This window comes from Ceratotherium simum, chromosome 2, assembly GCF_057802395.1.
Source record: "Ceratotherium simum simum isolate JZ-2026a chromosome 2, ASM5780239v1, whole genome shotgun sequence".
Taxonomy (NCBI): domain Eukaryota; kingdom Metazoa; phylum Chordata; class Mammalia; order Perissodactyla; family Rhinocerotidae; genus Ceratotherium; species Ceratotherium simum.
In genome coordinates this window covers 35,918,814-35,982,796 of record NC_141901.1, presented here as the reverse complement: position 1 = coordinate 35,982,796, position 63,983 = coordinate 35,918,814, and the positions used below count along the sequence as shown (strand labels likewise).

At 52.3% G+C, this 63,983-nt stretch overlaps 3 protein-coding genes across 5 annotated transcripts; all 3 read right to left on the bottom strand.

Annotated features, from left to right (window-relative positions):
• Positions 1–18,608: 18,608 nt before the first annotated feature.
• On the bottom strand, positions 18,609–26,248 carry TAGLN2 (transgelin 2). The gene is made up of 5 exons (XM_014797055.2): positions 26,143–26,248; positions 20,742–20,949; positions 20,119–20,293; positions 19,732–19,834; positions 18,609–19,398 (listed from the first exon to the last, which is right to left on the bottom strand). Exons 2-5 carry the CDS (start codon positions 20,919–20,921, stop codon positions 19,257–19,259), a joined length of 600 nt encoding a protein of 199 aa, XP_014652541.1. The 5' UTR covers positions 20,922–20,949; positions 26,143–26,248; the 3' UTR covers positions 18,609–19,256.
• Positions 26,249–28,433: 2,185 nt separating this feature from the next.
• IGSF9 (immunoglobulin superfamily member 9) lies at positions 28,434–46,858 on the bottom strand. 2 transcript variants are annotated; one of them, XM_004442770.3, is made up of 21 exons: positions 46,508–46,858; positions 44,233–44,484; positions 43,819–44,007; positions 38,600–38,752; positions 37,674–37,834; positions 37,308–37,425; positions 35,674–35,815; positions 35,426–35,571; positions 35,191–35,333; positions 33,694–33,834; positions 33,083–33,199; positions 32,723–32,873; positions 32,391–32,514; positions 32,005–32,180; positions 31,509–31,759; positions 31,222–31,306; positions 30,946–31,125; positions 30,693–30,729; positions 29,525–30,367; positions 29,122–29,249; positions 28,434–28,907 (listed from the first exon to the last, which is right to left on the bottom strand). In XM_004442770.3, the coding sequence occupies exons 2-21, from the start codon at positions 44,288–44,290 to the stop codon at positions 28,726–28,728; spliced, it is 3,525 nt and encodes a 1,174-aa protein (XP_004442827.2). In that variant the 5' UTR covers positions 44,291–44,484; positions 46,508–46,858; the 3' UTR covers positions 28,434–28,725. The 2 variants fall into 2 exon arrangements, with proteins under 2 accessions (XP_004442827.2, XP_087297144.1); XM_087441018.1 differs by lacking the exon at positions 29,525–30,367 and having other exon boundaries at positions 46,508–46,856.
• A 4,610-nt stretch (positions 46,859–51,468) lies between these two features.
• SLAMF9 (SLAM family member 9) lies at positions 51,469–54,193 on the bottom strand. Of its 2 annotated transcripts, XM_087418755.1 has the most exons (5): positions 54,000–54,193; positions 53,459–53,583; positions 53,242–53,383; positions 52,194–52,466; positions 51,469–51,817 (listed from the first exon to the last, which is right to left on the bottom strand). In XM_087418755.1, exons 1-5 carry the CDS (start codon positions 54,043–54,045, stop codon positions 51,612–51,614), a joined length of 792 nt encoding a protein of 263 aa, XP_087274881.1. In that variant the 5' UTR covers positions 54,046–54,193; the 3' UTR covers positions 51,469–51,611. The 2 variants fall into 2 exon arrangements, with proteins under 2 accessions (XP_087274881.1, XP_014652517.2); XM_014797031.2 differs by having other exon boundaries at positions 53,242–53,583.
• Between the last annotated feature and the right edge of the window lie 9,790 nt (positions 54,194–63,983).

Genomic DNA, 63,983 nt, shown 5'->3' with positions numbered 1-63,983 from the left:
GGGAAATGCTGACTTTGAAGCCACAAGCCAAACACCAGGGTTAGTATAATCAATTTTGCCAAGAGTAACAAGAAGGATTAGGGAGGTCACTGTGTAAAAGTCCTAGAAAAAATGAAGAACCAAGCAGAAATGGGAAGTTAGATCTCTCTGAGCCAGAGGCAGTAGCCAAGAGGTTCTTCCAGGAGGTGAAGGGCTGGTTTTATTTCCAGCCTGACCAAATAAATATCCCCAAGAAGTTGAGCAGTGCCTAGAGAGAAGCACATCTAGTCTTCTTGGTGGGGAGGCAGCTCTTGAAGGAAAGGAAGAAAGACCGATAAAAACTGGTTGTCATAGTTGAGAAGGCAAGGGCGACTGGGGAAGATGAAGACTGGGGACAGATAAAGATGCCAGCCCTGCTTTGATTTCTTCATCTTGGTGACCCAGCTGACTCCTTCTCTCTTTAAACACCATCGCACCCCAGGAGGACAAGAATTCGGCCACTGCTAGGGGCTCTGGGAGAGACTCTGCTGCAGAAAGATTAGCTGGTCAATCGGATGATGCTTTTGACTTAGTCATTTATATAGGATGATCTCCATAACATATTAAATTTTAAAGAAAGTAGATTATAAGAAACATGTAAGTATTGCTGTAAAAATGTTCGTATGAAGGGTATGCACCCAGAATGCGTTACTGAAAGAACGTTCACCAAAATGTTTAACAGTAATTTCAGGTAAGCATTCTCATCTTAAGATGTTTCTTGTACAGTATGCAATGAGTAGGTAACTGTTTTTATAACAAGGGGGAAAAAAACTATTTTTATTTGAAAACAAAACATAACAGTGGGCCTGGTGCCCACACTCTGAACACAGGAGAGTCTGGCAGGACAGAGCTGGAACGGGGCTGGAACAGGTCGGTGTGGAGTTTCCCTGACGTAAAGGTAACACCTGTCAACTGAACAAAGACGAAGGCCTGTCCTTTCCTGGATGAACTCCTGGGATCTAGTTCCTCTTTTGCGTACAGGTTCACTGCAGGCTAACAAATTCAGGCTTTGAGCTCCTAGCATCATTCTCCTTCCTTTTTCTGTAGGCTTTGGTTACTAAGAAGGTGGGGATGCCCAGGCCTTTTACTAAGTGATCCCCTCAGTTCACGTCTTTCCTCAAATGGGACCAGGTTGGCTACCTGTGGGATGCCATCTGATGATGACACCCTAGTCAGTGCTGAGCTCCCGTCTCTCCTTCTGGAGGACGTTGTTATTCATTGTTTTCATAAGAGTCCTGGAGGTCTGCCTATTGCAAGCCTCCCTGCCCCCACCATCACCTTTCCTCATTCCTCCAAAAACTCTCAAAAGCTAGTGAGTAGCACCATACACACACACACACAAACACACACGCACCTGGCCTGCCAGAAGAGCAGAGATCCCTAACTTGACTCACTGCTTCCCAAAGGTGCCCATATGCCCAGTCCTGTCCAAAGGATTTCAGAAGGGCTCAGTCAATAGGCCATATTCCTGCCCTGAGTGGCCCTTGGGTGGGGCGGCCCTGATCTGGGTGCGCTAAAGCCCACAACCCTAGCTCAGGTGCAACTGACTGATTAATTGAGCTTGGAAACATGAAATTTTTAAAACAGGAGAAAATGCAAATTAACATTTACTGTATGCCCTCAGATGCGAGGCATGACGCTAGGCCCTCACAGACAGACAGACACCACTGTGCCTGTAAAGCACTGAGGAGAGCTGGGGACAAATATGTGTAATAAAATGCATAAGTAAAAGGGGACTCCCACTGCAATACCACGTGGTCCTCAGAGGTTGGGAACTGTGACCTCTGGGCATGAGGTGTGTCCACAAGTACACCCAAGGAGCCACCTTTGCCACCTGATGTGCCCCCAGAAAGTCTAAGGTTATTTCCAGTAACCCAAGGCTCCAACACTTATCCTCTGCTCCTCTCCCTTAGCCCTCAGGGACCAACACCCTCCTCACTGGAGCCCAGACATCCCCTTCATAGCTCCTCCCAGGCCTGCTCTCTTCTCAACCCTCATGACCCTGTGGTCCTCCCCATCCCAGAGCCCCAGGCCTGCCAGACCAGTCCCAACCCCACTCCAGGGCCTTTCAAACCCGGTACCCTCCCCACGAATTCATTTGCAAATGTTTGTTGTACCTACTGAGTACCCAAGGCCCACATCCCACCCTCACCCCCCAGAAGAGAAAACAGCCTCAGGAACATTAGGTGACTTATATCTTCTCACTCTGCTGGTTAGTGGCAGCGCAGGTACTATAACCCGTTATCTGGCCTCCTCACCAATGGTTTGTCCACATCACATCCCACAGTCCCACGCCATGGAGGCAGAAGGAAAAGGGTTGGGACGTCCCTTTCTCCCCAACTCCCCAGCTCCGCACCACTCCACATTCTCAATCCCTACCGACCCCACGCCTGATTCCTCTCTTGGATTCCCTTCAGGATTTCCCTTGCTTCTTCTAGGGGTGTCTTCCCCACTCCTGGGCCTTCCTGAGCCCAGACCCAGACCCAACTTCCGCCCTCCTCCAGCTCCTCGCCTTCCCCGCTCAGAATCCCAACCCAATTCAGGACACATGAGGCCCCCATCCGAGGTTCCCCTCCACCACCCCGGGCCTCACCATCTCAGCCGCACGCCCAGACTCCGCGCCTTCGCCGCCTCCGCCGCGGGCACCAGCACCGAGGCGCCGGGTGTTGACGCGTTACCATAGCAACCAAGAGACCGCGTTCTCCGATCCAGGCCCCGCCCCCGGCCCCGCCCGTCCCCTCCGCTCCGGCGGGCGGATGCGGCGTGCTGGCGGCTTCAGAAACCCGCACCCCTCCCTGTAACCTTTCCCGCCCGGCGCTCGAGCGGGAACCGTGGCTCTGACAAGCTGATCCGCCCTGGCGAGCCCGCTTTTCGCTTTGGCTTTGGGTGAATTCCTGGGTCAGGCCCTGAATCCTCAAGAGCCTAGCATGGGCCCAAGGGATCGAACTGCTGGCGGCCCCTCTAAGAGCCAGGCCCAGGGTCACGGTTTTCCCCCGACACTCCGCTTAGGTTACCATGGTTATCGTTGCCCCAGTGCCGGTGTGGTGCCTAGCCAAACCCTGATGAGAGTTGAGTCTGCAGAGAAGCAAGCAGGATCAGAAGAAACAAGTTTCACAACAGCAGAGATTCTGGTTAGACCAAAGAAAAAACTTCCAGCTGTGAGGATGTGTATGTAGTTTCAGGAGAAGTTCCTCAAAATGTGGGCTTCAGACCTCCAGCTCAGAATCGCCTGGGAGAGTTTATTAAAAATAAAATGTAGGCCCTCCCAGAGGATCTGAAACGAAATTTATGAAACTGGCTTTAGGGAACCTGCCTTTTAACGCTTCCCCATTTGTATGTACTGTTCTGGAAGGGTTTATAGGTGTTTTATGATTTTCCCAATTCGGTTTGGCCCCTGTAGCTCTCAACCTGCAGAGGGAACTGACCCCCACAGCCTGCCTGCCCCAAGCCTCACAAAGCCCTCCCACCTGGCCAAGTACATGTTTTTCCTCCAGTGCTGAATAGCTGAACTCTAAGGCCAAAAAGAAGTGGTGACTCTATGATTCTGTGCTGCTTTCCCAGTCCCAAACCTCTCTCCAAACCCTCACAGCCCGCCTTTCTGAAGCTTATGCCAACTTGGCTTTTGTGTTTCAAAACCAATCGCTTCATCTTGTGACATATTCTGGGACTGAAGGATGGGCTGCAGAGCTAGGGCTGTTGAGGGCTCTTCACAAGCCCAGGGAAATGGAGGAAGGGAGCCACAGTCACCTCCAGCTGTTTTAAAATGACTTACTACAGCAGGCTTCACATTCCTTCCCTAGATTTCCCGCCTTATCTCCTTTGGGATCCTCAAAAGGACAAGATGGAGGGAGGGAGGTGGCGAGCACAAATGTTGGAGGTGGGATCAGAGGCCAGGGAGGGAAGAGTAGCTACAATATGAGGCAGACCTGAAGGAGGGGGCACACCCTTGGGCTTGGGAATGAGCAAAGGGCTTTTCTGTTCCTGGCACCCTTCCTTTCCCAGCCTTGGCATCATAACCCCCTCTTCCCTGCAGCCCAGAGAGGAGAGAAGATGAAGTAACCAGCCCACTGTGGATCAGATGCTTCCCATAAGTTTTCCACCCAAACCTCAGAGCCACATCTCTATGGGGTAGTTGTTATCCTCCAGAGAGGAAACTGAGGCTGAGTGAGATAACTATCTGAACTTAAAAGTTTCTGTTCTTTTCTCAACCCAGGCTGCCTCTCTGAGGGGGAGGTGTCAAGTTGAGGCTGGAAGGAGGAGATAATAGAGTGCAGTGTAAGGGAATCGCCTTCCAGGCTTGTTTGAATTTACCTTGAAGTAGGGCCGGCTCCGTGGCTTAGCGGTTAAGTGCGCGCGCTCTGATGCTGGCGGCCCGGGTTCGGATCCCGGGCGCACCCCGAGGCACCACTTCTCCGTCCAACGTGAGGCCGAGTCCCACATACAGCAACTAGAAGGATGTGAACCTATGACATACAACTATCTACTGGGGCTTTGGGGGGAAAAACTGAATAAATAAAATCTTTAAAAAAAAAAAAAAAAAAAAAAAGAATTTACCTTGAAGCTATCAGTGCTTAAACTTCAGGCATCCCATTTTCAGGAGCCCCTTGCAAGGCTCATGTCAGGGATCTTAGTAATGTGTCTACTTGACCATGTATTTTTTTAAATTTGCAACAGTTGAGGACCGGCCGCATGGCTTAGCGGTTGGGTGCGTGCACTCCGCTACTGGCAGCCCGGGTTCAGATCCGGGCACGCACTGACACACCACTTCTCCGGCCATGCTGAGGCCGCGTCCCACATACAGCAACTAGAAGGATGTGCAACTATGACATACAACTGTCTGCTGGGGCTTTGGGGAAAAAAAAGAAGGAGGAGGCTTGGCAATGGATGTTAGCTCAGAGCCAGTCTTCCTTGGCAAAAGGAGGAGGATTAGCATGGATGTTAGCTCAGGGCTGATCTTCCTCACACAAAAAAATAATAAAATAAATAAATTTGCAACAGTTGAGTTAGGGATACTTTTTTTTTTTTTTTTTTTTTTTAAAGATTTTATTTATTCATTTTTTTCCCCCCAAAGCCCCAGTAGATAGTTGTATGTCATAGGTTCACATCCTTCTAGTTGCTGTACGTGGGACTCGGCCTCAGGGTGGACGGAGAAGTGGTGCCTTGGGGCGTGCCCGGGATCCGAACCCGGGCCGCCAGCATCAGAGCGCGCGCACTTAACCGCTAAGCCACGGAGCCGGCCCGAGTTAGGGATACTTTTATTTTGGATTTAGTGAAACATGTTTGTGTGGTTCTCCATCATTTACATGTATAGTTACATTACTGCCTGCTGTCCTGGTGTAGGAATGGCTGCCTGGAATACTCCTTCCAACAGTCCACTATGCCAACCCACCTGATGTCCAGACCAGAAAGTGCCAGCCATATTCTCCACGCCAATATGTGCTGTGGTGCCAAACACCAAAAGTATTTGCAGAGTGGAGGAGAAACAAGGTTTGCAATAAACAAAGCCAGAAGCCAGACTGTGAAAAAATTCTAACCCTTCATTGTGTCAAGTTGTAAGTGGAGGGGCCGGCCCGTGGCTTAGCGGTTAAGTGCGCATGCTCCGCTACTGGCAACCCGGGTTCAGATCCCAGGCGCGCACTGATGCACTGCTTGTCCCGCCATGCTGAGGTGGTGTCCCACATACAGCAGCTAGAAGGATGTGCAGCTATGACATACAACTATCTACTGGGGCTTTGGGGAGAAAAAAGAGGAGGATTGGCAATAGATGTTAGCCCAGAGCCAGTCTTCCTCAGCAAAAAGAGGAGGATTGGCATGGATGTTAGCTCAGGGCTGATCTTCCTCACCAAAAAAAAAAAAAAAAATTGTAAGTGGAGATTCTGTTCTTATCAATGCCTGATCAAAACTGAAGTTCTCTCTGGCCAGGAAGAGACCCAGTAATGCAGCATATATAATTATAATCACATTATACATCTCATCATAGAAAAAGCTGCTTCCAGAGGACCTAAACTAGTTGACTACTCCTGTTTTTCCAACAGTGATACATTTTCTTTTTGCATTCCTCTCACAGATAAGAGTATTTTATTTTTATTTTTTATTGTGGTAACATTGGTTTATAACATATAAATTTTGGGTGTAAATCATTATATTTTGATTTCTGTGTAGATTACATCATGTTCACCACACAAAGACTAATTGCAATCTATCACCACACACATGTGCCTAATCACCCCTCTCGCCCTCCTCCCTCCCCCCTTCCCCTCTGATAACCACCAATCCAATCTCTGTCTGTGTGTTTGTTGTTCAGATAAGAGTATTTTAAACACACATGCCTACTTGAATTTTTCTAGGTATAATGAGACCGTCTTTCCCTTTAAAAACTATTCAAGCCTTGTGTATTTGTTTTCTACTACTGCTGTAACAAATTGCCACAAATCTAGTAGCTTAAAACAGCACAAATTTATTATCTTACAATTCTAGAGTTCAACACAAATCTCACTGGGCTAAAATCCAGGTGTCGGCAGGATTGCATTCCTTCTGGAGGCCCTAGGGTGAATCCTTTTTACAGTTTCTAAAGGCCACCCATATTCCTTGACTCTTGGTCCCCTTACTCCATCTTTAAAGCTAGTAATACTGCATCTCTCTGAACACTCTACAGTAATCACATCTCCCTCTGCTGGGAAAGGTTCTTTAAGGACTCATGTGACTAGGTTGGGCCCATATGGATAATCCAAGATAATCTCCTCATCTCAAGGTCTTTAACTTAATCATGCCTGCAAAGTCCCTTTTGCCATGTAAGGTAAATATTCACAGGTTCTGGGAATTGAAGTGGATATGTGGAGGAGGAGAGTTTCATTATTTTGCCTACTGCACCTTGCTAGGTAACAATGATATTTCAAGGATCTGTAATATATTTTCAAAGGCTTGGAAGAGAAACACAAACAAAAACAAAATGCAAAAAATTTATTCAAAAAGTTGATACAACTTGAACATGTCATTCTAAACTGCATTTTGGAAAGTCTCTTTGAAGATTTAAATAATACAAATGAGATTTAACAGATTCAGACATATATCAGGAGTACACGTTCTTCTTTTGTCAACTTATATGTATTTATTAAAGAACTGAAAATTTTCTTAAAAATTAATGGGTTTATTCTGCACAGCAAAGGAAACCATCAACAAAATGGAAAGGCAACTTACCAAATGGGAGAAAATATTTGCAAATCATGTACCTGATAAGAGGTTAACATCCAAACTACGTAAAGAACTCATACAACTCAATAGCAAAAGAACAATCTGATTGAAAAATGAGCAGAGGATCTGAATAGATGTTTTTCCAAAGAAGATATTCAAATGGCCAACAGGTACGTGAAAATGTGCTCAACATCATTAATCATCAGGGAAATTCAAATCAAAACCACATGAGATATCACCTCACACCTGTTAGAATGGCTGTTATCAAAAAGCCAAGAGATAACAAGTGTTGGCAAGGACAGGGAGAAAAGAGAACCCTTGTGTACTGTTGGTGGGAATGTAAATTGGTGCAGCCACTATGGAAATGGAGCTTCCTCAAAAAATTAAAAATAGAATTACCATATGATCCAGCAATTCCACTTCTGGGTATTTATCCAAAGGAAATGAAAACACTAACTCGAAAAGATATATGCACTCCTATGTTCATTGCAGCATTATTTACAATAGCCAAGACTTGGAAGCAACCTAAGTGTCCATCAATGGATGAATGGATAAAGAAAATGTGATATGTATATATATACATATAATGAAATATTATTCAGTCATAAAAAAGAGGGAAATCTTGATATTTGTGACAATGTGGATGGACCTTGAGGGCATTATGCTAAGTGAAATAAGTCATAGAAAGACAAATAATGTATGATCTCAGTTATATGTAGAATCTAAAAAAAAAAAAAAACTCCTAGAAAAACTCCTAGATACAGAAAACAAATTGGCCATTGATTGCCTGGGGGTGGGAGGGGAGGATGGAGGATGGATGAAATGGGTGAAGGTGGTCAAAAGATACAAATTCCCAGTTATAAAATAAATAAGTCCTGGGGATGTAATGTACGGCGTGGTCACTATAGTTAATAATACTGTATTGTATATTTGAAAGGTGCAAAGAGAGTAGATCTTAAAAGTTCTCATCACAAGAAAAAATAATTTGTATCTATGTGTGGCGACGGATGTTAACTAGACATTGTGGTGATCATTTTACAATATTTACAAATATTGAATCATTATGTCGTACACCTGAAACTAATATAATGTTCTATATCAATTATAATCTCAACAAAAAAATTAATAGGTTTATGAAACAAAAGTGGTAAAAAATGAACCATGAAACTCGTAGAAATTATTTTGAAATTGAGAAGGAAATTGTAACAAAAATTTTCAGATTGTACCAAAGAAAGTAATTCAATGAGAGGAATAGACAAATTTTGAATAAACAGGCATTTGGATTGTTTGATAATCCAGTCAACACGGAGAAGAAAATCATATGAACACATTGGGAAAATATTAAATTTCTTGTTGATTTGACATAAAACATCAACATGGATGATCTCAAGATCGCATAAAACTCTTATTAGTACACTAACATGAGGACCTATGACAATCTGGTTAATGGGTGCCATCAATTCAAAGAACATTTACGATCAATTACTGCACAATGTCCTGAAATCCTACAACTCATATAACAAAGAAATTTAACACAGATTTTCCCAAATTTGACAACAATCATAAAAACTGATATGATTTTACCAACAAGACTGTGAAATGAAAGAAACATTCTAATCTATCAATAATAATAAAAGCCTTGATCAATCCACGCCAGAGGAAAGACTGAATTATTGTTCTAGTCTCTCTATATCAAGTAACATGATAAAATCATTGTCATTTGAAGAGACAAAGAATAAGCAGGCAAAAAAGTTTAAGGATAAAAACTAGTTAGAGTTGTGTCAGGCAATGAATTCATGCAAATCTTATGTTACTCTTCTAGATGTTATGATGTTTATAGTATTTGCCAGATTTTTTAAAATTTATGATTTGTTGTGATTTATTATTCTAAATAAATGTTTACTCCTGTAATTAATTTTGTGTTAATTATTTTGGGGCTTCCAAAATTGTATAAGCCTCAGGCTTCACAAAACCCGGTTCCACCCCTGATAAGAAGGGAGGCAACCTTTCCCTTCTCAGCAGAAGTTGGCTCAAATGCGCAGCCATATCCATATCTGGTAGGGCTGGGGTGGTGCCCGTGCTCTCACCGCTCAACCTCAGCCAGCTCTGCCCGCTCCTCCCCTCACCCCCTCTTCCACCTTCCCCCCGGGCCCTTCCTTTTTTTCCTCTCGTTTCTACTTGCTGTGCGTCTTTGGAGTCTTCTTCCTTCTACCCCGATGCCCAAGCTCTCATTTCTCCTCTGCTCTGCTCCTCTGCTCTGTCCCATTTCCAGTGTTCTCACTGCCCAGCAAGCCGAGGGGTTCAAGAGGCTGAAGATGCCTGAGGAAGAGGGCAGGTCCACATTCTCTGCCCAACCCTAACCCCACCTCCGGCTGCCTGACCCTTCCTATCAAGTCGCCGCACCCAGAGAAGTCTCAGACTAAACCCTGGATTGTAGGCCAGGGGCCAGGAGCCCAGAGCCAGGCGAGGAGCTAGGCGCCGCGGAGCTGAGAGCAGAGCACAGCAACCCCAGGCTGGGCTGGGCTGGGTCCGAAAGCTTCTCCTCACCCCACAGGGCCTCGGAGCCCTCCTGGGTGCCGGGTCAGGTTGGCCCCACCCTGCTGGCCTCCTGAGGCGCTCCCCACACTGGCTGAAGCAGGAGGGATAGGAATTTTGACTCTGTGATGAATAAGCACATTTAAATGGGAGGAGCCTGGGAGACAAGACCCAGAGGAGCCATTTGGTTAAAATGAAAAGTCTGGCCTCTCACTTGAGCATTCCTCTTGTCTAAGAACAAGGAGAAGAGAGACTTTGATTTCCTGCTTCTCAGTCTCCTTCTCCTTTAAATGCATTTAGGTACCTGCACCTCTGAGCACAGGGATCAGAGATACTGAGGCTGGGTGTGGGATAGGGGTAGCAGGGCCATATTTGTAGACTGAGCAAAAGAGATGGGGCTTCCCCATTCCCGTGGAAGAGTTGGTGTTAAGTGCATGTAGTTCTTTGTTAGTGATGGCCCATTTGGCTCATGTTTTCTCTGAACTCCTTTGCTCCACACATGCTGGGAGTTCTCCAGGATGGCGGCCCCACCTCCTTCCTCTGGACCTGCCTCCATTGCCCTGTGCAGCTTCTGCTCCCTTTGTACGGGTGACCAACTGCCCATGAAAGGAATTCTGGGGTGCCTATTGGTTCTCAGTAAAGTACCTTTTCTTCCAGGCTGGTTCATAGCCAACTGTTCTCTCCAGGACAGCCTGAAGAAGCCTCGCCTTGAACTGTGCTCCCTGGGGCAGCACAGTGAAGAAGGAAAGCAGTGACTGATTTTGGAGCCAGACTAGCAGGGTTAGAACCCTGGCTCAGCCACTCACAGCTGCAAGACCTCGGGCAACCTGCCTAACAGTCTGGGCCTTGTTTCTTATCTGTGAGACGCAGTAAGAGCCCAGCAGAGAGGCGTTGTGAAGAGAAGACGGGCTCAAAAATCAATTTGCACAGAGCCTGGTGGTTTTCTTCCCTTTTCCTTCCCCCAGAGCAGGGGGATGTGGGGGGTGGGGGGAGGCCTTTGTCCTCAGTGTAGTATAAACACGATCAGGAATCAGACTGTAAATCCTCTAAGTCGCAGGGACGCCTGAGAGGCTAGTTCGCTACCCCCTTCTTCCTGGAATACTTGAACTCTCAAAACTGCCTTCAAGTCTTTCTAAAACAAAGTAGGGCTTAAAACATAAATAAATACTTAAATGCATGAATTATTTTACTCAAAGTATTTGCTGCCTTCCCTCTGTCTTCAAAACTCTCTTTCTCTTTCCCATCCTTAAAAACCGTAGGGCTTTCCTGCTATAGCCTGAGAGACCAGGCATGGGGTGGGGACAGGGGAGAGAGTTTGAGGAACAAGAAGAAATTCGGGACCAAGGAGAAAGACTGTGAGCAGGAGGGAGGGAATAGGGTGAAGTGGAGCCGGGGGAGAGAGATAGTAGGGTGGAGTGGAAGTGGGGGCTACGGGGGTTTGCTTGGGCTGGAGGCCCCAGGTCTAGAGGGGGAGGGAGGGGAGGAAGAGAGGGCACAGGCCAGAAGAACAATATTACCTTCTGATATGGGGGCAAGGGGGATGGGGCAATGAATAAGGAGCTAGACCTTCAGAGTTGTGACAGAGAGACAGAGGGTCACACCCCCTCCACCTCCCCTGCTCCTGGCCACATTCCCACTGGGCAGATATCCCCCAGGCCACAGAGAAGGACGAATCTGCAGCCTCCCTTGCTTCTTCAAAACCTCATCTCCACCTTCCTGCCACCCCCCCACCCCGGTCCTTGAGCCAGCATTGCCCGGTGCCCTGGACACGCCTCCACACGCCTGGCACCGCTTCCCCTCCTACGTGACCAGCACAGGCCCTGGACTGGGTGGCGGATGTTGAGATAAGGCCAAGGAGGGGAAAACTGCCAGAGCCAGGAAGTTACACAGCCTGGTTCCCCTGGCAACCTAGCCACAATCGCCAAACAGTGCGCTGGCGGAGTGGGGGGGTGGGGGGGGGTGGCCGACACGACAACTCCTGCTCAAGGCCTCAGGCCAGGGCCTTCCCAGACCTCAATTTTCTTGTTGGAGAAACTTCTCTCAAAATCTCCTAGGACAGTGCTGCCTAAGAATTATGGAGGAAGCCAGTTTAAAATGTAAATTCGAGACAGCACCCCCACCACCTCTACCGTGGATTCTCAGTCTAATAGGCCTAATGGGTCTAACTGGAATCTGCATTTCTAACCAGCACCCCAGATGATGCCAATGCTGGCACTTAAAAAACAGAATAAGTTTCACGAAGTTGGGACTCCTTGTGGCAGGGTGGGGGAAGATACAGGATGGGGCCTGGGCTATCCCAAGCATCCCATGTCTGCTGGGGTCTACAGCCAGCCCTCTCCCCAGGGATGCTTGACTTTGGGTATTTTCAGTATCCAGTGAGTGAACAGGAGTCCAGAGACCTGGATTCTAGTACATGCAGAACCAATTCAAAACCATAAAATTTGGCTGAGCTCCTTCTGGGCCAGGTACTACTGTTCTGAGAATCATGGGCCATATGAAGATATATAAGGTGTGCTTTCGCCTCTCAAGAACTGGGACCTTGGGCACATCACTTACAGTCTCTAGATTTCAGTTTCTCTCTTCTCTCCAAAGGGTATAAAAATACTAAAGCCTTCCCAAGAGGTGACAAGTCTCCCTGGAATTAATAGATACAGAGGTGCCTTGAAAGTGCAACTCTCGGTATTGTCCTGGCGGCTGTGGCAGCTTGTATCCTGGAGGTACAAGTTGGGCTGTCGAAGGGGCTCCAGAAAGGTCAGGGAGCCTTGAGGACAGAAACCCCAAGTTGCAGGACCCAGAGGCTGGGTCCTAGGGTCTCTCCCTTAGTTCCTTTTTGAAGCTGCCAGCTCTTCGTTTGCCTCGGATGGCTGGTTGCTGCAGAGCTGAACTTTCTGCACCCCTTCCTGGGCCTGACCTCTCCCTTCCTCACTGTGGCCCTGGCCTCCGCCTACAGAAAAACCACAGTTCAGGCTGGCTGCAGGCCACCTCGCAGGGGAGCTCCATGATGGGGCGAGCAACTAGCTTGGACTTCTTTTGTCCTAAGTTTAAATCCCAGTTCAGCCACCAACTGGGTTCTGCAAGTTACTTTTGCTCTCTTAGCCTCAGTTTCCTCATTTGTAAAATGGGAGAGAATACTATTTTGTGGTGGCGTCAAGCCCCTTCTCCTGGACTTCCCATCCCAACAACAGACACCGCCATTTGCTTAGTGGCTGAAGCCAGAAGCCTGTCTTTCTAGAATCCTCTCCCCCTTCTTCACTGTCCACAGTCAATCAGAGAGTACTAAACAATTTCAAAATCCATCCTCTTGCATCCCCACTGGGCTTCCCTTAAACTAGGCCCCTCTCACTTCAGTCTGGACCACTGCAGTACCCTTCTAAGGTCTGCCTGCCCCGGTAGCCTTCCCCAAGCCTAGGCCATCCTCTCCTGCAGCCTAAGGAAACTTTCCAAATAAAACAGCTCTCATCTCTTCATTCCCCTGCTTCAAATCCTTCAATGGCTCCTATGCGCTTAATGAAATGTCCAAAATTAATTTGACTTTGAAGCTCCTTTGATGATCTAGTCCTGACTTCCCTTTTCAATTGCATTTCTCAGCGCCCCACCCCACATGCCTCTAAAAACGTACATTCCACAGTCCAAGTCTGCACATTCTCACCTCCAGCCCATGTACATGCCACACCCCTGCCTAGAACACTCTCCTCCTCACTATCACTGGCCTCTCCTTCATGCTTCTAATGATCTTTACATCCTCAGCTCAGACTTTACCATCTTCCAGAAATCTTCATTGATGCCCCTCCCAGCAAGGCTGGGTTAGGTCCCCTCCTGTGGGTTCTCATAGCCCTGGACTCCCCTTAGCATGCCACGAATCACATTACATTATAATAGCCTCTTTGCTTTTCTAGCTGCTCCCAGGAAGGCAGAGACTATGTTTGTCCTGTTGATTGCTATACCCCCCAGCACACAGCAGGTGCCCTGCCCTGAATAGGTGCTCAAGGAATATTTTTTGAAATAATGAAAGAACAAATACAAAATACAGGTAAAGTTCCTAGCACAGTGACTAGCAGAAAAATTATAATGAATATCATCATCATCATCATTACAGTTCAGTTCCACACTGAGCACATTTCTCTAATGGAAACACACTTTAAAATTCAGGTCCTGCCAATAGTGGGGTGAAACGGTGTGACAGCCCCAGTGTCTGAGGAGCTGTTTGTATGATCTTGTCCCACCCACCACCCCCAGTGATGTTGATCTGTCTCTACCCAGTCCCTGGTTCTCACCCTGACTCAGGCCTCTTTGCCCACCCCCACGCCAGGCAGGAAAGGAATATCCTTTCATCCCCCCATTGAAACTTGATCTCTGACCACAGAACCAATGACTGCTCCTTTTTCTGGAGGAGCCCCCCTAACCAGCAGCCCCACTTCCCTGGGCAGATCAGGGGTGAAAATCCCTGAGATATGCAGCCTCAGCCCACCTTGACATCACTACCAGCCTCCACTCTGGAAATGATCCAGGGCCATGGGAGGTGGGTGAGCGATCCTTCCAAAGAGCCCTATTTGCATTTCTCCAAAGGCACATATGGTTGGCTTCCTGAATTACCATGACTCCTATCCGTGCTTTGTCTCCCCTACAGGACTATGCGCTCTTTGAGCAAAGAGATCATGTATTAATAATCTTCATATCCCCCCTAAGGCCTGACATAGAGTAGAACCCCAATAATTGTTGAATGAACAAATACATGAATGAAAAAACGAGTGTGTGTATGAGCAGTCCCAGGCAGAATTGCTCATGTTCTACCTTACGAAGATGGAATTTGTCCTATTATTGAAGACATTCCTCCTGACCCTTAAGAGACTCCAGAGGCTAATAACCTTCAGAGTCAAGAGGATCATTTTTCCCTGTCTAACCTAAATTTCTCTAGATGCAACTTCAATGCATTTTCTTTTAATCAACCTCTATAGCCACTGAGACTAAGACTCATTTCTTTGCTAGGAGACAGTTACTAATTTACCCTTTAGCCTTATCTTCAACAAGTTTAGTCCCAGTGCCTTTATTGTTCCCTCCCTCGGGCCCTAGTGTCCGGCCCCTTCCCTGTTCCACTGGTCCTTGGGCCTTTGGCCAAGCTCTCAATGGCCTCTGTGGGCTGTAGAGATAGGAATGAGACACAGTGTTCTCCACGGAGCCATGTACAAACGCACAGGTAGGTGCTTACACTCCTGCCTACGCACCCAGGACGCACATCTCTCTGCACCCATAATCCCCAAGCTTTGGTAAATACATGCTCATAGGCAGCCTCCACACAGTCACAGATTAACCTCCTCCCACCTGCACCTCCTGGAGCCCTAGTGCTGTGAATTCTCACACACCTGAACTCACACTCACACACACACAAATAGATGGCACGGACCTATGTGTTTTCCCCATAGGTGAGCCAAACTAGGTGGAGCACCTGAAGCTCTCTTTCTTGTCCTCCCCCTTCTCTTCCTCCCCTCCTCCCTGCCTTCCTTCTCCAACTATCCTTTCTATTGGCCACCATGGGCCAAGCCTACTTTCTCTCCAACTCCACAGTGATTTTCCACTTCAAGGCTGAAGGTATGGAGTAAATGAACCAAAATTGGCTCCTACCTCTTCATCCTGCCCTCCTCCCATTTTTTCCCCCAGTTCCTCAATGCACCTTCCGTTTGCCCAGAGTACACACACCACTCTCCAACCCCTTCCTAACCTCCACTCCTCTGGCTGCAGGGAGCACTGGATTCGCAGGTTTTTACTTTTTAGAAATGAACAATCGGGAAGCATTAGAAGCTGGTTGCATCTCAGATCCAATGACAGGCTGGGTTGCTGAGACCCAGGGCTGGTTGAGCACTGTGTCACCAGACCAGGGGATTCAGGAACGTGAGAGTAGTGTGATATTCATTCATTCAACAAATATTTATCCAGCACCTACAACATGCCAGGCATTACTCCACATCAACTAAACCAACACAAACCTGCCCTTACAGAGTGTATATTCTATGGGTGGAGACAAAATAAATAAGTAAAATATATTGGGCATCAGATGGTGATACGAGAAAGCAGGGAAGGAGGATGGGGTGCAGGCTGAGGGTGGAGTGTGCCATTTTAAATAGGGTGTCCAGGGAAGGCCTTACTTAGAATGTAACATTTGAACAAAGACCCAAAGGAGATAAAAAAGTGAGTCATGGTGAGACCTAGAAGGGGGAGATTGTTCCAGGCAGCAGGAAGAGTCCCGCAGGTGCAGTGTTAGGAAACACCAGTGTAGAGAGTCATGAAAAATGAAGTACAAGGAGACAGCAAGAAAAGGGGGTGCCATACGGAGGAGCTCTTCCTCCTGACCCCAGGGCTGGCACCCACTCTGGGCTCCAGGGCCTGAAGGAGTGCCAGGAGAGATGAGAAAGGCCAAATTAGGAGTGAAACTGTGACCTCAGATGGAACAAAATACCTAGAAGCAAACAGAAAACAAAACAAAATTTTTGCTGGGAAAGATTCGCCCTGAGCTAACATCTGTTGCCAATCTTCCTTTCTCTCTTTTTTTTTTTCCCTTTCTTTCCCAAAGCCCCAGTACATAGTTATATATTCTAGTTGTATATCCTTCTAGTTCTATGTGAGCCGCTGCCACCGCATGGCTATTGACAGACAGGTGGTGTGGTTTTGCGCCCGGAAACCGAACCTGGGCTGCCAAAGGGGAGCGTGCCGAACTTTAACTGCTAGGCCATCGGGGCTGGCTCCGCAAAACAAAATTTTGAGGTGTCAGTGCAGGCCATTTCCAGAAGGAATGAGCTGAACCTGCAGTGAGATGAATTAAGGGGAGACATGGAGCGTCCTCACAGAGCTTGTTGGTAGATGGCAGTGGCAGCCAGAAGGCAGGTGAGCCCCATGGCTGAGCACCTCTCAAATCCAGTCGATGCTTGCCTAGAAGAGTAAGTTAGTCCAGGGACTGGAGGATGAGGCTCCTTGAACCCTCTCTGACCATGTTCAACAGGCCAGTGACGCTGCTGGGCATCACCCCTCTCCCAGCCCAGCGTCCACACTAACTCTACCTTTTTCTCCCACATTTCTATTTCCTGAGCACTTGCTATGTGTTAGGACTATGCAAAGTGCTTTCTGTATATATCTCACAAAATCCTCATAGCAACCTCCTGAGGAAGGAATTATTATTACCTTTAGTTTTCATATGAGGAACACGTCCTACCACCACACCACCTTTTGTCCCTCTCGTCCCTCTACAGCCCCACTTCTTGCTGAGCCTGGAACAGCTCACAGCCAGGTTGACCTGGGCTCAAATCCCTGTCCCTCCACTTACTCCTTACATGGCCTTGGGCAAGTTTCTTGCCCTGAGACCCAGTGTGTTCATCTGGGGGCAAAATGGGGGAAATGATACAGGAACATCCACCTTGTGGATTACTGTGGGAATGTACTGGGAGAAGGCAGTGGATCTGTCTTGGCTCTGTGACATGCTGGGTGTCTCAGAAAGTTGTGATGCATGTGGCCAATAATTTATAGCTATAAAGGGTGCAAATGGTTTGTCTTTTTAGTATAAATATCAGTGAATTCAATGTTTTCTCTGCAATCACATCACTCTCCCTCACTGGCATTCCACAAAGCCTTCCTGAATGGGAGATAAAGGGGTAGAGTGACAGATAATCCCCTGGGAATTTGCACACAGGCTGCAACCTATCTTATCTGTGCCCGGCCCGAGGGAGTGTAGCAAGCAAGCAAATACCATCTTTCCAGCAGCGTGGTGTCAGGATCAAGCTGAGAGCCAGTGGGATGATGGCTAATGCACAGCACTGGCATACAGCCTGGCACACAGTAGGTGCTTCTTGGCAGAGGGAACCACAGTGGGGCCAGGAGTTGTGGGAAGAACCTCTGAGGTTACCAACCCCTGCATAATCTGTCACCCTCAGCACAATGTGTGGCTTTCTCCTCCTAAGGAAACAGAGATGCCCTGAAGTAGAAAGGGGCACAGGAACAATGGAGGCCAGCGCCCTGGGCTGGCACCAGATGGGGGAGGGGGAGGCTGGCGCAGGGTCTCTCAAGTTCTCCCTAGGAAGACACAGGGTCTGATGGGGAGGCCATGGGGAAAAGGTGACACCCAGGAGTTGGAAACTAAGAGTGGAACATTCATGCCTGGGGCAGGGCTAGGAGCTCAGGACAACCTGACCCCAAAACTGATTATCTTGGTCCAAGGCCACCCAGCTAGACGGGAAGCTGGCTGCTAGGCTCTCCCCAGCATGCAGCTCACGGTGCGGTGCATGGGATCAACCAAGGCTTCCTCCCTCCAGCCACCACCACCTCCTCCCTGCTCATTCCCCAGCTTGCCAGTTCCTCCTCACCACGCAACCCCTGTCCCTGGCCCCCAAGCTGATCTGGCCAACTCCAACAGAGGCCACCTTGCCCCAAGCCTGTCTGAGGGGCTTCCTACCCGGATACTTGCCAGACAAAGGGCTGTGCCAACAGCCTGGCCCACCCTCTTGCAGTGGCTGAGAGGCTGTGCTGGCTGGGGGAGGGGGCCCAGCCAGAAGCACCAGGCAGGACTGCCCAATTCCCGGGGTAGGTGAGGGCTCCATCTCCCTGTGGACACTGCCCACATACCCTGCATTATGGCTCCTAGCCCAAGGGCAGCCCAAGGACAGTGAGGGTCTGTCCCTTCTCAACCCCAACCTACCCTCACCTAAACCAAGGGAGAAAGAGGATGGGGAAGGAAATCGAAGATTTCAACCTTTCGAGATTGCAACCTCAATCGAGATTGCAACCTTTCATCTTAAAGCCCACCCCCGGTACCAGTTATTGCACTCCTCATATTCCTCCCTCCCCAGCAGCGGGCTCAGTGGCCCAGACACAGCCAGAGTCCATTGAAAAAAGACAGAATTCTTTATTTAAATCAGCAAACTCAGATTCTTCAAGCCCCAGCCCACAGTGGGCAGCCCTCCCTCCCCTGTCCCCTCACCCCCACCCCTTAGCCACAGCGAGGGGAATGGAAAATGAGAAGCCAAGAGGGCCTCTGCCAGGGCAGGCGGCCGCAGATGTGTGGCGAGCGCAGTCCAGCTGTGGCTGGGGTGGCAGCTGCCACAGGCCCCTCCTTATAAATTAAGTCCCTGCAGCCACAGCTGTGGGCGAGGCATCTCTGTGGAAGGAAGGCCAGAAGGCAGCATCCCCGACCCCCAGCCAAGGAATGGATTGCGAGCACAGAGCTCGGGGTAAGAGAGGCCAGAGGGAAAGAGAAGAGGTATGGTAGGGAGGGTCAGGCCCCCAAATTTTGGTCCCAGGGGAAAGGAAGAGGCCATTGGTCCAGTTTTGGTAGGTTTGGAGAAGGGAATGTATTAGTAAGCATGGGGGAGAGGCTGCCATTGGGCACTCCCAGAAGAGACAGGCCAGGCCAGGCCCCCACCCTAGCAGAGGGGAGCTTGAGAACTCCAGGGGCTCTCAGGGAATGTCACTGCTAAAATATATATATATATTAACCATTCACAGGAGGGCAGGGGCAGGGCTGGGGGGCAGGATCAGAGGATCTGGCGTGGCATTCCGTAGCCGGTCATGCCTGCCTGAGATGCCCCGCGGTTGGTGCCCATCTGTAACCCAATCACATTCTTGCCCTCTTGCAGCTGGTTGTCTGAGAAGTTCCGAGGGTTCTCCTTGGACTTTCTGGATGGAAAGAAAGCGCTGGTTAGGAGGAGGGTGTTGGCTGCCCCAGTAAATGTCTTCCCTAGAAGAACACAGGCTTTGCTGTGGGCTCAAGTGCTGGCACCAGCTGTGCCCTTGAGAGCCTTGAACTCTCTGAAGCCACCTCCTTATCAAAAGGGACAGTCCCTTGCCATCCTGGGAGAGTTGTGAGGGTGAAGTGAGACGAGGAATGTGAAAGTGCTTTGTAAAGGGCTGGCTGCTACAGTGCATCATCGTTTCCTAGGGACCGGAATGGGCGGGGTCACCGCGCCTGCCCTGGGCTGTGCTGGGCTGGGCTGTCCCGGCAATACTCACTTAGGAAACCAGTTGGGATCCCCAGAGAAAAGCCCATCGTCCCGGGCTACCGCCAGCCCACCCAGGTTCATCAGCGTCCGCTGCACACAGGCCATGTTCTTTCCTGGGAAGGAGAAGGGGGCGTGTTGGCCTCAGCAGGGCTGGGGTCCTGGACGCCAGGGTTCCACCTCCATCACTAAGTTAGCAGGCCCAGCTTCCTAATTCTTTCACTCTTCATCCCCATACCCTCTCCATCCCAACCCCCAACATGGCCAACTGCCCCATAGAACACACACATATACACCCCTCTTCATCCTCAGGTGCCAGAAACCTGTCCATTCTCCCCAGTCACAATGGCCTAGCCCCATCTCTGATCTTCTGGATGACAGCACACAGACCCTGGCCCACCTTCCCAGAGGTCCACAGTCTGGAAGATGTCAGTGGTGTTGATGCCGTAGCGCTCAGCTGCTTGCAGGAACTGAGAGATCTGCTCCATCTGCTTGAAGGCCATGGTGGAGGCCTGGATCTTCTTCACTGGGGCCTGCCCCTCAGGGTACAGTCCGTTAATGAGCTCACACAGCACCTGGGTGAGGACGGCAGGTGTGCAGAGGTGAGGCCATGCCTACCGCAGATCACAGTGAACCAGAGGTTCCTCTCCTAGCTACAGACAGCTCCAACTCCACCTGGAGTGAGACTCAGGCTCCTTCCCACCCAGCCCCCTGCCTCGAGCCCAGAGTGAAAACGCGGCTCTTTCAGTATCACTGGCTGGAGTGCACCTCCCACAGTTCTGTCCTTAGAGCTGTTCTTCCTTGTGTCACCCAGGGCCTTCTGCTGCAGGGGAGGCACATTCACCCTCACCCTTCACTCACTGGGAGGGAGGAAAGCATGGGGCATCTGCACGATGAAGATATTCGGGCTCAGGAAGAAGTTGGGACGGGTGTGCCCTCAGTTCTTCAGGTGAAACAACCCGCGGTCCCCCAAACCCAGCCCCGCTCTCCCGGCACTTCCAGTCAGAGGGGCCCAGCTCTCACCGTGCCATCCTTGAGCCAGTTCTGGAAGTTCTCACGCCCAGGCTGGGGCCGGCCCACATCCTTGCGGCACTGGGTGGTGATCCACTGGATCAAGATCTGCTCCAGGTCCGCATCGTATTGTTTCTCAATCTTCTGCTGCACCTCCCGGCTCAGGCCGTAGGCAGGACCCCTGTTGGCCATTCTGAAGGGCGGTGGTGGCTGTAGGGAGCTGGGGAGAGGACACACCCAGGCCTGCGGTCAGCACTCTGCAGCCTGTGGGGTGGGGGGTTCTGCCTGCAGAGACACACACCATATCCCCAGGGTGGGACCCAGAGGTAACAGCGGCCAAACGAGGGGAATCTCACCTTGACCCCTGGACATGGGCTAGAAAAGCATTGCTCAGAACTCTATGAGGTGTTAAGGGGCCACACAGGCCATCTCTGGGTGCCCCTACCTCTATGACAGGCAGTCCGTTTATTATACTGAGGCTTCCCATTCGATTTCATTTGAATGGTTCCACTACTAGAATGAAGTATCAAACCCACTGGAATAGAATATGGAGTAAATGAGGCCAAGATGGGGTTCAGCTCCTCATTTGAGGTAGTCAGCTTTAGCAAAGGCAAAGTGGTCATTCTAACCCCAACCCTGCTTTTTACAGCCCTGGGGAGGAGAGTGATTTGGGGAAAGCAGGAAGAATATGGAATGGTTTGGGAAACCTATGCCAGGAGCTAGAGGACTGGATGGATCTACCCTCAATCAGCCACTGGGTTTTAATTGAGCACCTACTATTTGTGCTAGGGATTGTGGGAGAGACAGAAGTCCTTGTTCCTAAAGTCGCCCACAGTGCCATCAGAGAGACATAGTGAGCAAACAGGAACGCGTAACGTTGTACATGACGAATCCTAAACTGCACAGTCAGACCACAGGAATTCAGAGAAGAGTATGGGATGAAGCAGCCTGGAGGGTTTCCTGGAAGAGGTAGATCTGAGTAGGCCCTTAGATTTCAGCAGGCAAAAGGAACTTCCCACGAGGAACCAGGCAATAAAAACAAATTCTACTTTCCTTTCTAGATAGATGCTGTGGTAGACAGAATAATGCCCCCCCCCAAAGGTGTCTGTGTCCTAATTCCTAGAACCTGTGACCATTACCTTACATGGCAAAAAGGGACTTTCCAGCTGTGATTGAATTAAGGATCTTGAGATGGGGAGAGTGCCCTGGATCACCCAGGTGAGCCCAGGGTACTCACAACAAGAGCCGTTATAAGCAAAAGAGGGAGGCTGGCGAGTGCGAGTGGGAGAAGTAAAAAGGAAGCAGAGGTTGAAGTGACACGGGGCCAGGAACCAAGCAATGCAGGTGGCCTCTAGAAGCTGGAGAAGGCAAGGAAACGGATTCTCCCCTAAAACCCGCAGAAGGAACGCAGCCCTGCCGACACCTCTGTTGGGGTCTCTAGAACTGTAAGATATTAAATGTGTGTTGCTTTAAGTCACTAAGTTTATAGTAACTTGTTACAGCAGGAATAAGGAACTAAAACAGGACCCTTGGGTGGTATTTTTAGGGAAACCTGGGAAGAGAGGGTGGGTGGGGAAATACGCAGGAGGGTTTCTTTAAGTTAGTTTGAGGACTTTGGTTAGGAAGAACTGCGTGGTTTCCCGACTGCTGGCCTGAGCTGGCAGCACCTCATAGTGAGCAGTCTGTCCCCACCCACCACCTCACTGCCTCGGTCCCTCACCCAGGGGCCTGTGGAGCAAGTCCTGGGAATGCTATGGATGCCAAGGGGGAGCCAGGACCAGAGAAGGGACAGGACCCCATTTCCTGCCCCCATCCTCTCCCTGGATGGGCTCTTGTTTCTGCTCTGAAATACAGCTAGCTCTCGGTGGCTCATAAAAGAGGATTCCCCCAGCACGGGCACCTGTGTTCAAGGAGAGGAAAGGGACACACTTTTTCTCCCCACATCTGGCTCCAGGCCAGGTCAGACTTAAGGGATGAAGTCACTCTGGCTCCCTCTCTCCCACACACCCCAGATTAAACAATCCCACCACCCATTCCGTGAACCTCGGGGATTGGCCTCAGTACAAGCAGCCAGGCCACAGGGACAGCAGCTGCCTCAAACCTCCTCACACCCCTCAGCCCCAGTGTTGTGTGTCTCAGGCCAGTCCCCTCCCCCACACTCCAACATGGCTGCTCCTTTCTACTCCAGCTTATCGAGCTGCACATTTCCGGCAGAGATCCTCCTCATAAATGTTATTTTTAAACCTCATTAAGAGCAACCCACCCTCAACTTCCCCCAGCCAGAAAGCCAGGGCAGATAAATGTCAGTCTGGGTCTTGACCTACACCACCAGCCACAAACACACTCAGCTGGGGGAGAGCAGGCGGGTCGAGGGGCTGAGGCCTGTGGAGAGAGGGAGGCAAGATACCCTCCTCCAGCTTAGCCACCACTCAGTCTATGTAAGTCTGTGATCCCTGACACACAGGGGTGGGGCTAGGAGACTTGGTAGAAAAGCAAGGGCGTTAGGGGCTGCTGCCACCAGTAAGCCCCTTTCCCAGCCCAATGTCCAGGCCTCTCTTCTGCGAGTAGCTCCACTACGGTCACCTGGACCTCAGGGCTGTTTCTCCACGTAGCCAAGTGGCCTGAGGCCCAGGGAACACGATGGCCCAGGGAAAGAAAAGGCAGGAGAATGATTAACCTGGACACCAGAGTTAGGAGCGGAGAGCAAGCCGGAAACCTGACCCTCCCAGCGTCCCCCATGGGCAGGATAGACTTGGCCTCCCAGACCCATCTCTGGGAGCTGGGTGGATGCTGAGTGCCTCTTCCCAACTCTGGGGCTTGCACACAGCTGGCAGTGTCACAGCCTCCAGATGCAGTGTCTCGGCTCCACTCTGGGGCCATTGCTCTAGAGACCTGAGGTGCCAGAGCCAAAGGGCGGAGCTCTGGGAAGGGCCGGCCCAGCCAGGCCCAGCCAGCCAGCAGCTGTTTCTTCTCCCCACCCCCATGGGCGGGTGAGAGCTGATGCGCTGAGGCTGCTGGAGCTGGAGCTGGCATGGCCCACCCCAGTGCCACCCAGGGGACCATCCCCTGCCCTCCCTCAAAGGAAGGGAAAACAGCCAGTTGCCTGCTGGAGTGGGAAGAAGCTGTGTGGGAGATGCCCAGAGCTGAGGATTCAAAGGGAAGACGACAGCAGAACAACTTGGGGGGTGGGTTGGCTGTGAGTAACCTAACCTCCAGCGGGAGCTGTGGGAACAGCCCTCACCCCCACCCACAAGGTTACAATAGTCAGGGAAGGGGGAGGGGCCACAAAAGGCACTCCAGCCCTCAGCCCCACCCAGACCCTGGGCTGGAAGCTTACCTCACCCCACCCCACCCCACCCCACGCCAATGCCAAAGAAAAGACAGACGACAGAGTGGGGGTGGGAGGATTTGAAGGTTTGTGGCTGCAGTGTTTAATTGGGAAGACAAAGGGACTCTCCATTCATTGTGCTGACAGGACTCAGGGGAACTTCCCAACTCAGAATTGGGATTAAGACTATTCTGAAAGGGCGAAATGCCACAGGGAGCAGGCAGAAGCAAGGATGGTGGGAGACCCATGATTAAGGGGCCACCTGGGGCAGCCCCCTCACCATCAAGAGTAAGTGAGCAGAAGAGCAAGCTGAAACTACACAAACAGGAAGCCACAAGGCTTGTGCGGGAGGAGGGGTGGGGGGGGCGTTGCCATGGCTTCTGTGTACCAAACACAGGAACGGGGCAGGGTGGGGGCAATCAGGCAGAAACATCCACTCAGCACACACCAAATAGTGAGGAGGCTCTGAGCCCCGAGGGCAGAGGTGGGATCCCTGGGGAAGGGCCCCTCCCACACCCCCCGCAGCGGATCTCAGGTATAGCCAGATGCAAGGGATTCCCCAAGGAGGCAGCTGTGGAGGGCATGGAAGGCATTTGGTGGAGACACGAAGTTATAACCTTTGGGGTACAGAAGTAAATGGTTCAGGAGAAGAAGAAATGCTCTGGGAATGGAAGGTATGTTCTGAGCTAGAGAGCCCCATACCTGAAAATCCTGGAGGAGAAGGGATGGGGTGAATAAAGGATTAGAGGCCTACCCCCAGGGGGCAGAAGAGGGACTGGGCGATGGAGTGAGAGAGGGGCGTTGCAGTTGGACGAAGACTATTTGTTGGTTCTGGAAAGGTAGGGCCTGGCTGGCCCCATCCTACCTTCGCTTCCTCTGCAGTTTTAAGTCTTCCCCATGGACCAGGAAGGAGAAATTGGGAGGGGGGTTGGAGATGGGGAGCTGTCCCTCTGTCTGGTGCTCTGGAGTCAAACAGAGAATGAGGGAGGGCCCACCCAGCCACAGGTCTCCTCCTACACCGATCTCCACACAGGTCCATCCTCACTTCCACCCCTCTTCTTTCTGCTCACAGCCCCTCTTCTTTCTGCTCACAGATACTACGTTCTCCCAGAACTTTCCCGCGATGAGCTCCAGGAGGCCTGCAGAGCGAGGGAAGGCGGCAGTCCACTTCCGGTCCTGCTGGTCCGGCCCCCTCAGCCGACCCCCCTCGCCACACCCTGTGCCGTTACTGCGGGATGAGTCACCCACCGCCCGCCGCTGGGGTGACGCAGTGGTCTGGGCAGTCCTCCCGTCCGACCGCCCGCTGCCACCACCGGCTTTCCCAGCAGCAGGGGGCACGGGGTGGGAGCATCGGCTCGCGTAGGGGCAGGAGGGCTTGGAAAGCAGCCATCCCTGCCCAACACCACCTCACAGAAGCAGGGCACCTCGGGGCGCAGTCAGGACTGCAGGCTCCCAGATGCTTGAGGTCAGGGGGCTCTCCTGGAGGCGACTGCAGCTTCAACTCCCAGCCTGAACCGAGGAAGGCGAGGCCACTGTGGGACCCGCGCACGGAGCCCCCTCGCCCCGGTCCGTTACCCCGAGGCCCCAGGAAAATGAGCTGGCAGGAGGAGGAACAGAAAAGCCGGCCTCGGGGACGCAGAGGGCAGGTAGCACCCACACGTGCTCCTGGATCCAGGAAGTGAAAGGTCGCGCGGGAAGCCCGGCAGCGCGGAGCTGGCCCAGGGCGGGCGCCGGGACCCTGCACGCGCGACACTCCGGGCCAGCTAGCTAATCCCCGACGCCCTCCTTTCCTCACCCCGGCGAGGACCCTGGGCTGGAGCCGGCAGGTGGGGCGTAGTCCCTGAGTCCTTGCTGCGGACGGACGCCCTGTCTATGCACCCGCAAGGCTCGCCTGACCTCATTGCCCAACAATGCCGGGTCAGGGTTCGGGTACAGGACAGCACAGGGCGGGGCAGAGAAGTCATCGAACCTTGGCCTCCAAGCCCCTGATCCTCAAGCTCACTGCAGAAAGTCGCAAACACGGGCTTTTTGCTTTCCAGAGACCATGCACATACCCCCCACTCCCGGCCCCTCCCGCCTGCTCACCGTTCACGGGGGTCAGGAGAGCTGCTCACTCCGGCAGGGGCTGCAGCTGCGAGTGGTGCGCCCGGGCTGGGCCGGGGGTTTTCAGCGGCTCCCGCCTCAGACGGGGCGGACCAGGGGCGGGGCAAGGGCCGAGAGGGTTTAAAGGCGCCGCAGCGCAGTTGCAGAGGGCAGTGCTTACCACAGAGGGGCGGTGGGCTAGAACGTGGGTTAAAGGATCTGGGGAGTCTGGGCGCACAGGGCCGCGGCAGTGGTCTCCACCCATGAGAACCTTATTCCCCACCCCAGAGCCCAGAAGCCTGTGCCCCGCTGGGAAACTTGCCGCCTAGGTTAGCTCAAGACTGTGGGCGTGTTTATGTGGGAAGAAGCCTTTTGTTTAAAAAGCGAGGTTGGGGGCCAGCCCCAGTGGCCTAGTGGTTAAGTTCTGCGCGCAGGGTTCCGTTACTGGGGGCGGACCTACACCACCCGTCTGTCAGTGGCAGTGCTGTGGTGACCGCTGTCATACAAAAAAAAAAAAAGAGGAAGATTGGCAGCAGATGTTAGCTCAGGGCAAATCTTCCTCAGCAAAAAAAAAAGGGTGGTTGGGTAAACAGAGGCATAGGAAGACCCTTCCCCCACAACTGACTAGGGTGTGACAGGACTTGCACATGCAGGCTGGGACAGCACCCTCACATAGTCTTGGTCGTCACCTACTTCAAGCCTGGGCAAGGATTAACAGTGAGGTCATTGCTTGCCCTGGGCCCAAGGGGCATGATCCTTGTGGAGACCCAGGGTTCAGACCTGCCTTCTCTCCCCTTCATCTCCTCCCCCATCATCTCCTCCTCTATGACCTGGTATCTCTTCTTAATCCTGGAGGGATCTGAAGAGGAGGCCTCAGCGGAGCAGGAGGCTGGCATTCTGTCTCTGAGGGTGGAGAACATATCTGGGGGTTGAAGGGGTTCCAAGCCCCCCTTTCCGGCTTCAGTTGAGCAGTCCACTGGGGTGGAGTCCCTGCTTACACCCATCCAGCAGAGTTCTTCATATGTAGCAGAAGCCCCCACCTTTCCATTCTCTCTTCCCCAATCCCACCCAGCCCTATATTCCAGGGCCATGGGGTGATTCCCTGGAGGCCAAGCTATCGCACCCCTGTGCCTTCCCAGAGGCTGTTCCTCCGCCCGGGATGCTTCCCCTCTCCTGCCTGACTGCTCGCCTGCTCTACTCCTCACCTACTGTGTGACTTTTGGGCAAATTACTAAAGCACTGTAAGCCTCAGTTCTCTAGTCTATAAAACAGCTGACGGTACTACCCGCCTCAGAGTTGTAGAGAATTAAATGATCCACGTCAAGAGCTTTGAGCAGTGCCTGGCACACAGTGAGTGCTCAGCTGTTAGCTATTATCACGGTTCCCACTTTCCGGGAGACTCCCGAGGCTCCCTCCCCACATGGAGCATTTGTCCCAGCACACGCTGTAAGCATTCAGTTGACTCCTTCATTTGTGCTACCATAATAACCAACACACTGCTTTATCACAGAACTCGTCTCCTCATACTATAACTATTTCTTTTTTTTTAATTTAATTTTATTTTTTCCCCCAAAGCCCCAGTAGATAGTTGTATGTCATAGTTGCACATCCTTCTAGTTGCTAGATGTGGGACGCGGCCTCAGCATGGCCGGAGAAGTGGTGCGTCGGTGCGCGCCCGGGATCCGAAGCCGGGCCACCAGCAGCGGAGCGCGCGCGCACTTAACCACTAAGCCATGGGGCCGGCCTATAACTATTTCTTTACTTGCCTGCTTCACTGCCCAGAAAGAACTCCCCAAGGGCAAAGGCATGTCTTAGTGAACTTTCTATTTTCTCAGCATCTAGCTCAATGGCTGATCTTTAGCAGCTGACCTCAGTAGGCACTCAATAAATGCTGTATGTGTGTGTGTGTGTGTGTAAGATCAGCCCTGAGCTAACATCCATGCCAATCTTCCTCTTTTTGCTGAGGAAGACATCTATTGTCAGCCCTCCTCCTTTTTCTCCCCAAAGCCCCAGTAGATAGGTGTATGTCATAGTTGCACATCCTTCCAGTTGCCGTATGTGGGATGCTGTCTCAGCACGGCGGGACGAGCGGTGCGTCGGTGCGCGCCTGGGATCCGAACCCGGGCTGCCAGTAGCGGAGCGCACGCACTAAACCGCTAAGCCACGGGGCCGGCCCAATAAATGCTTTTTGAATGGACGTTGAATGCACCTCCATTCATTCCACAAGAGTCCCCTGCCTTTTAAAGGTTCAGGGATTTTCCTGCCTCCCTCTCAGAATCAAAGCCAGATGACACACAGGAACATTTTTCAGACTTTCTTTATTCACCTGTAAAAAATTTCACCCACACCACAAACACCACACACACACACACACACACACACACACACACACACACGCAGACCTGAGATCCCTGTTCCAGTTCCCAGGCTCTAGGGGCTCATCACATACATCCCCTACCAAGGCCACCAGCAGGGTCTGTGCCTGGGCCCAAAGGGGCAGGGGCAGTGTCCCAGGCTGGAGCTAGGTCTTATTGGGGGCTCCTTTGCAGCGTCTGTGTGCCTCCACCCTGCCTCACGTTAGGGTGTTCACAGCAGAGTGGCCTGTTCAGGGTGGGGCACTGGCTGTCGATAGGCTGGTAGCCGGGCCCTGGTAGCATCTCGGCGGCGACGGAAGGCCAGGAATTCCTCCCGAAGGGCAGCGCAGCGGGCCTCAGGGCCAGGAGCGGGGACAGTGTTCAGGAGGCAACCCTCCTCTGGAGTCTTTGCACCTGCAAGACAATGGCAGAACAATGAGAGGAAGAAGTCTTGAGTTCATGGACACCATGAAGCTCTCTAGAGCCTGCCAGTGCTCATAAGTCCAGGGAGTAAGAGGAGAGAGCCTGGGGCACAGGGCCCAGTTAGGATCAGACTGGGCCCTAAGGCTGTCGGAGTACATGAGACAGCGAGGCCAGGAGTGCCTGCCCTTCTGGAAGGCTCACACACCTAGCTCTGGCTCAGCTTCAGGTCGGGGTCGAGGGCCAGCCAAGCCCAGGTGCAGAGTCTCCAGCAATTCCATGTCCCCAGGGAATTCTGAGTCCCATTCATAGTTCTCATCCACAGATGTGTTCCTCCTGTTAAAAGAGACAAATGTGTGGTGTGGATGGAGGAATAGAGGGTGGCCCAGAAAAGCCCGAACCCGGGGTCCCCAAACTCAGCTTGGGCCATGGGTTTCACCTGAAGATGCCTAGACCTCAACAAAAGCTTCTGAAAAGAGACAAGGTCTCCTGGTCCCAGGGCAGGGGTGGAGCAGAGAGGGCAGAGGGTAATAGGAGAGGGGTGGGGAAAAAGTCTGAGACGAAAGAGCAGGACTGGGGCCAGGGCAGGGATGGGCAGGGACTGCCCTCACCTCTTGCTGACTGTCACCACATGCTCCCTCCGAGGCCACCTCTCAGGGCCACTGGCCCAGCTGCTGGTGTCTCCTGGAGGGGGGCTGAGGTAGCTGCCTCCTGCAGAGGGGGCTGTGGAGGGGGGCCGAAGGAACGAGGCGCTGCCCCGCCCACTGCTCTGGCTTGTGAGGCTGCCCCGAGGGGCAGCAGGGAGAAGGCTGGGCAACAGCCGTTCCTTCAGTGTCCAGTCAGCCAGTGCTGTGTATGGAGGCTCTGGAGCGGCCCCAGGAAGCACCACCCTGGGGGACACAGTGGGGGAGTCCAACGGTTGAAGGAGAGATGAGATGGGGCAGGTCGGGGTATCCATGTAATCTGGGGGTGGAGCAGGACCAGGCTCCTCGAAAGGGGGCCAGTCCCCATCCACATTCATCTCCCGGAAGAAGGGCAGGCTCAGGTACTGGAGCAGCGGTCCTGGACCTGGCAGGGGACTGGGCAGGGCTGTGGGAGGGGGCCCCACAGGGCTGATGTCTGCAATGCAGAGGGGCTGGGGCATCCCACTGGGGCTGCTGCTGCTGCAGTCATAGGACCTGGCCTGCCGATGGGCTGGGGTCCGAGGTTCGGCCCGCTCAGGGCCTGACTTTTCTCGGGGGGTCTCCACATTAGGTCCCATCACAAAGCGCCCATCTGGTCCCCGGGAAATGGGCTCCAGGGGTAAGGGCCCCCGGCTAGATGGAGGATCCGGAGTGGGGCTGGGGGGGCCAGCGGGCTCTCCCCAGAGCAGACTCTGGCGCAGGCTGGAGACTGGGGAACCCTGGAGCTTCAGCTTCGCCACGCTGTCAGGACTGCCTGAGCCCGGAGCAGAGCTGGGGAAGGACAAGAGATCAGGGTCTGTGGTAGAGGGCCAGTCCCCCTTCCAGGAACCAGCATCAGGCCTTGAGAGGTTTGGTGCACAACAGAGCAGAGCTAGGGAGAGCAAGCGAGAAAATGACCCGCGTGGCGGAGGGGTGGAGGGAAGGCACAGGCAACACTGGACCCGCCCCCAGGCTGGGGCCTCTGTACTCCCATCCTCACCTCCCTCTCATTTCTGTTCTGCCCCTCCCACCCCTCTGCAAGGTGCAGAAAGGGAAGCAGAGAATACTGGTACGGAGTGGGAAAGCAGAGGGAAACCAACGAGATCGAGGGACTTACTGTGGAGATGACTTCCCAGAGAAGATAAGAGGTGGATCTGAAAGGGCAGAAGAACTAGAGGTGACACTGGCAAAACCAAGGCCCTCCAGGGCCCCAGGCGCAGACCCCCTCACCTGCCACCCAACCCCATCCGGCTGGGAAGAGTGGGAGCTGTGCGAAGGACCTGGCCCAATCAGGTGGGGACTTTTCCTCCAGGTAGGAGGCGCTTGCGGAGGGGCGGGGCCCTGCTGGGGGCGGGGCCTCCGCGGCCTACCTTGGCGGAGGAGGCGTTTGCGGCGGCGGCGCGCAGCCCTGCGCCGGTTCATGAGGCAGGCGGCCAGGATGCTCACGAGGACAGCCACGCCCAGGAAGCAGACCCCGCCCACCACGCCGGCCAATACGGGCTGCGGCAGGAGACCCGGCAGCTGTGTGCGCGAGGGGTAGACTTCCAGGCCTGCGCAAGGGGCCACGAGGGACGGTCGGTGTCCAAGGCTTAGCCGGCTACGAGCCCCCCAAGCCCCAGGGCTCTACGCGCCCGCCAGGTTCTCACCGGAAGTGGAGACGTTGGCTGTGTTGCTGGGATCACTGACATAGCTACCGGCGAAGGCCACAAGGCGGAACTCATAGAGAACATCCTGGGGGCGGGGGTCCAGTAAGGGGGTCAGGGCCCAGCACCACCCACCCCAGCCCCATTCGGAAAGGCACGGCAGTTGGGCGGTAAGGGTTAGGGTTAAGTGGGAAGCTGGGAGGATGGTCAAATCAGGCAGAGAAGCCCGGGTTCCAGAATGGAGCAGAGAGCTGGCGAGCACCCTCCCTGTGCGCGCCTCCCTCACATACCTTAATGAGACCTGGCACCAGCAGATGCATTTCCGTGCCTGCCACGGCCCGGTCCAGCACTTCCCAGCCCTGGGAGCTTTGCCGTCCCTCCAGGATGTAGCCATCCAGACTCTTAGGGACCAGTTCTGGGGGATCCCAATGCAGGAGTACCCCCCGGGGTGTCCTCACTGCCACCAGACCTCGGGGAGGGGACAGAGGAGGCGGCATATCTGTCGGGGGAAGCCTGGGGGCAGCTGGTGTGGTAGGAAGCCCTGAATGGGACAGATAGGCATGACCAAGTTGGATTTCCAGTGCCCTTCCTCCACCACCCTGCCCCACCCCCACCCAGCCATTCTCCCAGAGCCTTAAATACAAACCTGGATCATCTTCCACAAACTCCTCTGGACCCCAAGCTGCCCTGCACCTTTGCCCCCTCCCACCCAGGTGCTCCCATATCAGCTTTCCCTGCCAGCCCTTCCCCATCCTTGTGCTGTTCTGGGGTGAGGGAACTCTTTACCTTCAGGGGCAGATAAGACGATTTCGCTGAAGGGCCCACTCCCCAGCTTGTTCTGAGCTAGGACACTGAACTGGTACTGGGTATGGGGCTGCAGCCCAGGCACTAGGAGGTGAGCAGCCCCCATGGGCACCGCCAGGGACACCCAGTCGTGATGGGCTCGGTCAGAACGCTTGGCCCTGAAGGACATGAGGAAATGAGGGCACCTCATGAACTAGGAAGACCAGGAAGGTTGGAGTCCAGAGAGCTGACCGCTCCCCTCCCCTCAAGCATCTACGGTCTCAGGACCTAGGCCCTGAACACCTAAGGTTCTCTGGAAACTGGGCAGCAGAGTTAGGGCAGGGCTGGGATAGAGGGCAGAAGGCCAGGGGCAGGGGCAGGTCACTCACAATGGGGTATACCAGACACTGAATCTCTGCAGGTAGCCACCGTCAAAGCCAGGCTCCCAGGAGACATTGGCACCCTTGGGCAAAGGCACCACGGACACATTGGTGACAACATGGGGGCTGGTGCCTGAGTAGGGGGAAAATGGAGGGAGGGATGATGGTCAGGACCCTGAGGGAAGGTGAAGAGCTAGGGGGAGCCCCAGGGCCTCTGCCCTCCACCCATCACCCCAGGGGTCCCCCACCCATGATGCCCATCTGGGCCTCCAAAAATGATTCCCCTATCTCCTGTCCCACATGGATTCCTCCAGCCCCCAGCCAGCTCTCCAGCCACTAACCCAGCACGTAGACATTCGTAGAGGTGGCCACCTGGGCCACAGCATTGCTGGCAGTGCACACCCAGCGCCCGTGGGCCTCCTTGGTCAATGGTCGCAGGATGAGGCTGCTGTTGCTGTCCAGCTGGACCTGGCCCTGCAGCCCCCGGCCCACCTACAGAACCACTGGTCAGCCTGAGGACACACGCAGCCACCCCTCACCAAGGGCGCCACTCATCTCTCCAGGCGTCTCTAGTTCCCTCCCCACCCTGCCTCTGACAGCCCTCTCCTTCCCATATCCTCCTTCCCACAAAATGGCCAGGGGCACGGAGAGGCGGGGTGTTGCCGGCATGAATACAGGCTGAGTGGGGTCAGGAGCCTTACCTTGGCCCAAGAGATGGCAGGAGCAGGGTCTCCTTGGGCAGAGCAGGGGATAAGCAGCTCCCGCCCTACTTCTTGGAAATATTCTTCCTTGGGCCGTTCTAGAAAAGCTGGGGGAGCCTGCAAGCCAGATCTGGCATTGGGAGGGGCCTCTCTCACACTGCTGTCTAAGGGTCAGCCATTACTCCCCCTCTGGTGCTCCCTGTCACACCACGTCTCAGTCTCCATCTCTCACTGTCTCTCTAGCTCTATGTCTCTGTTCCCTGGCAGGGGGCTGGAGGGAAATGTGGGGATAGACGAGCACTGGTGGGCTGGGAGGCCTCTCTAGAGGCGTTCAAACCTCTGCAGAACACTCTTTCACCCTCCAGAGAGGGAGGCAGCATGGTCAAGGTTGGTGAGAGTTGGGGCGAGTAGGGTATCTTACTTTGTGGATGTGCTGTGTGACTGATGTCCCGCCTCCCCAGCACCATCTCTGCAAGAACCTCTGGGATGGCGTCCGACAGCTGCTACTGTGGCCACCACGGGAAACACAGACTTGGAAGCCCCTCCCCCAAGTGACTGCCCTACCCCATCCGTCAGCCTGGTGTCAGCACCAGGGCCACCCTGAGCCTCACCTTGAGTAGCACGCGGGTCACCGTGGAGGGCCCTGCAGTACCAAAACTGTTGTAGGGCGTGCAGGAGTATTCTCCCAGGGCATCTTCGTTCCCCAGGGCAATGATCAGTGAGCCTTCTGGACCCTGGGACCAGCCGGGGAACTGGAGGGAGGAGGAGATGAGAGCGAGAGAAAGAAACTCAGCAGAGGCAAGACAGAGATGGAGAGATGTGACTCAAAGAAGGGAGACCGTCTGAGAAACTCACATCTATGCAGAGGACTCCACCACTCTTCCTTTAGGCCTGACCTCTCTCTGAATTCCAGTCCTTCATCTCTCTTTCCTACAGAGGGGCCACTACCAATAGGTATGGAGGCTAGGACTGCACAACTCCAGGGGGCGCCACACACAGAGGAGAATACAGTGTGAATGGCGCCCCCTGGGGTTGAGATGTGTGGGGCTCCCTGCCTGCTGGCACCTCACCTAGTTGTCATCCCAGCACTCCACGGCTCAATTCAGCATCTTCCACCCCAAATCAGTACCTTTTCTTGGCTTCCCTGTTTCTATGTTAAAGGCCCCACTGTCCTCGCTAACATTTGACTCCTCACTCCCCTCCCTCCGCCATCTAAATACACACCAGGTCCATCCCGTCCTGCCTGGGAAGGCCTTTTGTCTAGGCCTGAGGCCATCCATCTTCCTCTCCTCCTCTCTAACTCAGACTCCATAACCTCTCACCTGGACCATTTCAACAGCCTCTGAACCCCTCTCCCTATGTCCACTCTCTCCCCCTCCATTCCAGCCGACAAACTCAACTCCTGCTCACAGCTCTGATGCTATCACACCATTGCTCAAACGCCTCCAACTGCCTTTAGCCTTTTCTTTTAACGTTTAACAAAAATTTATTGAGTACTACTCTTGCAGAAGCCTCCAGGACACTAGGATAAAAAGATGCAATACCAGCCCACAAGGAATTTATAGTCTTTGCAGACAAACAAAAGAACCCAATCGCCTTGGAATGAAGTAATATTAACTTGGCATCCATAGTTCTTCCTTTTGGCCGCAACCTGTCTTTCCAGCTTTCTCTACACCATTCATGAGCCCACAGGCACCGTGGCTCCCACCAAACTGGACGATGCATTATGCTGTAAACGCACTATACTGTTTCCTGCCTCTGGGTCTGGTATCTGCATGGAATGTCTGTCCACTCTTCAAGGCCCATCACCAAAGTCCCAGAAGTGGTTGCTGATCTATCCTCAACCAGCCCTAAGAGGACAGCGCTGACTCCACTCCTGGCCTTCCAGCAGAGCCTCTATGTTGCTCTCCTATCCCCACTAGGCTGTGCCCTCCTTAACAATGGATGTCTCTTTGCTTCTGCTCCCCAAAATACCCACACAGCGCCTGGCAAGAAGTGTGTGTTTCCTAGTCACTGAATTGAATTAAATGGAGCTAATTCTACCCCAGCTGTCCTGACTAAAATAACACCAAGCTAAGACCTTCCTTCTCCCTGCCCCAAGCCTGTACCTTGTCCAGATGCAGGGCCTGCCCATCCTTGGTCCAGCTGACAAAGAGCAGTGGGGGGTTGGCACGAACCGGGCACCGGATCACCCCCTGCATGCCCACGGGCAGGGATGTCTCAGGAGGCATCGCTGTCACCTGGGCTGGGTCTGGGGGGAAGCAGTGGCGAGTTGTGGAGGAGGAGCTTGGCCTGGCCCAGAGGAGGGGAGCAGGCTGAGGAGGGAGCTGGGGTCAGGCTTACAGAGTACAGTGAGGTAGGCAGAGGCCGAGGGTGGGTACAGGAGGCCGTTGCTGGGCACACAGGTGTAGCGGCCAGCATCCTCAGGCTGGGCAGCCTGCAGCCGCAGGCTCCCATCCACCAGGATCCGCACTCGGGGCTGCAGGCGGCTGCAATATGGCACGTGTGGGGAGTGGTCCAGGCCTTGCTCAGCCAAGGGGCTCCTCAAAGACTGCCCACCAGTTCCCCACCCCCATTCCCCAGAGTCCCACCTAATGTGGAAGACATTGATGCTGTCCTGGAACCAGCTATAGGTGAGGTTAGCGGGGTATGCCTCAGCCCGGCAGGCCAAAGAAACATCCTGGGAGGCGTTGACTGTGCTGTTCTTGGGGGGTACCACGATGACTGGGGGTCCTGTGGGGAAGCACACAGGGAAGGAGGAGGCTTCAGCTCAGTCTTCCCAGAACCCTGAGGTCACTTCTACAGTTCCTCTCAGACCTGCTCTCTGGAATACAGGCTGGGTGTTAAAGGGCCTTGGGGACCTGAAGCAGGCCCTAACCTTTGTACGTGACAAAGTTCCTCCTCTCCCTCGGACCAGCTCCCCTTCCCACCAGGGACAACCCCATTCACCCAGTTTCCTCTGCCTAGAAACTATGTGTGTGTGTGTGTGGGGGGGGGGATCACTTTTAACTCTCTGCTCATCTACCCTTTATATCCCTCGTCTGTCACATCTTAAATCACCTCTATGTCCCCTACCCTAATCCAGATACCCAATACCTGACCCCCAGATGCCACAGCAATCCCTGACTCCAGGCTCCCCCACCTCTGCCACGCTGATGTCCATCCATGCAGAAATGTCCCCATTGGCCACAGAACACTTCACTCAAGAACCTGCCCCAGTTCGTCTCCAACCACATTAAGCTCAAACTTCTTTTTTATTCAGGTCAGTATGGGCAGCTCGCTGTGCCCCATGCCAGGCTCACTCCCATCTCCACGCCTTTGCTCTCTGAACCCCGTTTAGAATGCTCTTCCCTGACAGCCTGGCCAAGCCACATAGCCCCTGAAAAACCGTCTGATTTCTGCAGCTGCACCAGTCTCCCCGTCTCCGGGCTCTGCTGCACCAGGAGTCAGTAATGAGAGGTAATGCTACACGCCGGCGTATGAACACCTACAGGCACGCCAGACGTCCTGCTGCGCACTTTACTGCATCATCTCATTTAATCCTCACAAAAGCCTCTGGTGGTAGGAATTATCTCCCCTTCATAGATGAAGAAACAAAGGCTCAGAGGCAGAGAGACTGTGAGGTGACGTGCCAGGGTCAGCAGGAAAGGCAAGATTCATATTCAGGCCTGCCCAACACCAGAGACTTGCCCTTGACCATTTCCCAGCACTGCCTTTCCCACAGGACCAAGGAGAGCAACACTTCGCTAATCCGTCTTATCTCTCCATGTAGAAAAGAGGCTCCATGAGGCAAAGTCCAGGCCTACTTCTCAGGTTTCCTTCTAAAGGGAAGGTCTTGGCCAGGAATTACTAAGTCAGATCACTGGGCTCAGCAGAACCTAGTTAAATTCTTGTAACAGTCCTGATAGGAAGATATCAACCTCTTGATATAGATGAGGACCCTGGGAGTCAGGGGCTACATGGCTCATGGTCTCACACCAGCATCCGTGCTCTTTCCACTATACCACACTGCTGGGCACTAAATATCTATCTGTCTGTTTATGATTCTTTGAAAATTAAGATGCTGGTTTTAGAAGAACAGCCTGCATTGGGAGCCCCCTCACTCTCCAAGGGCCCCTGCCCTCAGGCACATGTCTCCTCCCCACTCCTGCTGTGTGCACCCCAGCCACAGGTCACAGTCCTCTCACATAGGTGTCCTGTTCCCAGCCCTCCCCTCACAGAGCACCTAGCACCAGCAGCTGGGTGGCGTGGGTGGTGCTGCCCTCAGTGCTGGAAGCTTGGCACGTGTAGACCCCGGAGCTGCCTCGCTCCACCCGCCGGATCCACAGTGTCCCGTTCTGCACCTAGGGGAGGAGTCAGTGAGGAAGGTCCCATGGGCGTCCCCTTCCCTCCAGCCGCCCTCAGGCCCTGCATTTCCAAGGCTGGCCAGCAGAGGGAGGCAGCACCCCAGGCTCACGAAGCCAATGCAAAGCCCCTCCTCTGGCGGGTCTCCCAGCCTGGCCTTCACCCTCTCTGTCCTCCAGCCCTGCTCCCAGGCCTCCACCTGCCCCTCACACTCGATCTGGCCCACCCTGCCCAACCCAGAACTCACTTGCACCTGACCCTGGCCCTGGCCCCAGCCAAGGTCCCGTCCTCGGAGCTTCCAAGTCACGTGGGGCTGGGGGCTGCCTCGGGCCACACAACGCAGAGTGATGGGCTCCAGTTCCCGCACTTCCAGCACCTGGGGAGGCGTCTCCAGGAACTGAGGGGGTGCTGCAAGGAGAGAGGCTTCAGGGGCTGCCAGAAGGGCTATCAGCCCAAAGAGCAGCGTCCGAGGACCAGAGAGACAGATCAGGGCTGTAGCCCTCACCCCACTAGCCTGTCCACCTTCAGAGGAATCCCAATGCCACCCTGTCTGCTGCACCCCAGGGCCAAGTGAGGATTGCACCAGCCCGTCCACAGACTGGGCTCAGACTTGGCAACTGGGGCTGAGCACAGGCCGGGTGTTCAGAGCCAGGAGAGAGCTATGTGCCCTCTGGAAGAGCCTGTTCTGGGGGTCAGAAGGCCTGGGTTCTAGATTCTGTTCTGCCCATAACCAGTTGCATGACCCAGTCTCCCTGTGGCCTAGTCTCCTCATCTATGAAATGGGAATAATTATGACCTTCTTCCTTCTTAGCGTTAAGACAGAATTCATGAGGTACTGCGTTAAAAGGAGTTTTGAAAAACAGAATGCTGTGTATATGTGTGCTCTGTTTCACTCAGGGCCCAAGAGCCCCCTCCTGCTCCCTACCCATTACCCTCTCCTGGCCAGGGAGGCAGGAGCGGGGAAGAGAGAGGAAGAGGAAGTTCTTAACACAGAGCCTAGAAGGCCAATTGGATTTACACCTGAAGAACCGACAGAGCAAGAGTGGGGGTGGGAGGGGTAAGATGCAAAGGGTATCAGCAAGGGTGGGATGTCGGAACTGCCCCCCTCCCCTTCCACCACCAGCAAGAAGTCCCCATCTTTCTGTTCCCCTCCCTTCTCCACCAGCTTCATACAATTGACTGTGAGGTGCACCCAGGAGCCGTTGGCAGAATCGTCTTCGGGGCTGTGCTGATCCAGGAAGAGCACCCGGCACTCGTACCAGCCCTGGTCTTCCGCGCGGAGCCCCTCGATCTGGAGAGATGCTCCCTTCTGCAGCCGGACTCGCCCTAGGGGAGGAGCCCCGAATCAAGGGTGCAGAAGGGACCCCATGGGAGCCCCAAACCCCTGGTGACACCAGTCATTCTTAGAGGCCAAGAACAGGCTGTCCCTCCCAGTTACCCTGATAGAGTGGGGTCCGAGAGGCACAGATAGGATTGGGGTCACTGAAGGCAGATCCCTCCGTTCAGCCCCTCTGATTGCTCCTGCCTTTCAACAGCTGGGGCCCAGTTTAGACAAAGAGAAACCCAGAGCAGCAGGCAGCAGGTGGACAAGACGCTTCACTGAACTACACCCGGCTTCCAGGACTGCTGGGGGGAGGGAGTGAAGAGCCACACTTAGTCTCTTTAGATTCTTACAGGACCTGCCACCCCTGGGCTCCTTCTATAGGGGCAAGGTATGGGCTCCCAGGGGTACTCTTCCTGCCATAGGACTCTCTTCAGAAACCTCAGCAGAGTGTGGGGACTGAGCAGGGACCCAGACCTCGCCTCCCAAAGCCCCTAATCCCTCAGGGCTATTATCAGCAGCCTAAGCGCCTTAGGGTGGCCAGAGTCCAGCCGAGCCAGGCAGCAAGGTCAGCAGCCTCCTCACCCCATACCCTCACGCCCCAGGGCACCCAGGCCCTGGCTGACTGTTCACATAGAGCTCCACAAAGCCACACAGCCCAGCACAGGCAGACCCCACACACCCAGCCTCAGTCAGCATCCACACCACACATCCCCCCGCATCCCTCAGCACCCTCCCCTGAGGAGCCCTGCACCCCAGACAGCTTTGGGGGTCCCTGGCAGTGCAGCCTAGTGAGAAAGGCACACACTTGGGAGCCAGAGAGTCCTAGAGTCCAGCTCTGCTCTGGACTTCTTCGGGCAACTTACTTAACTTCTCTCTCAACTTCTGTTTCCTCATCCGTAAGATGAGAGAGAGGAAAAATCTAGGTGGGATGGAGGGGAGAGATAATGTAAGGAATGCAGGCAGCATGGTGCCTGGAATCAGCAGGTGCTCAAAGATTGATGAACAAATGAATGAGCTCAAGATTTGAAATCAGAAGCCCGCATTCAATCCTGGCCCGTCCCTTACCTGATAACACATCATCTCCCTTCTCTCTCCCTGTATCAGTGAACAGCACCCACGCACCAAGTCACCCTACTAGAAGCCTGTATCACCCAGATTCCTCTCGCCATTACCTCCATGTCAACTTGTTCAGTAAATCTTTTAAATTCTACCTCCTAAATATCTGTTCCTTCTCTACCATCTTCACCTTAGTTTAGCCTTGTGGTATCTCTGACCTGGGTTACTCCAATAGCCTAAGAGGTCCCCCTGCCTGCAGCCTACCCCCCTCTACATTCATCAGCCGCTCACCCCACCTTGACCTTTCATATGGACAAATGACATTTTCTAAATCTTTTGGATTATGCAAAACAATTACAGCTCTAAGACAAGTACCTTAGCATTGTGCCCACTCCACCAACCAGACTGTGCCCCTAATTAGCCCTTCCTAACACTAGAAATTCTGAAGCTGCACTCACTTCATGCACTCACCCCTCCAGTCTGCTTCCCCTCTACCTATAGGGTGAGCTTTCTGAAATATTGAAGCCTACAGTGCCCCTAATGCTGTCACGGAAGAGGAAAATGATCAAGTTGAGGCTGGCTATGTGATCTGAAGCGAGGGATTTTTTTCTTCCAAAAATGACGTCCAGGGGTGTGGATTCTTAGGAAGGGTGGACCTCCTGCTTAAAGGGCTACGTGTTTAAATCCCCACCTAGGAGATAAGCCTAGGCCTTGCAGGTAAATATTTAACTTAATCACACCCCTCCACCCACTCACAGGATTCCTCAGTAACCCTAATCTGACTGGCCGTGGAACCCTGCAGACCCCAGACTGCAACCTCCTCTAAGTCCCACGTGATAGTAACTTTTCATCATGGTGATCTTGAAGCTCTACAAAGAAGACAGAAGAGGGAAGGGAGACTGAGCATTGAATATAGGCCATGTAATACAGTCATGTGTCGCTTAATGACAGGGATGCAGTCTGAGAAATGCATTGTTAGGCGATTTTGTCATGGTGCGAACATCATAAAGTGTACTTACATGAACCTAGATGGTGTGGCCTACTATACACCTAGGCTACATGGTACTAATCTTATGGGACCACCATCGTATATACGGTCCATTGTTGACTGAAATGTCGTTATGCGGCACATGACTGTATTAGGCATCGTCACCATATTTAATCCTCCCAAGAATTTCATTATAGAGGAGGAAACTGACATTAAGCTTCTTTCCAAAATCACATGGCTAGTAAGTGACAAAGCCAGGCCCTCCTTCTCAAGGGGCAGTGTACTTTCCATTGCCCACTGGTGTGAGGATCAAGTGATGTTCAGGGCACTCAGCCTTGAGCATATTCAGTGTATTCTCACTTGGGGGATGTTGGTGGCCAGTGGGTAACAGTTTTAAGTGTTTGTTGATCAGAATATCCAATGAAGTATAGTGCACATCCCAACTTTTCTGTGAGACATGGACTGCTAGACCTGTAGTGTTACAGAAGAACAGGAAGATGGCTGGGACAGGCAGTACTGGGTCCTCCTGAGTCCTGGACCCACCTCCTGGAGGCCCACTCTCCACTCGCAGGTCCAGAGCCTGATGAACTTCAGACTCTGGAGGGTGTGTAAAGGAAGCAGGAGACACAGACTCTGCTCTCTCAAGTTCTCAGAAGGCAGAGAATCCACACTCATGTATATGTGCAAGTTCACATACACACAGTTCAAAAATGGTGCTAACAGGGCCCAAATATTCCAAGACACCATGAAGCAAGAGGAGTATAGACAGCTTCCAGGAAGCTGTGACCATGTGGAGGGTTTTGAAGGATAAAAGGTAGTAAGGGGAGACGACTGGAAGGAGCAGGGGTATTCTTAATGGAATGAGATCACTGATGTTTATCAAACAATTCAGGACAGAGAGAACTCATGTCCTTTCTGCTGTATGGGGTATCTTCGAACTCCCCGGAAATAAAGCACAAAAGTCAAAGACCAAAAGCCGGTCCCATAGATTAGAAGAGTTGGTCTAAGATCCACCCCGGGAAAGCTGGTGTGGAATAAGCCAAGCCTCTCTGTCCTCTGGACGCATGGTCCCGGTTTCACACCATGTGGGCACATTCTGCAGGCTCTGTGCTGGCTACTTGACATACAGTGGCTAACTTAATCCAAGGATTCAGTCCTAGCTTGTTTTATACTGCTTTTTACTACTTTTGTACTAGTTAATAAATCCAGTCTCCTCTGCTAGATGGATTCTAGAGTCCTCAAAGATTGGAAGCTTTCCCTTCAGTGTAGTCCCTAAAGCTCCAAACAGTTTCCCTTGCGGTCTGTCCCTCCCACATTCTAGGCCATCAGCCTCACACACAGTCCCAGGCCATCTCCCCTTCACTTGTCCAGAGGATTTATGACAGGACAGCATTGTCCTTAGCAACCTCCACCTCCTGTTGCCTAGCAACGGCAGTTCAGAGTCCCCTACACAAAGGCTGAGAGGCCCCTTCCACACTGGAGGCAGTAAAAGGGTTAACGGGTGCAGTGGCCTCCCCCCCGGGCCCTGACTCCCCAGACTAGCTCTGGCCCGACCCAGGAACTCCAGACTGGAGGCAGGGGTAGGCACAAAGGGCAGAGGTAGGAAGAAATCCCCAGAGGTTACTGCTCACAGTCCTTGCAGCTCAAAGGAGCAACACAGAGACAAAAAGAAAACCCACAGGTAGCAAAGTTCCTAGCCGTCCAGTGGCTTGTCTGCCTGAGGGACTGCAAAACAGGACAGAGGGCAGAGGGAAGGAGAAGAGTAGCACATCTTCCCGGTCCCAGGAAAAGCCCTTCTCTCTCCGCTCCCCCACCTCCCCCTGCCTTGCCCTCAGTCAGGCAATGTTCTGAGTCTGCCCAGCCTCAGCCCGGCAGCCCAAACCCCTCCAGGGCCCAGAGCATTGGTAGGCACAGCTGTTTTTTTCTCCTCTTGTCCTAACTGGGGCCTGCTTTCATCAATTCTCACAGGGCTTGTGTAGACACATACGCTCCTACCAGGCTGTTTGCCAACAACGGCCCCCAGTTTGAAAATAAACTCTCCCCTTCTGCAGCACCTGCCTGAGCCTCGCCCCCTCTCTGCTCAGCCAATCCTAGGGCTTCTCCCAGGATTCAAACTAAAGAGGGAAAAGGTGGGGGCCCCCCTCCCCAATCAACGTCCTCCCCAGTGGCCTTTCCTGGGTTTCCCCTCTGAAGAGGAGGCAACAAGAGTGTCTTGCCCAGTGGCCTGAGACCCATCCTTGGGCCCTCCCACCCACTGCCCTCTGAGACGGGTACTAAACCGCTCGGATTAAGGCTTTATCTGGGATTAGGAGGAAGCCGAGACTTTCCAGGGAGCCAGCTGGGGCGCAGGAGAAGGCCCCCAGGGAGGCTTTCTACTATTTTCAGTCCGTACAGGAGCCCCTGAAGCAGCAACCCAGCCCGGCCCCATCCACTCGCTGATCTTTAGGGAACCTGGCCCTCCCCAGCCCACCTCTGTGCACATGCTCTTCTGTACTCAATCAGGCTGAGCCGGCACTGGAAAAGCCACTCTGCTGCCCCATCAGTCCACTCCCTAGAAGCCTAGAACCCCCGAACTAACATTGAAGACAGTGCGGGAGGGGGAGGGCAGAGGAGTCAGCAGATAGCAGAGTCAGCGACCAGGTAGGGCCAAGGAGGGAGACTAGGGAAGATCAGGATGGAGTCTAGGAGGCTTCACGGGGAGATCTAGAAAGAGCGAGTAGAGAATTAGGATGGATACTTGGAATAGAGCTGCAGGATCTCCTTTGGAACAGGCCACATGGAGTTCTAAACAGCACAGCTATAAGGTGTGTGTGTATGTGTGTGTGTGTGTGAATGAATGAATGAATCCTTCAATGAATTAACACTGCTTGGGAGCAGAGCCATGCTTGTGAAGCAGAGTTAAGGTTGGAGCTGGAGATGAGTCGGGGCAGGGACAGAGCATTCAGAAGAGGTCTGGCCCCCACCCTACCCCACCCACCTTTGTTGGTGATACCTCCTGACCTCCCACCAGAGGATAAGTCTTACCCACGTAATCAGGGTCGATTCGGGGAGAGTAGAGGCCGAACTTGATGAAGATGGGAAGCAGGAACCCAAAACGCAGCCACTCGATGACGTGCAGTGGGGGCCGGCCGGTCGGGGGCAGCAGGTCACAGCCCAGCACTGCACTCTCCCCAGCCCGGCCCACCACCGATACCACCTCAGGCTTCCCTCGACCTGTATGGCGGGGGGCATGGGACAGCAGGGGCCGAAGTCAGGGCTGGGAGGGGAGGTTCATCAGTACCTCTGCGGGCTCCCTAGGACTTTGTGAAGTGATTGAGGGAATCCTCAACGTCTCCAGAACCAGCCCTCTTCCTCCCCTCCCCTCACATGCTCACACAGAACCCCCTGGGGAATGCCACCCACCCCAGGGAGTTCTTGAACCCAGGGAGTCCAGCTCACCGTCAGCCCCCTGGCTGATGATCAGGCTGAGGATGGCCAGACTGAGGCACCAAACCATAGCCCAGCTGCCTGCTCGCTCAGCCCCTCCTATCCACGGGGGCCCAGATGGAGGGGCCCGAGGATGTCCACAGCCCAGCAAGCCCTGTCAATCCTTCTGATCAGGTAACAGGTGTCAGCTCTCACTCTTCTGGACAGTTAGGGCTTGCCTCTCGTTAACACCTGATAAAGCTGCTCTCTGGAGCACCACCAGATCTAAACGCAAAATGCAAGGCAACGTGCAGAGTTGGATAATATTGGGAACCAGGAGAAACCCCACAGTTTGGGAGAGGCTCAGAGGAGAGCAAACGAAGAGAAAAGAGAGAGGAGAGCAGGAGCGAGAGGGGGCGCCAAGACACCAGAGATCTTGCCCCAGGGAATAAGGGCTGGGATGAGGGTACTGGGAAAATGAGGAAGTGCTGGGTGGGGAGACCTGAGAGGTGAGGACATGGTGAGGGGCAGAGGACTTGAAAAGATCTTAGGAAAAGCAGAGGAATTCTAGGGATACTCGAGTTACTAAGATTCTCAGAAAACAGAGGCAGGAGGGAACCGGGGATTCCTGTACACCCGGAAAAAGATTTGTTAGGGAAGTATGGGAGATGAAGAGCCCCACAGCCCAGCCTCTCTCCCTTCTCTTTCCTTAGTCCTGATGCTAACAACAAGGTAGCAGACAGGAGGTAGCACAAGTATTATCCATCCCGACTGTGACAGGTAAGGACCTTGAGGATCACAGAGAGCCTTGCTCAGGGGCACAGAGCCAGTCAGGGGCAAAGTCTGGGGGAGAGCCCCCGGGGAAGTGGCCCCCAGGGTACTCCCACACAATTTCCTACCCTGTTTCCCCAGTCTCTGTGGACCCTGGAAACTGGGGACCCTGTGCTTCTCTCTCCACTCAGCCTCCCAACACTGCTTGAGCAGCAGATGAGTCAGGCACTTGGGAAGGGAGGAGCTGCCTCCCCCATCTGCTGGTATGGGGGGCCCAGGCAGCATCCTCCAGGTCTGGGCAGGTCCCAGGCTGGCGGCTGGCGCCACTTGCTCTTCATCATGCTGCCAGGCAGCCCTCCCTCTGCCAGACACCATGACCCAAGTGCCTCACCCCAATTCCTCCACTTACACCCCTCCAATATCCTCAGGGCACCAGGGTTTGCCCAGCTTTCCCTTCCTCAACCCTAGGGGCATGTCCCTGAGAAGCCAAGAAAGAAAGCCTGTGAGTCCTTAGGGTGCACAAAGTGAACACAGGAGCATGGAGGGTAGGAACACTCGACAGCCCCTGCCCCAGGGCTCCTAGAGCAGTAACATGGGCTGGGGACAGGGGGTGCTGGCCTGGGTCCCGGCAAATCCGAGTGGACTCTGCTCTGCGGCCTCCACCCCGCTCCTGGCCTCACAGTTCAGGACTGGCTATGAAACATCCCCCATGTCTGCCAGCCTGATCCCGGCCTCTACTTAATGGCCCCATGTGTCTAACTCTTGACAACTCACCCGCAAACATTCCCCTGCTTCCCATCACCCGCAGCCAGCTCTCTCATACTTCCCGGACAAATCTTTTTCCAGGTGTATAGGAACCCCAGTTCCCTCCTGCGTCCGTTCTCCGAGAACCTTAGTAACCCGGGTTTCCCCAGGATTCCTCTGCTTTTCCTAAGATCCTTCCAACTCCTCTGCCCCCACTATGTCCTCACCTTTCTAGTCTCCCCATCCAGCACTCCCTCATTCTCCCACATCCCCCATTCCTTTTCCCTACTTCTCACAGCCCCCCTCCCCAGGTTCCAATTTTTTGCACCTGATCTCCAATTGCACTAGGTGCTCTGCCCTTCAAGGAATTCCCTTCCTGTCTCCTCCAGAATCTCCCCCACCCCCACTTCTCCCATCCTCTCCGCGTAATGTCCCTCCCTAGAATTCTCCTGCCTCGGCGCACAATACGCTTCTGATACCCCACCCCCAATTCCCTCTCCCTTGCCTTCTCTGGACGCCAGGAACTCCTCCTTGCTGTTGAAACCCACTAATAACCGCCCACACACACACGCACACACATTACCTCCAGAACTCCAGTTCTCCGGGAACCCCCACCCACCCAACCAAGAATTCCACTTCACTCCCCAGAACTCCCCTAGTTCTGCTCCCCAAAGAATTCCACTTCTCTTCACAAGTCCCCCGCTTTCTCCTATCCCCCATAACTCCCACACTGTTCTCCATACCCCACGCCGGCACCCCCATTCCATTGCCCCCAGAACGCCCCCGCCCTCACCTGCTCCGCACGGCTCGGCTCCTCTCTTCCAGCTACACAATAGGGGGCGGACCCGCCTCCCCGCCTCGGATGCCCCGAGCGCCTCCCGTCGCCCTGGAGACCGCCAATCCTCCTCCCGCGGCGGCCAATTGGAGCAAAGAGAAGGAGAGGCGCGGCGGGCGCGACCCCCGAGCCGCCTGGGAGTTGTAGTTTCGGGGGAGCAGGAGTCGGTGGCACGTGGGCTCGATCGCCCCCTGGTGGAGTTCTGTACAACCAAGCGTGGAAAGACCGGTCGGCCGCTTCGCGCCGCAGGCGTACGGGGCTAGCGGGTCAGGGCCGTGCTTCGGGGGTCGCAGGAGCTGGCTGTTAGCTGGCTCCCTGCACGCCCTCTTTCCTTTGTAAACTCACTTCGACCCTCTCCCCTCCCCTAAAAGGCTTAGAGAGCCGCAGATGCGGCAGCTAGGCTTGAAATCTGAGCCTTGGAGCAGGAGCGCCCGGCGGAGAGGGACTCCCCGCCCTCCTCCCATGGGATCCACCCAGCTCCTGGGCTCCTCTGATCTCCTCCCCCATCCTCATCCCCACCTCCACCCATTTCTTCTGTGGCCGGACTGGAAATACCTGTCTGCACTGGCGAGCTCCCAAATCTTGCCCAGGCGCCTCCCACAGTGTGCAGCAGGGGAAGGCTGCGCTCCGAGCTTGAAGCTGCCAAGTCAGCTCCCGCTGCGGCTCCCAGCATAAACGACCCAGAGAAATAGGCCCAGAGGGGGGAAATGAGAGACATCCTGACACGCGAGATGGAAAGAGGAGGAATGAAATAAATGATCAGTTACTGAACCCCTGCGGAGCGCCAGACCCTAGACTGCATGCTTTATAACTCTTATGTAACCTGCGAACAAACCGCGTGAAGGAGGTAGAGCACCGTTTCACTAATGAGAAAACGGAGGCCCAAGCAGGTGGAGTAACTTGCCCCAGACTTCCCCATCTAGGACACGGCAGAGCTGGATTCAGGCCCAGCCCGGACTTCATCAAACCCACCCCTTGGAGACCTCAGGCTAAAGGATATCGTGCATGTCTGCCCCTCAGGGCTTTCTGCTTTCTCCATTTGGTGCCACCTTAGGGATGCAGCCTCACCACGCCTCGTCCACCAGGCTTAAGCAGTCATACTTGCCCTGGTTCTTCCCATTCAGGAAGCCTCCTTCCAAGGCAGCACACTGATCTCACCCCAGTCTGAACTCCTATCACTCAAACTGAGGGCAGCAGGCGTCTGATTCGTGGAAGGGTAGCCTCAAATCAGGAGAGACTCTACAGGATGGATCTAACCACTGCTCACACCAGTATCCCTGCCTCATCCTCCCTCTAGGTGGTCAGACAGCCCCATCTGACCACATCCTGGGCCAGGAAGCTCACCACCCCTTGTAGTAACCCATTCCATCTTTAGGGACTCTGACTGCTGGAAAGTTCTACCAGGTGTAAACGTCTGGGTGCTTTATGCCACAGCCTGAGATGGAAGTGTGAGTGGGGGTGGAGGTGGGGGAGATGGGAGCAGTGGTGTGGCCTCTCCCACCATCCCTCCAGCAAATTCTCTCACAGTGGTGCTTTCAGCTTATGTTACTTTACAGTGTAGCAGACTGACATAACAGTGATAAAACTATAGTGAAAATATGTTAGTAGACACAGCATGAAAGCAAGACCAGGCAGAATGCTCAGGAAAGATGGGTCAAAGAGCAAAGCCTTTTCTACATGTTGGCTCCTCACCAACCAACTGGAAAGATCTCCCTCCCCCACATTAAAATCAGCTACACCTCTGTCTGGTCCAAGGTTTCATTTCTGCTGTCTCCAGTGTTTTCTTGAGGATAAGCTAATCTCATTTGGACATTAAAGTAACTTTTTGTAAATTTGAGATTTAAAATAGTTTTCAATTTTTAAAAGTTTATGATATGATCATTTTTTTCTGGAAGCTCATTTTGTGAGTTTTATTATTATTGTTATTTTGCTCTGATTCCCATGTATCCTGTTGTCTTTTTGGTAAAAAAAGGAACCTAGCCCTATTGCGTGTTCCCTCACCATGACAGAAGTGAAAGTTGATAAAAATAGTCCATGAGGCCCAAAACAAAAGATTTTCCTCCAGGTTGTCATTGATCCATAATAATTACTCTCTGGGAAAGTCCATGCGACCAACTAGGATTCTACTTAAACAAAGTAGCGGTCAGCCAGTATATTTTCAACTTGTTGACAAGGAGATCAGAAAATGTTGTTAATTGCAGCAACTCTGTTGACCACGTGCCTATGAACACTGGTCCTAGCAGCAGATCAGAAAAGTATGGTTTCTCATGGTTGTCACTGAACTGTTTGTGGCCTGGCTTCTGTCCCAATGAGACTCTAGCTCCATGAGGGTGTGGAGCTTGTCTGGTCCCCCTTGAGTTCCCCCACAGTCTTTAGTCTACCAGAGGGGCCCTGCCCACTTCTCTAGCCTCGCTTCTCATGTACCCCTTTATCACGCAATGTATGGCCTTGCAGGCCCTAGAATTCACTCCAGAGTCTTAGCACTCATCTTCTGCTGGCTAGAATGTCCTTTTTCTCCCTTCCCTGGATTCACTGCTAATCACAAGTCAAAATTCTATTTACCTCTTCCCTCCAGGACACCTTGCCTGCTTCCTCCCACCACGCCCTCACCTTCACCCACAGCTCGTCACACCTCATTGTAATTACATCTTTACACATCCCAGAAAGAGTTCCTTGAGGGCAGACTGTCCTCTCTGCCTCCCCAGTGCTGGCCCAGTGCCTGACACTTAGTAGGTGCTTACATATTACCCTCCTCCGCCCAGTTTGCTTTCATCTGTTTCAAAAGGTGAGCAAACTTTGCAAACTATAAAGTGATATCAGGGGACTATTATTCTGGCTTCCTGCAAAGGAAGAGGCCTGGGCCTCTCTGAGTTTATAGTCCACCTTCTTGAGGGTCTCAGCCTTCCTCTTCCAGGTGCTCTGGGCTGTTTGGGGGCCTCAGCCTTTCTTTGCTCAGAGACTGGGTGTGAGAAGAAGGGACTTTGCCAAATTCCAGGGAGAGCCAGGGACCAGTGGTACAGGGACCATTCATTCCTTTATTTACCTTCTGTGTGCCGGATTCTGAAATACATGAGAAACGAGCTGCCGCTGAGTGTGCAAGATGGGCTCCTATTGGTCTTTTCCAGTCAGTCTCCAGAAAGACGTTAAAGGAGTCGGAAGAATTGGGGTCTGCAGGCTTGGTCCTAGAACTACAGGTCTTTTGGAAGGTGGGGCTGCTCAGGCAGATGGGAGGCCCAGAGAACCAGCCTCGTACCAGGGACTGCCTTCCAGCAAGACAAGGGCTCAGGGCCCCAGGGAGCAGAGTGGATCAGTTGCCAGTCTTAGGAGCTCTTTGGGGACTGGCATCCCACCCTTACGACCTCCTTCCCAAGCCCCAAGGGGCTCCATCTCCTGCACAAAAACCTAGACAGGAAGCCCCTGCCTACTTCCTATGCCCTGCTCCCTTTCCAATCTGCAAGGCCCTGAAAGCAGTGTCCCTGGTCTCCACAGTCCCCAGTGCATTCCACTGCCTTTTCTTGGAAGACACTTTGGTGGTCAGCATTCTTTTCCTCACCGAGAGAGGGGAAAGTGAGATCCAGAGAAATGTCAGGCGTGCCCCTATGCCTGCCTCTCCTCCAAAGTGTGTGTTCCTTTGGAAAGGGACTGTGGCCCAAGAGATGTTTGCTGAACAAAGTGTCCCAAGCCAGAGGCGAGGGGCAGAGCAGAGGCCAGATCTCCTGAGATCTCACCCGATGCCCCTCGCTACTGTATCCTACACACCTCTTCTTATTTTTTTTTAAGATTTTATTTATTTTATTTTTTCCCCCCAAAGCCCCAGTAGATAGTTGTATGTCATAGCTGCACATCCTTCTAGTTGCTGTATGTGGGACTCGGCCTCAGGATGGACGGAGAAGTGGTGCCTCAATGCGCACCCGGGATCTGAACCCGGGCCACCAGCATTGCAGCGCACGCACTTAACCACCAAGCCACAGGGACACCTCTTCTAACTCACTCACTACCTGCACATGTCCTGTCACTTGGACGGCTTCCAATTCCCTCCCCAACCCCCCAGCCCCCGCCACCACCACCCCCATGGAAGCTGCGATAAATAACATCCACAAGATCTGATTTTGAGAGGATGACCAAGACTTGGGCAGTGGCACATCAGTCCTGGGAGAGGAGTTCAGTCTGATTGTTGGGCTCGGGAAAAAGCAAGAACATAAATTTAAGGGCCTTTGCCAGGGTATGTGTGTGTAAAGGGTGGGCATTAACCCAGGACAAGAGTCCAGAGAGAAGGTCTGAGACACGGAAATCTATAGAGAAAGGACAGACAGGACAATAACATCAACCACAAACAGAGGTCAAGGGTCCCAACCTCAGCTATTGATCCAGCCAAGTTGTCATCTCTGTGGGGTAGGCGCCAGAGGCCCAGAGCAGCTGGCATCAGGGAGATGACTGCAAAGTCCCAGAGCAGGGCTGCACCAGGCTGCGTCATATCTCCCTGGGCAGGACGACCTCTAGATTGGAGAGGGGTGTGTGGGAGTAGTTAAGTGAACTCATCTGCCAGGGTGGAAGTAAGGGGTATGAGAGCAGAAAAATCTTAGCAGGAATAACACCAGTCTTGTATAGGGTTTTCAGTGCCTGAAATTCTCCCATTTAGGAGTTGCAGATTCAGTTAGGTTCAAAGGAATCTCTCACTTTTCTTATTTAGATTTTAAATATTATGTATGTTGGTGGGTAATGGGATAAGTGTGAACAATAACATACCAACACCTCATCGTGTACGAGTCTTTAGACTCACTTTCTTCCCCAAAGGCAAGCACAGGGAAGCATGTGGGTGTGGAGGAGGACGCTTAGAGACGGAGGAAAGGGAGGGAAGTGGGGTTTTGCAGAGTCTTACAGCCAAGGACCAAACACAGCTCCTCCCAAGTGGTGGTCACTTCATTTGACTTTATTGCCAGACAACCTTCCCTCGAGTGTATGGCCCTTTGGACATCCACCCCTCAGCCCCCTGGGAGGTGAGGAAGCATTCCCTGGGGGCTGGGAAGAAACAAAGCTCTCGGCAGGGGTCCCCAAAGACTCATCAGGCCAGGCTGGGACCAGGCTTCCCCTTCTTTAACAGTTTCATTCTATTTCTCCTGAGTTTCTTCATCTTTGGCCTTTTGCATCTCGTCTGGACTCGGATGCGCCAGAGTCCCAAGGCCAGGGTCATCAAGAGCAAGAGGAAGAGCGATCCCTTGGCTGGGAGGCAGAAGGAAGGGGAGGCCTTCTCCAAAGTGTAGCCAGGATCTGGGGCAGAAGAAGGGAAGGAGAGAGGCACTCACCAGAGGAAGGGGTGAGGCCCAGATTAAGGGGCAGACACCTACCCCTAATCCCACAGGACGGGTCTCAAGTTCACAGTCAGTTGATGTTCCTTTGCAAGTGTCTCTGGACACATATACTCTATTCACGGAAGCTCAGCAACTGACATTTGGGGAGCAATCTCAAGCTGAGTGAGAGACTGGAAGAGACCTTTGGAACTTGGGAGCAGTAGGAAAAGGTGTCGAGTCTCTATGGGAGGGCTTAGGTTCTAGATTCTGTGTGTTCTCTTGGGAAAATCTGGGGAGGGAGGTGATGGCCTTGAGGTCCTGCAGTAGCTCAGGGGCTGTCTCTGGGGTCCTGGTACCTGCACAGAAGGGCCCAGCAGGGATGAGGCGGGAACTGACGTTGCTGATGGGGTTTCCGACCCTGCAGGTGTAGGAGAGGGCATTGTCCCCAGGCCTCCAGGATGTGCTGAAGACAGAGCCTTCATGGGCTGCGTCAGCGCCGTCCTCCCAGGATATCCAGCTGTAGGTCACATCCAGCCCTGCCTTCTCTACAGAGCACGTCAGGGACACATTACAGGGACCTTCCCCAGACATCTCAAAGTTCACGGTGATCCGGGGCTCCGACAGCCGTCCTAGATGAAGGAGAAATACAAAGACCCCTTAAGTAAAAAGGGGTTGGGTCTTTTTCCTAAGCTCCTCAACACAGCCCTTTGAGAGCCCCTTCACCTACATAACAAATAAGCAAAAACTAACAAAACCCAACTGCCATAAAACCCATGGTTGCAAGGTCCCAGGGCAGCTGCTCAGGTAGACAGAGGTGTCTTTGGCATCTTCTACTTCCCCTTTCTGCCTTGCTTTCTCTCTCTTACCTTTGTACCCCACCTTCCTCCAAACCCCATTCTGCCTTCTTGATCCCAAAACATACTATCACCTCTCCCAGGGGCATTTATAGTTTAATCAATGTCTCTGCAAGATTCAAGGTAGAATATCTGTCAGTGTCACAGGCACTAAGAAGAAATTTGGGATCAAGAAGGAAGGAGATACTGATTAGTAGCCCTCAAGTCACACAAGAGGATAAAATGCTCAAGAATGATGGTGGCACTCATCTCCTGGATGCAAAATCTCACTGGGACAGAAAGGCCCCCTAGAGGTCAATACACAAAACCCCTGACCCCTCTCACTGAGTTGGACATGTCCACAGAAAACCTCAGTGCCCGGGGCCTTGCTGCTCCAGGTCACTCTACCTGTGGTGCAGCTCAGATACTGGATTGGGCACACAGGAGACAGTCTGCCTTCCAGTCCCAGCCCCTCAAACTGTAACCCCGAGTCCTGTGAGCCCTACTCCTTTGTGTGGGAAGCTCAGGAGAGCCAGAAGAAGCAGCTTCATGGTTCCCAGCCTAAACTCACGGTAGACACGTAGGTTGTAACGCTGTATGGTGGAGAGCTGGGATGTCCTCAGGTTGACTTGAGCTTGGTAAGGCCCCGAGTCCTCCCAGGTCACATTCCTGATGTGCAGGGAGTAACTGGGGTCCAGGAAGCTCACTCGGCCCTGGTAGCGAGAGTTGGTCACCATGATGGTGGCTGGATGTCCCTCTTTCCCTGGCACCACAGTGGCAAGCCTTACTTGGGAGGACCAGATGATGTTCTCAACCTCTTCATCGGATGGTATTTCCAGGGGGAGACTGATGGACTCCTGGAGGACCGCAAGCACGTCCTCAGGATCTGGACCATCTCCAGAGTACCCTTTGGCTACAGATAAAGGAAGAAAAGCTGGTCTCTGGGCTGCTGAGCCTGGCAGTGGGGCCATGATCTCAATCTCAACTGAGCAGCCTCAATGGCCCCACACTCAATCTTGTCCTTCAGCTGCCTCTCTGACTCTAGCTTTCTGCTGCACCTGCTTGAGCACCTACCAGGGCTTGGCTTCCATCTGTGCCCTCAGCCTCCAAATTTTACTTTCTCCATTTGCCATCATGGGGCTCCTCTCCCTTCTATATCCCCAGATTTCTTCATCTCTTGGGCCTTCCCTGAAGCCACACCCTATTCCTGTTTACTCCAGAAGAACAGGAGCATTCAGCCCCAAAGGAAGCAGAAGCCCAAGGCCCAGCAGAACAGGAGAACAGAGGGGGCAGGATACACTCCTGTCCTGGAGCTGCAGTCTCGCTCACCTTCCAGGAGCAGTGAGAGGAGGAGCAGCCATGGAAAGGTCCCCATGTCAGCAGACCAAAGCCCCCAGGAGGCTGACTTGGTCAGCCCCCAAGGCTGTGAAGAAGACAAGCTGTCAGGAGGCTGCTAGAGACAGAGTGACTGGTTGACAGTCCTGAGGAGAGAGAAATAATTCTCACCCTATCTAGCAGCCCTCTAACTTCCTCCATCCTCACTAAGCCCCTCCCTGTCCACTTGGGAAGAGTTCTTTCTCTGAGCCTGACTGTCAAAATGGTTTAGACACTGACTCATGTTTCCTGTTCCTCAAACTCAGCTCAAATCCCACTTCCTAACTGAAGCCTTCCTAGACTCCCCCTGTCTGTATTCCAGACCCTGCAAACATACCCCCTGCTCTGAGCTCTTAGAACACTTCCCATCCGGCCCTGTCCTTTGGCTCTTATCATATTCCGCCTCGGCTCTCCCTAGGCAGTTACTCTGTGGCTGCGATCATTTGATCTTATAAACATCTTTATCTCCCCAGACAGACTGCATGTTTTGGGACATCTCTGTATGTCCCACTGTTGCTGGCCCCCATGCTAGACACATGCAGCACTCAATTGATATTTTTGGAATGGATGAATGAATGAAGTCTTTCTATCTAAAGTTAGTTATGTTCCTACTTGAGAGACTAACCAGAGGAAGAACTTTAACTCTCCTTAAAAAAGCAGTTTGGACCAGAGAGCTGATCCAAATAGAAAATCTGATGGTCAAAGCTGTCCAGGATGGAATGGGTGGCTTTGGGAGGTAGTTTCTGTCCCTGGTGCTCAAGGTAAGACTGGACAATGACTTGCTTGGATTTTCTGCAGCATCTCTGGCATCAGATGGGTCTGCAGATGAGATAATCTTTAAATTTCTTCTAATACTCAATTCCCTGAGTCTGTGCTGTGATGAGCAAACAAGAGTGGTGTGTCAAGACCAAGAGCACAATGGAGGCAGATATATTCAGTTCTGGTCCTGTGCCAACATGTCATATCTTTAGGTTAGCAAATTTGGCACTTGATCAAATACTTATTGAGCAGCTTCTATGGCTTGGACACCGTCCTAAGTGCTGGGGGATTGGCAGTGACCAAAAATTTTAGATCATGACGTTGTGGAGCTCGTAGGCTAACCACTGACTATAGACCAGTAACTGCAGGTATGATGAGTCTTACCGAAGGATAAAGCAGGAGAGACTATACCGAGGGGGGTTAGCAAAGTTGAAGTCAGGAGGGCCAGGGAAAAGCTTTCAAGGGGAAATGATATTTAAGCTGAGACCTCAAGGATGAGTAGGATTTCCTAAGTGAAGAAGAGAATGAGTGGATAGTTCTTAAAATTCAATTTATGAGTATCAAACCTCAGGGATTGGGAGCTTTTGGAAAGGTAGATCAGGTCTCAGTCTGAGTATAAAAACATTTTTATTTAATCTTCCCATTTGAAAAAATAATAATTAAAGCAAAGGGGAAAAAAATGAAAACAAGGTCATGTGCATAATGTTCAGAGTTTAAAGGGTGAGGCTATCAGTTAGGTTCTCTGAGAAGCAGATGCTGAAGTTAGGAATGAAAGAGGTTTAATGGGGGAGAGGGTATTGCCTGTAAAAGATAAAAGGGGAAGGAAGCAGAATTGAGCAAGGAGGGCCTTGGACCATGATGCAGAGCAGACAGTCTCCTCTAACTCAGCAGTGAGCTCTGGAGCAAAGATCCAGCTCCCCCACTGTGCACAGTCATGGGCTGGGCCTGAAAATGGATCCACTGGAGGCTGTCAGTTAACTGCACCCTCACAGCTGAAGACAAGCTCTCTCTTGAAAGGAGATCCAAAGGTACCTTCAAGGCTGCTACAGTGAATATACTGATCAGCCAAAAGGTAACTGTGTTCAGATTAATTAAATCTGTCTCCATAAATAAGTATAAACAGTACATCATGCTTATTGAGCAAAGGAAAATAATTTTCACCCCCCACCCCCCATCCTCGCTAAGCCCTCCTGGTCCAAGGTGGAGAAAGTACATCTCAGAACGTGATTTTCAAGTGCTCTGAAAATCTGATTTCCATTTTGGCTTTTATTCATCTCTTGGCCCTGCCCTGAAGCCACACCCTGCCCCTCTTTACTCCTTTAATCTTCTTCAGTGGAGTGGTCTTCTCCTGCCCTGCCCCAGATGAGAACTGTGGCCTTGGTTTCTAGTCTCAGTTCAGAAATGAGAACTTCCTGTCCCATGCAATATGGAAAATTCCAAAATTAAATTAGAATCAAACAATCTCCCTTCCCCTGGCTTGGATCTGTTTCAGGCTGGAAGCCTGCAAAGGGGAAGAGAGAAAGGGCCTGCTCTCTATTCAGCTTCACCCTTCACCTCTGCTTCCCTCAACTCACGTCCCCCAACTCACATTCCCCCTCTCCAGGAGGTGGGGCAGGGAGGGAAGGTGATGAAATTGTTCTTACCAGGCTGAGTGGCTTTGCTCTCTGCGGGTCTGGCAGATGGTTAAGATGGACTCTTTTCTCTTGAGGAGCAGTTTTGTGGGTTCTTAAGAGTTTCTGCTGATTCCCTCTCTCCTATTCTTGACCCAGGGTGGATGCATCTCTATTCTGGCTGGTCCTTTGAAACTCCTTTCTCAGCCCCTGGACATCTGGCCATACATCTCATCTCCTCCCCTTGCCCCTCCAACTGTCCCCACTGTACAGTACCCAGACCAACCAAGCAGGCTGTGTCTCATGGGTTGCCCACAGAACACACTCCTTGCCAATCTTGGCAAGGCAAGATCTTGGCAAATTCCAAGATCCACAACAAGCACCACATTCCTGGCTGCCCAGTGAGAGTCTCATCTCAATCCACAGTCAGTTCTAACTCTCCCAGGCCTGACCCAGGTTCCTGTCTCCTCAGACCCTCACCTGCAGAGCACACATTTCAAAGCTCTCCAAGTGCTCTCCTTAAAGTCCGCTCACTTGGCTTGTGGTCAGACACAACATTGTCTATCCTTTGAGGGAAAAGGTGGGGACTCACAATAAAATAAGCTATTTCCAAAGAAATTTCTTTCCCATCTCCCTCTCTCAAGTCCCCATCCATGGATAAGGGGTTCCAAGAGCAGTGACACAGGTTCCCCTTCATCCCAGCTGTAAATCCCATGAGGGGGGAGCTCCCTCACACTGCCTTTGATCTCCTGACACCTGTCACATGGACACCTTCGTGAAACCACAGCAGGGGGAGTTCCAGCTAACATCTTGCTTGTAGCAGACACTTAGGGTTCCCTACCACAGCCTTTGACTCAGTTGATTTCTACACTGCAGTGGTGACAATTTCATGATTGTGCCCCCCACCCTGCAGTTTGCATCTCTGATTTTCTGCTTCAGGGCTTTCTCTGAAGCAGTAGAAGGTCATCAGCACAGGCGCAGTGCAGCCTGGAAGTGTGGGGGAGTGTACCGACCCCAGAGGCAGCCCAGCCAGTGGAGCACTGAGTTGATGGGGAGATGTCCCAGCCTCCCTGCCCTTCCATGGGGCAATTCTGAGCCTTGTTCTCCACGGCACTTCAGTGAGATTTAGCCCCAGTTGCCAACAGCTGTAACCAACCATTGACACGCCCTTTATTGACTTTTCTCCCCTCCCTCTCTCATGTTCCTCATTCTTTGAGGTTTGCTTCCTGGATTGTCTCCCAGAAAGACTTCCTTCACCCAAGTTCTTGTCAAAAGCTCTCTTTGGGCGGAACCTAGACTGAGATACTATTATAAATGATAAAGTAGTTGAGTCAGCAAAATTTAGATCCTCTGTCTCTTCTGCCTGTGTTTTTAGGGGCAAAAAGTCAATGAGAAATAAGCCTCCCACCCCAATTCTTCTGATACAACAGCCTTGGGAAAGAGGGGCCAGTGAAAATCTTGTCTTGCTCTGATGGAGAGGATGCAGGGGTCATAAAGGGTCAAACCTTTGATCAGACTGTCTCCTCAGCTTCTCTTTGGGTCTGGAAAGATGGGGAGCCACACAGCAGAGCCATGGTCCTGGAGGAGCTATTAGCAGATAAGTTCCAAATAAGTCACTTCCCTTCCAAAGCAAAGCCAGGTGAGACCTGCATGTTCTGGGGCCTTCTATTCTGGGGCCTGCTGTGCACTTGATACATGGTTTGCCTTCTTCTTTTCTTTTCTTCTTTTTTAAGTGTCAGGGTTAAAAGAGTGATTATGCTGAATCATGAAGGTGGCCGGAGAGAACTGAAACAGTCTGTGGATTATTGAAGTGCACTCAAAGGAGCCATTATGAAACAGGAGAAAGGAGTATTCCTTGCAGAGGGACCAGCCTGTGCAGGATCCCCAAGGTGGGAGAGAGCCGAGCACATGGAGGCACAGACGGCATCCCAACCAGGTGGGGTAGAGAGAGTGAGGTGGAGAACTGCTGGGGTGGGGCTGCAAAGACGGACTGGACGCAGCTTACCAGGGCTGTAGAGACCTGGTCAGGAGTTTATAAGTCATACTCTATAAAGAAGTTTACCTTTGACGGGGAGGAGAAATATAGGATGGAAGTGAAGGGAGCACATAATGTAGAGGGAAGTTTTATTGCTGTTGATTTTTTAAGATGGGAGAGATTTGAACATATTTAAATGCCGAGAAGAGAAGCAAGTAGGGAGTGGAGCTGCAGAGGCAGGAAAGAAAGGAGATGACCAATGAAGCAAAGCCTGAGATTCAGAGCCCGGGAAGAAGAACCAGGCTTAGATCACAAGATGATCCTTTATCATAATAAGAAAAGGTGGTCAGAGATGCAGGTAGATCTGTATGTGGCAAGGAGTTACAGAGAGTCCTATCTGGTGGTTTCAATTTTCTCTGTAAAGTAGAGTCAGATGATCTGCTGAAGCTCCAGGTTTATGTGTGTGTCTCAAAGGCAGGTATTTCAGGAGAAAGGACAGTTTGAGACAGATGAGGTGACTCTGTGTCCAGGTTTCTTGGGACAGTCTCAGTTTAAGCCTGTTGTCCTGGCCTAATTATTAATAGTGCCTCTTTCCACTCTTAGAAAGTGTCCTGGTTTGTAGGATAAATTATGTGGTTACCCTAAAACAGGAGCAAAATACTATTAAAGGAATCACAGTGAGATAGCTAAGCTTTACGAGTTCGAGACCACCCTTAGCTTTTCTGGTCAGCAAATTGCCCTGAAGCTCTGGAGAGAGGCAGTGGGGCGGGCAGGGGATAAAAGAACGCATCTGGAACCAAACTGCGCGGGCTCCTTCATCTGCAGAATGGGATACTCACAATACCTGCTTTATAGGGTGGTTGTGGAAATGAAATGACACCTGTAAGGCGCTGTCACAGACCCTCGCACATGGTGAGGGCTCAGCTAATGTGAGTTGTGGTTATTACTAAAAGTTGGTTACGGGTAAAGACTGTGTGCTTTGGCATTATGAAGACCTGGGGCCCACTTGTAATTGGCCAGGGTGTGTGGCTATTGAAGAGAAAATGCAGGAAGTCTCTAACATAAGGCACATGAATGGGTTTATTCAAGAATGTTCGCTGGCAGCACCAATCAGCTCCTGGCTTGGGGAGACAGCACTGCTGCTGGGAACAGCCCAGCCCAGCCTGTTCACCAGATCACCCCGTAATGTATGCAGAGACCACATGCTAGGCTGAGCCCCTTTAATGCACTGCCTGAACAACTCATTCCTTGTCTCTCAGGCATCACAGATGCCAGAGTGGTTCTTACACACACACACCCTTCCCGCAACTTCCCTCGTAAGTACAATTTGTCTGCCTTCTTTTCTAAAATCGACTCACTGGGTTGTGTGTCCTCTGTTTCCTTTATGCTTGTTGTTCTCAAAAAGCAGGTTTTTTACCATCTGCATCAGAACCGCACGGAGGGATGGTTAATGCTGATTCCTTTGGCCTCACTCCAGACCCAGGGAATCAGGATGGGAACCTTGGTGGTGGGGCCTGCAAATCCTCCTGATTATGAAGGTCCCCAGGGCATTCCACTGTACGCTAAAGTCTGAGAATGCTACGCTTTGCCTGCTCCTCTGTTTTGCTGAAGCAGAGAGGAAGTTCCCCAGCCGGCGACACCTTTGTCTCCAATCATAAAAGGTTTCTTTCCCCTGAGTAGAGCTGTGACATGGCTGCCTTCTTGGGCTGGGCTTCCTAGAACATGAGAGGGTCCCCTGGGGCTTTTAATCTGTCCTCCTTGGCGTCCCCTTGGGGATTCAGAAGAGCTGTCCCATGGACTGCTGGGGGAAGCAGGTTCGAGGCCGGGAGCTTCAACCTGAGGTGTCTGCTTTTATCCTTTGTCATATGGGTGTGCTGAAGCAGAACTTGCTCGAAAACAGGGTTCTGTTGCTTAAAAAGTTTAAAATCTACTGATGTTGTCCAACCCCTTATTTTACAAATCAAACACACAAAAAACAAAAACCAGAGGTCCAAGTGATAGAGGAACTTCTCCAAGGCCACACAGTTTAGTGGCAAAGCTGGGGTCCAAAGTCAGGTCTCCTGGTGTCTACTGGCAGGACTTTACTTGATTAAACTAATTCAGGATGAACAGAACTATACCTGGTGGTGTCCCAGCACATAGAAAACCCTCAGTAAATATTATTATTATTGTTGGGGTCATTATTAATTTGTATTTGTATTCATTTTTAATTGTTAATTTGAATTTGAGACTGAAGGCACTCAAAGAGAGCCCAAAGGGAACAGACAGAAGTAGCTTGAGGAGAGCCACTGGCCGCCCAGACAGGTCTGCACATGAGACTATTTCTCTTAGCGAAGTCAGCTGAGTTCAGGCTCCAGCTCTTCACAGTCCAGGCTCAAAATTCCAGCTCGTCAGTGTCCCAGAGTGGACCAGAATGTGGGATGCTGCCTCATTTTATCAACTGACATATAAAATTAGCCATTCATCCTACAAATATTTATGAAGCCCCAACTAAGTGCCAGGCACTGTTGTAGATGTGAGCTGCAGCATAGAGCAGGAAAACACGGAGCTTACATTATAATTAGGGTGGGGGTGGGGGAGATAAGCAATACACATCAAACAAACAAATAGACAACATGAAGTAATAAAGCACTGTGAGGGAAAACAAAGCAGGGTGAGGGAATAAGGAGGGACAGGGGCAAGAAGTCTCCTTTGCTGAAGGCCTTCAGCTCAGATACACCAGTTGCAGTTACATTGCCCTGGCATGTCCCTGCACACAGTCAGTACGCGGAGTTATCAACATGCTGCCCCGGGGAGCACGGTGTTAGAGGAAAGGAGATGATCTATAATTCAACAATTTGGTGACAACCTACTGTGTCCATCTCTGCAGTGTGCTCCTTCTGCCCAGCTGCCGGGCTGACAGAGTCCCCAGAGGGAACTCGGACGGCATTGCCAGGGTTCACTTCCGTGACTCTGCTTGTAATAAGGCCACACCACTTCATCTCGTTTTTCTAAGGTAGACACCTTCATTTGATCATTTGTTTCTTTGGGGATAATTTGCAAATCTCACCTCTGATCCACTAAGTTTTGACTTAATACTATGGGACTCAGAACGCAGTCTCATATTCTCCTTTTCCAGGGCTACCTACTTCCCCCCCGCTGCACCCTCCCAACATATTCAATACTCTTCTTGGTAAAGGCTGCGGCTCTCTCATCGTCAGATACAAAATGCCCTCACTAGGGAAGGCTCTCTCTTCCCTGTCAAGTCCCCCGTAAAGCTTATCTCGTATAAAGGTTTTAAGACACCCCATGGTGTCACTCCGCTCTCTGGGTCAAATCCTTCTTCCTAGGGGAGAGGGGGCTGTCTGGAGTCTTGACCTCAGAGCATGAAAGGTGGCTTGGAGTTTAGGCCATCGGATTGTGGGACAGGATCTCCTGCAACTGAGAGGTGTCCCTTCTCTGAGGGGAGAGCAGCCTGGTAACAAAACACCAACAGTGGAGACATTTTCTCCCGATCTATGGAAATGATGAAGGGGTGGGGAGGGCCTCAGGGATGCCCCCAGTCTACTAGAAGAGGAAATGGAGGGACATAAAAAGAAGTGGAGGATCTAGGAGCCCCCACCACAACCGCTCTGTGGTAGGGGAAGGAGCCATGGAGGAGAATTTTCCTAGGATGGATGACTCCTGGCTCTAGGGGTAGCCAGTCTGGCTAACTGTGAATCGCTGCATTGGGAGGGGGTGGAGGAGGGGGCAAGGGGTATTGTTCCTAACTGGTTGCTTTTCTGAAGTTCAGCAAAGGCTATGCAGTCCAGTCCTTCCTTTAGCACAGTGGTTTCTGGACTTCAGAAAATATCCACACAACCCTTTCCTCAAAGGAAATATTACAATATATGAAACAGATAAAAATGGACTATTCTGGAAGAAGCTGGAGAGTGTATCCCCTCTCAGCTTAAACCCCAAAGCAACTCCTTGGAGCTGTAAGGGCTCTGTGGAGTTCCTCTGCTGGGGGAGGGGGTTGCAGATGGCAAAGAAATGAGGCAGCATGAAAAGGTGGAATTCCAGGTCTTCTACCCCTATTTCAAATAGAATAGATGGGCTTTCTCCTATTCACATATTGGGCTTGTGAAAAGATTCCCTGTGGGGAGAAAACTTCCCTTTTAAAAAAAATCCCCCACTCTATTCAAAATCCTTTAATATAGTGTTTATCACCAATTTTGTAGACTTCAAAACACAAAAGAATACCATATGTTCCTGTAAGTAATCATGGCTTGCTCTGGCAGTGGCCCTCAAAGTTGAGGTAGGGGAGAATCACTAACCCAGGTTAAGCGGCATGATCAGAAAGCTGAAACCTGAACCACATCACATAAGGACTTACTGAAGTGCTTTGATGCAGTGCCCAGCTCCTGGGTGGGGGGTGTTATAAAGTAGGAATATTCAATGGGGCTATGGAAAAGATGCAGCTAAAGATACCGCTTACTACCATCACACAACGTCCTCTTGAAAAAAAATGCCTCCCCATGGCAGGAACAGCAGGGCTGTTTCCCTGCGCAGCCCTGTGATTGCATAGCAGACCTCACTGCCCTCTCTGAGTTGCTGCTGAAGAGTGGAGACCGCTTCTGTAGCCCTCTCACGCAATTTGGATACAGACCCTGTTCCTTGCTCTGGGTTATCTTCCTACCCTGCTTTCTTCTAATCTCATTTTCCTAACTGATTGGTGTCTCATCTTGCCACCCTGTATACATTTTGTAAGACGTGCGCGAGTTTAGCCCAGCATACGGTTAGACAGATCACAGTCTACACAATACCACCCTCACTTCTGACACCAAATGCAAGTTCCAGGGGTTCCCCAAACCACCCTTAGTTTCAGTAAGTTGCTAGAAGGTCTCACAGACCACACCGAAAGCTTTTATGCTCACAGCTATGGCTTATTACAGGGAAAGAATACAGATTAAAATCAGCCTAGGGAAGAAGTGCAGAGGCCCAGGAAAAGCACCAAACATATCCTCTCCCTGTGGAATCCTAGGACAGTGTTCTTCTCCTGGCATCAATGTGACAATACACACAGAAAAGCTCACGTGAACCCTGGTGCCGTTTTTGTTGGGGCTGGATGGCATACGGCCCAGGTGGCTAACCTTTAGTCTCTAGTCCTTCCAAAGGCGGGGCAGATACCTTCAGCCTCCAGTCCCTGTGGAAGCAGAAATGATATTGCATGGCCCAAAGCCCTCATCATAAATCACACTGCCAGACTGTCTGGTGGCCAAGGTCCCTGTGCAAACAAAGACATTCCTATCAGACATGACATTCCAAAGGTCTGAAGATCACCTCCCAGTAGCCAATAGCAAGTCCGGGTCTATCTTTGGGTAAAGTTAATTCTTCACTACCCAACATGTTAAATTCATTTTTTAAACAAGGTGTGGAGAAGAAAAGAATGGATGAACTAACCAATCAAACCGAATCAGTCCAGACATGACCAGACTCCTGGCAACTGCCCCACATTGATGATGATGCCGCTGGGGGAGAAATCAAGGGTGAGGGACTCCAGCAGGGACATTATGTGCCCAGAGCCACTGAGCCCCTCTGTGGTCTGGTTGTGCTGCTAGTGGTACCCTGGGTTGG

Coding starts and splice junctions, on each gene's coding strand:
- IGSF9 (XM_004442770.3), bottom strand. CDS start 44,290: ATGGTTTGGTGCCTCAGTCTGGCCATCCTCAGCCTGATCATCAGCCAG. Junction 38,753..43,818: donor AATCGACCCTGATTACGTGG/GTAAGACTTATC, acceptor CTCCTCCCCTAG/GGCGAGTCCGGCTGCAGAAG. Junction 33,200..33,693: donor TGACCCGCGTGCTACTCAAG/GTGAGGCTCAGG, acceptor TCTGGCTTGCAG/GCTCCCCCAGCTTTTCTAGA.
- SLAMF9 (XM_014797031.2), bottom strand. CDS start 54,045: ATGGGGACCTTTCCATGGCTGCTCCTCCTCTCACTGCTCCTGGAAG. Junction 52,467..53,241: donor TTACAACCTACGTGTCTACC/GTGAGTTTAGGC, acceptor TCCTTCATCTAG/GACGGCTGTCGGAGCCCCGG. Junction 51,818..52,193: donor TGCTGGGCCCTTCTGTGCAG/GTACCAGGACCC, acceptor CTTCTGCCCCAG/ATCCTGGCTACACTTTGGAG.
- TAGLN2 (XM_014797055.2), bottom strand. CDS start 20,921: ATGGCCAACAGGGGTCCTGCCTACGGCCTGAGCCGGGAGGTGCAGCAG. Junction 20,294..20,741: donor ACTGGCTCAAGGATGGCACG/GTGAGAGCTGGG, acceptor GTCCTCACCCAG/GTGCTGTGTGAGCTCATTAA. Junction 19,835..20,118: donor GACTGTGGACCTCTGGGAAG/GTGGGCCAGGGT, acceptor TCTCCTTCCCAG/GAAAGAACATGGCCTGTGTG.